We start from the raw sequence: 71,534 nt of genomic DNA, 5'->3' as shown, positions 1-71,534 counted from the left end.
CACCTCCAGACACAAACACACAGTGAAAACCTCTAGACTCCCTAACAACCCAACTCAGACATACAGCAACATCCAGGGGGAACCTTTTCAATATCAACCCTAACACCAACACTGACCCTCACATGTCTCCAAACACTAACAAGCCCACCCTGTATGAAACCAGTAAAGTTGATGTATTATACACAGGAGGAAACCTGTGTGTTGTGTGCAGACCAAACGTACAGTAGACAGAACCTTCTGTTGTTGTGAATCAATGTGATAAAATATTCAGCACTGTTGTTTTTATTTTAATTTTAGTTTTTTAGTTTTCTCCCCAGTTTTGTGGTATCCATCTCTGCAACTCCTGTACGGACTCGGGAGAGGCGTAGGTCAAGAGCCGTGCGTCCTCCGAAACACAACCCAACCAAGCCGCACTGCTTCTTTGACACAATGCCCACTTAACCCGGAAGCCAGCCACACCTATGTGTCAGAGGAAACACCGTACACCTGGCGACAGTGTCAGAGTGCATGCACCTAGCCCACCACAGGAGTTGCTAGAGCACGATGGGACAAGGACATCCCTGCCGGCCAAACCCTCCCCTAACCCAGATGATGCCGGGCCAATAATTCACCGCTGCCCCATGGGTCTCCCAGTCACGGCCGGCTGCGACAGAGCCTGGAAACAAACCAGGATATCTAGTGGCAAAGCTAGCACTGCGATGCAGTGTCTTAGACCATTGGGCCACTCAGGAGGCCAGCACTGTTTTCTTTTGTTTATTCTCGGAGTTATCTTATATCTGAAGAAAGTCATGTCAGGTCAAAGTCAAACTTTTGATATTACACGGGTAGACACGTTTTTAAAGAACAAGTGCATTCAGAAAGTTTTCAGACCCCTTGACTTTTTCCACATTTTGTTATGTGACAGCCAAATTCTAAAAAGGATTAAAGCTTCTACAAACAATACAAAACAAAAACAGTTTTTAGAAAAAATTGCATATGTATAACAAATAAAAAACTGAAATATCACATTTACAAAAGTGTTCAGACCCTTTACTCAGTACTTTGTTGAAGCACCTTTGGCAGAGATTACAGCCTCGAGTCTTCTTGGGTCTGTATTTGGGGAGTTTTTCCCATTCTTCTCTGCAGATCCTCTCAAGCTCTGTCAGGTTGGATGGGGAGCATTGCTGCACAGCTATTTTCAGGTCTCTCCAGAGATGTTCGATCAGGTTCAAGTCCAGGCTCTGGCTGGGCCACTCAAGGACATTCAGATCCTTGTCCAAAAGCCACTCCTGTGTTGTCTTGGCTGTGTGCTTAAGTAAACCTTCACCCCAGTCTGAGGTCCTGAGGGCTCTGGAGCAGGTTTTCATCAAGGATCTCGCTGTACTTTGCTCCATTCATCTTCGCCTCGATTAGTCTCCCAGTCCCTGCCGCTGAAAAACATCCACACAGCATGATGCTGCCACCACCATGCTTCACCGTAGCGATGGTGCCAGGTTTCCTCCAGATGTGACGCTTGGCATTCAGGCCAAAGAGTTCAATCTTGGTTTCATCAGACCAGAGAATCTTGTTTCTCATGGTCTGAGAGTCTTTTGATGGCTTTTGGCAAAAATCCAAGCGGGCTGTCATGTGCCTTTTACTGGCTTCCGTCTGGCTACTCTACCATAAAGGCCTGATTGGTGGAGTGCTGCAGAGATGGATGTCCTTCTGGAAGTTTCTCCTATCTCCACAGAGGAACTCTGGAGGTTCTAGGTCACCTCTCTGACCAAGGGTCTTCTCCCCGATTGCTCAATTTGTGGGACATTATATAGACAAAAAGTCAGATTTCGTAACCTAATAAACTCAGTAAAAAAAGATACGTCCCTTTTTCAGGACCCTGTCTTTCAAAGATATTTCATAAAAATCCAAATAACTTAACAGATCTTCATTGTAAAGGGTTTAAACACCGTTTCCCATGCTTGTTCAATGAACCATAAACAACATGCACCTGTAGAACGGTCATTAGGACACTAACAGCTTACAGACGGTAGGCAATTAAGGTCACAATTATAAAAACTTAGGACACTGAAGAGGCCTTTCTACTGACTCTGAAAAACACCAAAAGAAAGATGCCAAGGGTCCCTGCTCATCTGCATGAATGTGCCTTAGGCATGCTGCAAGGAGGCATGAGGACTGCAGATGTGGCCAGGGCAATAAATTGCAATGTCCGTACTGTGAGCTGCCTAATACAGCGCTACAGGAAGACAGGATGGACAGCTGATCGTCCTCGTAGTGGCAGACCAGGTGTAACAACACCTGCACAGGATCGGTACATCCGAACATTACACCTGCGGGACAGTACAGGATGGCAACAACTACTGCCGGAGTTACACCAGAAATGCACAATCCCTCCATCAGTGCTCAGGCTGTCCGCAATAAGCTGAGAGAGGCTGGACTGAGGGCTTGTAGGCCTGTTGTAAGGCATGTCCTCACCAGACATCACCGGCAACAAAGTCGCCTATGGGCACAAACCCACCGTTGCTGGACCAGACAGGACCGGCAAAAAGTGCTCTTCACTGACGAGTCGCGGTTTTGTCTCACAAGGGGTGATGGTCAGATTCGCATTTATCGTTGAAAGAATGAGCGTTACACCGAGGACTGTACTCTGGAGCGGGTTCGATTTGGAGGTGGAGGGTCCATCATGGTCTGGGGCAGTGTGTCACAGCATCATTGGACTGAGCTTGTTGTCATTGCAGGCAATCTCAACGCTGTGCATTACAGGGAAGACATCCTCCTCCCTCATGTGGTACCCTTCCTGCAGGCTCATCCTGACATGACCCTCCAGCATGACAATGCCACCAGCCATACTGCTCGTTCTGTGAGTGATTTCCTGCAAGACAGGAATGTCAGTGTTCTGCCATGGCCAGCGAAGAGCTCGGATCTCAATCCCATTGAGAACGTCTGGGACCTGATGGATCGTAGGGTGAAGGCTAGGGCCATTCCCCCCAGATATGTCCGGGAACTTGCAGGTGCCTTGGTGGAAGAGTGGGGTAACATCTCACAGCAAGAACTGGCAAATCTGTTGCAGTCCATGAGAAGGAGATGCACTGCAGTGCTTAATGCAGCTGGTGGCCACACCAGATGCTGACTGTTACTTTTGATTTTGACCCCCCCTTTGTTCAGAGACACCTTATTCCATTTCTGTCTGTGGAACTTGTTCAGTTAATGGCTCAGTTGTTGAATCTTGTTATGTTCATACAAATATTTACATATGCTAAGTTTACTGAAAATAAACGCAGTTGACAGTGAGAGGAAGTTTCTTTTTTTTTTGCTGAGTTTACATCTGATAATAAGCACCGAGCTCTGTTGACAGAGCTGTGCAGCTTTATCGCCAAAACTTTTGAGGACTTTACATTTAGTTGACATAGTCTTCCAAGTTGTTTCTGCAGGTTGCACATAGCAAAATTAAAATGACTCGAGTTGAATTAAATGTAGAAGGATTTGAAAATAAAAAGCTTGGGGTATCCTATGTGCTCCGTTGACATTTCACAGAAACTAAGGTCCATCCAACCTTGTTATGTGAGTAAAGTGCATGTCGGATAAAAAAACATCTCATGACAGGCCCAATGGAAACAGAATTTGTTTTGAAAAACTTTCCAAATGTTGACAAAACAAAATACGATAGATGCTCCTTTCCAATAAATATCGAGGGTCTTATTCTGGTGACATGATCATCAATGCTTGTCTGCTGTTTGACAAATAAAAATAATCTTGCTTTTTTTGTCCATAATAGTCTTATCATGTCGGCTATGCGCGCGCTCTAGCCAACAGCATGCACACGTGCCAATACCAGAGTGGGCACACTTGCTACATCGCACAATTTTTTGTGAGAAAACCATCAGCAGAGTTAAGAATGTGAATTTAACTGCAAAAAGTATTTTTATGTGCACTATGTCATCACACACAGCCTTTTATCCGCAACAAGTACATTTGATGGAAACATCTCTGGTAGGGAAATGTGCATATTGTTTTTATGCAGAGTTTAGAATTTTTGCATTAAAATCTGTCGCCAATTGGATGGAAACCTAACTATTGATACACTTGTTTTTGTGAGAAGTTTTTGAAAAAGAACAGGAACTTCGCATTAATATGAACAGCGTATACTAAAATATGAATAAATGTCATGTCTCAAAATCGATATCATGTTACCTTTATACTGTTTTATGTCCTCCAGATTTGAGGAGAAAGATGACAAGTTCAGTGGTAGCCCTTAATTCTCGCACAGCGTCTGACCTAGCTAACGCCATGCTATTCCCCTCATTTAGACCACCCTACCAGGGTAAAAACTCCCTGCGTTTTGAACGGATTATGATAAAGACGAGGCTTGTTTTCTTAGAGGATCATCATCACAATTAACATCTTATTTTACCAATTGGTCAAAATATAGACACTCTGGACACTCTAAAAAGTAGCAACAGTTTAATCCAAGAGAGGACAAACATTATTATGAGCTAATGACCTAGGTCTACCCTTGATCACTTATTTTGAACAAAATCTGTTCGTAACCAGGAGCTACTACCAATAATCTATTGTGTTATCATATTGGTTAGTCAAACAGTGCAGAGCGTGAGTACAATGCCGAACATGACAAAATCCCACCAATGAACCCAGCCCCCACATCAAAGGTCATGACCTCTGATGATATGCAGCCCTGCCTCACAAAAGCAGTAAATGTCTGATGCTTCCAGAGGGTCACTCTTGGTAACCTGCCAGTGGTTTCTGTGGCTACCGAAAGGGAGGATGGTCAGCATTTCGGTGCATTGTCATCCAGAGAGAAACTCCAATTCATCCATCCTCTCTGGCTGCATCTGTCTGTGTCAGTTCAGTGTGTTGGCTATCTTTGTCCATTACATTTCTCCACAGGTTTTCAACACCCCCTTATAAATCAATGAAAGCATGTTTATTTAAATGTTTATTTCTATTTCACATTCCTAAAAAGGTCCTAATGATAAAAGACCAAAATAGAGGAGACCAGCGGGGACCAACTCAGCTGCAATTACTCATGATGTTAGTAATTAAGCATGTAAGCCTTTTGGGAGGTTAAGTTTACACTGAGTGTACAAAACATTAGGAACACCTTCCTAATATTGAGTAACGCCCCCTTTTGCCCTCAGAACACCTCCTTGCATCTATGCGCTCTCCTCCTCTCACCATTTGCCTTCGCTTGTGGACTTCATTGCACAACACAACAGCTCTTTGTGACCAGGTGAAGAAACCTTTCCAAGCCAAACCTTCAACCTTCATATCATAACCGCTAACCTCTACACACAGCCTACATCATTGTCATGATTATTGGCAAACTGCATAGTCAACACGGTTACTAAAACTAACGCGTTAGTAAACCCGCTACAATCATGCAGTACAGTGTACAGTCAGCCAGCAGTTAAGCAGTTACCCGGCGGACCCAGTGGCAATAAATTAATCAAATCAAAAGCTTACCTTGAGTTGGAATAGTTCCAGTGTTGGACAGCCATAGTCAGCTAGCTAACATAACATCCCCCCCCTGTTTTGAGATGTGTGTTTGAGTAGGCTAAACTAGCTAGCTGCATTTGCTAACTAAGTAAGTGAAAGTGAAAAAAAATACAACAAAATATAGCTAACTCTCTCTCTATCTCTCTTTTATTTTTTTTAACAATTAATTTGTTCAAAACTGTTCAACTATTGTCTTTCTCTCTCTTTGAGTCAACTGTTCACCACAATATATGCACTGCAGTGCTAGCTGTAGCTTATGCTTTCAGTACTAGATTAATTATCTGATCCTTTGATCAGGTGGACAGCATGTCAGTTCATGTTGCAAGAGCTCTGATAGGTTGGAGGGCGTCCTGGAGGGAAGTCATCATAATTACTGTGTAATTCTGTAGAAGGTAGTGAAAACTCTGAGCTTCCTAGGTTTTGTAGTGAAGTAAATGTAATCAGAGGAGGACAGAAATTATGTAGAAAAATTAATCCATGCTTTTGTCACTTCTAGGTTAGACTACTGCAATGCTCTACTTTCCGGCTACCCGGATAAAGCACTAAATAAACTTCAGTTGGTGCTAAATACGGCTGCTAGAATCCTGACTAGAACCAAAAAATTTGATCATATTACTCCAGTGCTAGCCTCTCTACACTGGCTTCCTGTCAAAGCAAGGGCTGATTTCAAGGTTTTACTGCTAACCTACAAAGCATTACATGGGCTTGCTCCTACCTATCTCTCTGATTTGGTGCTGCCGTACATACCTACACGTACGCTACGGTCACAAGACGCAGGCCTCCTAATTGTCCCTAGAATTTCTAAGCAAACAGCTGGAGGCAGGGCTTTCTCCTATAGAGCTCCATTTTTATGGAACTGTCTGCCTACCCATGTCAGAGACGCAAACTCGGTCTCAACCTTTAAGTCTTTACTGAAGACTCATCTCTTCAGTGGGTCATATGATTGAGTGTAGTCTGGCCCAGGAGTGGGAAGGTGAACGGAAAGGCTCTGGAGCAACGAACCGCCCTTGCTGTCTCTGCCTGGCCGGTTCCCCTCTTTCCACTGGGATTCTCTGCCTCTAACCCTATTACAGGGGCTGAGTCACTGGCTTACTGGGGCTCTCTCATGCCGTCCCTGGAAGGGGTGCGTCACCTGAGTGGGTTGATTCACTGATGTGGTCATCCTGTCTGGGTTGGCGCCCCCCTTGGGTTGTGCCATGGCGGAGATCTTTGTGGGCTATACTCGGCCCTGTCTCAGGATGGTAAGTTGGTGGTTGAAGATATCCCTCTAGTGGTGTGGGGGCTGTGCTTTGGCAAAGTGGGTGGGGTTATATCCTTCCTGTTTGGCCCTGTCCGGGGTGTCCTCGGATGGGTCCACAGTGTCTCCTGACCCCTCCTGTCTCAGCCTCCAGTATTTATGCTGCAGTAGTTTATGTGTCGGGGGCTAGGGTCAGTTTGTTATATCTGGAGTACTTCTCCTGTCCTATTCGGTGTCCTGTGTGAATCTAAGTGTGCGTTCTCTAATTCTCTCCTTCTCTCTCTCGGAGGACCTGAGCCCTAGGACCATGCCCCAGGATTACCTGACATGATGACTCCTTGCTGTCCCCAGTCCACCTGGCCGTGCTGCTGCTCCAGTTTCAACTGTTCTGCCTTCTTATTATTCGAACATGCTGATCATTTATGAACATTTGAACATCTTGGCCATGTTCTGTTATAATCTCCACCCGGCACAGCCAGAAGAGGACTGGCCACCCCACATAGCCTGGTTCCTCACTAGGTTTCTTCCTAGGTTTTGGCCTTTCTAGGGAGTTTTTCCTAGCCACCGTGCTTCTACACCTGCATTGCTTGCTGTTTGGGGATTTAGGCTGGGTTTCTGTACAGCACTTTGAAATATCAGCTAATGTACGAAGGGCTATATAAATACATTTAATTTGATTTGATTTGACAGAAACCAGCTGTCCTCTGGCTACACCATGGTGCTATCCTACAGAGTGCTGTTGAGGCTACTGAAGACCATTGCAAAACAGTGTGTTTTAATGAATTATTTGATGACGTGAATATATTTAGTATGGTTTTATCTAAAAAGGATAACTTTTTTAAATGTTTCACTATTTATAGTTTTATGAAATTCACTGAAGAGGATGGTCCTCCCCTTCTTCCTCTGAGGAACCTCCACTGCTTGATACACACGGGAAACCGTTGAGCGTGAAAACAATTGCAGCGTCACAGTTCTTGACACACTCAAATTGGTGCGCCTGGCAGCTACTACCATACCCTGTTCAAAGGCACTTATATCTTTAAATCTTTTGCCCATTCATCCTCTGAAAGGCACACATACACAATCCATGTCTCAATTGTCTCAACGCTTAAAAATCTTTCTTTAACCGGTTTCCTCCCCTTCATCTACACTGATTAAAGTGGATTTAACAAGTGACATCAATAAGGGATCATAGCTTTCACCTGGATTCACTTGGTCAGTAAATGTTTTGTATACTCAGTGTATATGTTAGGGAATACCCAATGAGGATAGAAACGTCAATTTAGGAGAATTAAGCAAACAAAATGTTTTATGCATTCATATAGTAGAATAGTGTTCTGTAGCTTTCATAGGGCTCTATTCAATCCATAAAAGTTCAGCATTACGGCATAATTTAAATGCAGCGTTACTGGAGACTGCATTCATGGTAACCGCTGCATATGTTGGGTTAATCGGACATTACCTTTAAATGTCTATTGCGCAATTTGTAATGCTTCAGCGATACAGATTGAATAGAGCCCATAGCCTTCATATTATTTTATTTATTTATTTTACCTTTATCTAACTAGGCAAGTCAGTTAAGAACAAATTCTTATTTTTCAATGACGGTCTAGGAACAGTGGGTTAACTGCCTGTTCAGGGGAAGAACGACAGATTTGTACCTTGTCAGCTCAGGTGTTTGAACTTGCAACTTTCCGGTTACTAGTCTAACGCTCTAACCACAGGGCTACCCTGCCACCCCATATTTCTGGTAATCATTTCAGATATTGGTATGTAGCTGGTATTTTGAGGGCCGTCAAAACTCTTCAATAATATTACAAAACCAAAAACGTTGAAGGAGCCTTTAAAGGGGAATTTTAAATAGGCTGTATGAATTTGTATGTAGAGGAAGAGGGTTTACCAGATTGTTGCATGTTAAAATCCCAAGTGGTGCATATTACTGCAGTACCCTTGAGCAGGGCACTTAACTTGGATTGCTTCATTGTGTGCATCATGCCTTTAAATGGATTACCTGTAAAATGTATGCTTATCTGAATAGAACAGAGCAGAGGTCAAATGGAAAGAGAAGGATTTGAAGCTTAAAAGGTTATTGGGTCCTTTATAATCAACAACAGTCTCAGACAGACTTGATTATCTTCACATGGAGCGTTTCTCATACCCATATTGTTCTTTTAAAGCCTGACTGACACTGGTAATGGTATTACAGCTGGTGTTAGTTTGCATAGTTGACAGTAAGTACCTTTGATACTGCACATTAGCCATTGTTTTAGATTAACTGTGGAAACCAATCAAATCAATTTACATAGCCCTTCTTACATCAGCTGCTATCTCAAAGTGCTGTACAGAAACCCAGCCTAAAACCCCAAACAGCAAGCAATGCAGGTGTAGAAGCACGGTGGCTAGGAAAAACTCCCTAGAAAGGCCAAAACCTAGGAAGAAACCTAGAGAGGAACCAGGCTATGTGGGGTGGCCAGTCCTCTTCTGGCTGTGCCGGGTGGAGATTATAACAGAACATGGCCAAGATGTTCAAATGTTCATAAATGACCAGCATGGTTAAATAATAATAATCACAGTAATTGTTGAGGGTGCAGCAAGTCAGCACCTCAGGAGTAAATGTCAGTTGGCTTTTCATAGCCGATCATTAAGAGTATCTCTGCCGCTCCTGCTGTCTCTAGAGAGTTGAAAACAGCAGGTCTGGGACAGGTAGCACGTCCGGTGAACAGGTCAGGGTTCCATAGTCGCAGGCAGAACAGTTGAAATTGGAGCAGCAGCACGGCCAGGTGGACTGGGGACAACAAGGAGTCATCATGCCAGGTAGTCCTGAGGCATGGTCCTAGAGAAAGAAAGAGAGAATTAGAGAGAGCATACTTAAATTCACACAGGACACCGGATAAGACAGGAGAAGTACTCCAGATATAACAGACTGACCCTAGCCCCCCGACACATAAACTACTGCAGCATAAATACTGGAGGCTGAGACAGGAGTGGTCAGGAGACACTGTGGCCCCATACGATTATACCCCCGGACAGGACCAAACAGGCAGGATATAACCCCACCCACTTTGCCAAAGCACAGCCCCCACACCACTAGAGGGATATCTTCAACCACCAACTTACCATCCTGAGACAAGGCCGAGTATAGCCCACAAAGATCTCCACCATGGCACAACCCAAGGGGGGGGCGCTAACCCAACCAATGAAGGGTATGACACCTACTGTAACAGAATGTTTTGTTCAGATGGGGGAACTAAACATTTTGACTGATATACTGTATTTAGCCAACAAATGGTGTAATGGTTATGATGCACTGTAAGCATTGGCAGTCAAATATCAGACACATAAGGGCTACGAAGAGTGTGGACATTAGACATGGATATACTATAGTATCTAAATGACTTTCTTTTCATTTCAAATGTGTGATCTGATTGATATTCTGATATGTAGTATGGAAAACAATGCCAATATTATACCCTTCCACAGGATCAACCTCCACCATATGATACACAGGACAGAGAGGGGAAAGGAAAAGGGAAAGGGGATATCTAGTCAGTTGCATTCAACCTGAATTTGTCTTCCACATTTAACCCAACAACTCTGAATGTGGGAGGGAAGGGGGGGGGTATGCAGACAAACTGCTGATACATTCTTTGAATGTCTGGCATAGAGTGGCACCTTGCTGAGTTATCAAACAGGAGTCAACCTCTAAATGCAGGACTGGGGGTGAGGACTGGTGGTTTTCCTACTTACAAAGCATGTAGAGGTCTATAATTTTTATCATAGGCACACTTCAACTGTGAGAGATGGAATCTAAAACAAAAATCCAGAAAATTACATTGTATGATTCCTAAGTAATTCATTTGCATTTTATTGCATGACATAAGTATTTGATCACCTACCAACCAGTAAGAATTCCAGCTCTCACAGACCTGTTAGTTTTTCTTTAAGAAGCCCTCCTGTTCTCCACTCATTACCTATATTAACTGCACCTGTTTGAACTCGTTACCTGTATAAAAGACACCTGTCCACACACTCAATCAAACAGACTCCAACCTCTCAACAATGGACAAGACCAGAGAGCTGTGTAAGGGTTAAATTGGGGTTAAATTGAAAGACATCAGGGTTAAATTGAAAGACCTGCACAAGGCTGGGGTGGGCTACAGGACAACAGGCAAGCAGCTTGGTGAGAAGGCAAAAACTGTTGCCGCAATTATTAGAAAATGGAAGAAGTTCAATATGACGGTCAATCACCCTCGGTCTGGGGCTCCATGCAAGATCTCACCTCGTGGGGCATCAATGATCATGAGGAAGGTGAGGAATCAGCCCAGAACTACACAGCAGGACCTGGTCAATGACCTGAAGAGAGCTGGGACCACAGTCTCAAAGAAAACCATTAGTAACACACTACACCGTCATGGATTCAAATCCTGCAGCGCACGCAAGGTCCCCCTGTTCAAGCCAGCGCATGTCCAGGCCTGTCTGAAGTTTGCCAATGACCATCTGGATGATCCAGAGGAGGAATGGGAGAAGGTCATGTGGTCTGATGAGACAAAAATAGAGCTTTTTGGTCTAAACTCCACTCACCGTGTTTGGAGGAAGAAGAAGGATGAGTACAACCCCAAGAACACTATCCCAACCGTGAAGCATGGAAGTGGAAACATCATTCTTTGGGGATGCTTTTCTGCAAAGGGGACAGGACGACTGCACCGTATTGAGGGGAGGGTGGATGGGGCCATGTATCGCGAGATCTTGGCCAACAACCTCCTTCCCTCAGTAAGAGCATTGAAGATGGGTCGTGGCTGGGTCTTCCAGCATGACAACGACCCGAAACACACAACCAGGGCAACTAAGGAGTGGCTCCGTAAGAAGCATCTCAAGGTCCTGGAGTGGCCTAGCCAGTCTCCAGACCTGAAACCAATAGAAAATCTTTGGAGGAAGGTGAAAGTCCGCATTGCCCAATCTGAAGGATCTGGAGAAGGTCTGTATGGAGGAGTGGGCCAAAATCCCTGCTGCAGTGTGTGCAAACCTGGTCAAGAACTACAGGAAACATATGATCTCTGTACTTGCAAACAAAGGTGTCTGTACCAAATATTAAGTTCTGCTTTTCACATGTATCAAATATTTATGTCATGCAATAAAATGCAAATGAATTACTTAAAAATCATACAATGTGATTTTCTGGATTTTTGTTTTAGATTCCGTCTCTCACAGTTGAAGTGTACCTATGATAAAAATTACAGACCTCTACATGCTTTGTAAGTAGGAAAACCTGCAAAATCGGCAGTGTATCAAATAGTTGTTCTCCCCACTGTATGTAGTGATTACTCTTCTCTGTATGTTTCACAGGTCAAAGGGCACAGCTCACGCAAAGATATGGGAAACCAATACTCATTTTCGCATGTCCTCTCTCATTCAGAAATTCAAGAGGTAGATTGCCCAGGGCCCAGAGTGGTAAACTAATCATCAGTCTACACCACACTATGACCCGTCATATAAAATCCCTGAATCATTTCAAAACAACAACTGTTGTTTCTCAGGTAAAGTCATCAACTGGAGGGTTTAACAGCTGCTATGGCCCAGCTGAGATCCAGACTGTAACTGTTTGCCCTGCAGTGCTGTGTCCCTGTGTGGTGCTCTGACAGTCTGTTTCCTGAGAGCAGCAAAGCTAAAGGCCAAGCAGAGCAGATTCTCCAACCTCTGCAGCTCCAATTAAAGCTTTGCTGGACTGTTCAGGCAGACATCCAAGCCCCAGAGAGTAAAACAACCAGTTTTGTGTCCTAATACCACCCTCTCCTCCCTTGCTCTCCCCTATCCCAACACCGATCTTGGCTGTTAGATAATCCTTACTCCCCTGGGCCAGTACTTTATAGTGAAAACAAACTGTGATCAGCTGACTCCCAGGGCTGTGAGGAGCGACGGGGAGAAAAAGCAGTAATACTGTGACTAACAACTGTAAACAGTTACAATCACAGTGACACTGTGGGCTCTGTTAACTTACATAATGTCACTTGTCTGTCATGAGATACATGGTCAGTGAGAAAGAGAAACAATACAGAGTTTATCAGTAATTACAAATTGGATACACATAAAGAAATACTTCATAACAGTACTGCAAGTGATGTAACCGCCCCACATGTTATTCTTCCTTTTCTGTGGGCTTTACACAAAAAGCACAATTCCATTTAGTTAAACTCTCCAAATAGTTCCAGAACTGTACTTCTCACTTGTGTTCCACTACCACCAAAAGAGGGCAATTAATTCAATTAGCCACTGGCGTGGCAAAATTGTAGAATGGGTTGGACAGAGTTCCCAAAGCGTTTAATGAGAACATTCCTGAGTGTAATAGTGGATGAAGTATCCTGGGAGCTCACAGCTTGGGCTGAGGCAGGCGGGCGGTTGGGGGAGGGAGGGAGGGAGGGGGGGGAGAGAGAGAGAGAGAGAGGGCGGTTACATCACTTGTAGTACTGTTATGAAGTATTTATTTATGTGTATCCAATTTGTAATTACTGATAAGAGAGAGAGAGAGCGAGAGAGAGAGGTTACATCACTTGTAGTACTGTTATGAAGTATTTCTTTATGTGTATCCAAGTGGTAATTACTAATAAGAGAGAGAGAGAGAGAGAGCGAGAGAGAGAGGTTACATCACTTGTAGTACTGTTATGAAGTATTTCTTTATGTGTATCCAATTTGTAATTACTGATAAGAGAGAGAGAGAGCGAGAGAGAGAGTTTACATCACTTGTAGTACTGTTATGAAGTATTTCTTTATGTGTATCCAATTAAGAATTACTGATGAGAGAGAGAGAGAGAGAGAGAGAGAGAGAGTGAGAGAGAGACAGAGAGAGAGAGAGAGAGAGAGAGAGAGAGAATAAAAATGAGAGGAACACATAAAATATTGTTTTGATGCACAAATGCATTCTTATCTCAAGGCCACTGTGGTAAACACCAAGTCAGTCTCTCACTGTCACCCCTACACATATTGACTAACATAGACCACACACTTGTCCTCCACTGTACTCTAACCTACTGATTTCTGACAGTTTTAGGTCTCTACTACCTACATCGAAAAATAACATTGTCCAGAGGCGGATAGGAACATTTTGCAATATGAGTGATAAGCAAGCAAGGACATCTACCCAGAACTAACTGTCAGCATGGAGTGCCTTCACATTGAGAGAGGAACGTTTAGGGCCAAACAAGATATCACAGAAGAAGAAAAACAATAACATAAGATAGGCCTTATATTTGCACTTACAAACCAATGGCAGAGTGGTCTATTCATTTAAAAACATATTTGTTTGACCTTTTGTTTTTAATGGAAAACTTTGGTACAGAAAAATACATACTTACCTAAGAACCAAAGTAGGTTTGTGCTTTACTGTCCAAATCATTTCATTGTACCCTGGGGTTGTGGGTTACAACAAGACTCATGTTGATTCAGAGCAAGCCCTGAGGTCTGGTGCTAAATGACTACGTTTGTAGCAGATAAGCCACACAGAATCTAGATGAAGTTACACATAGATGCTGATATAGAGCTAGTTTTTACAATTCCCTTTGATGCCTAACACCAGGATTAGGGGAGGGTAAGCTGATCCTAGATCTGTGTCTATGAGAAAACATCTACCTAAAACTCACAGCACAGTGCCAAATAAACAGCATCTGAGTAATGACCATGTGAGGCAGAAACAAGTCTGTTTAATTGCCTCCTTAACGCCTGAGAGAACAATGTCTCACAAGGTACTGTGCTTGTTTCCCGAGCGACCATGTTTGTTGACAGATCTTAGTTGGGTTTGCTCTGTTCACGTTCGAACATGGAGTAACTGGTTGAAGGCACAGGGGTGCAACAAACACAAACACTATGTTTCCACTCATGATTCATCAGTTGTCCTCACCGTCACACAGTATTTAACAGTTAACCTGACTTCTAATAATAATGTGATGTTAGCCTTTCAACGTATCACATCTCCGTGCAAGACACCACACCTGGGTTCAAATTACTAAAATATTTAAATTATAGTCACATACATGTCAAAGTAAATATTCAGATATTTGTTCTTTAAAAAACAAATAGTTGAATATTGGAATGTATTTGGAAATACACTTGGAAAGTATTGGCATGTATTTTCAAATACAAATATGCTATTATTTAAAAACTCCCATGCATTTGAACTCAGGTCTGTTTGGTCCTAGGGTTATTTGAAATAACGTATTTGGAAACAAGTATTTAAAAATATTTTCAAGTATTAGGCTATATATACGAAGCTATTTCAAAAAATGCTTTCATATACTTCAAATAGAAATAGTTGATTCGGCACCACATTATTTGAAAATACTCAAAAATACAGAATATAAGTATTTAAATGACAAACACTAAACCCAGGACTGCAAGACACACAGATATGTGACCAAGGCCAATACATGTATGAATATCCCCATTCACCATTCATTATTCCCAATAGTAGGAGGCAGATCCCCTTCCAGACACCAGTGCAGGAGCTGATTGCACAGTAACCCATTTCAGGTCACATCGTTACAGAGTCATTCATTGGAATTGGCACTTATTTATTACTCAGTGGTGGTGGGTGTTATTGAAAGTATTATCTGTGTTCCGATCAGCCTGGCTAAGGTCAGAGATAGTAATGGAGCCAGGTTGACCTCTATGGATGGGCCAGAACAGAAGACATCATTTACCTCCTGGCCCTCAGTGTCAAATACAGTATTAGGATGTCCAAAGCAGAGAGAACCATGGATCTTCCTATTAACCCCAATAACCCATTAAGGTACAGAGGGAAGATAGGATGTTATGTATGCAAAGAGTGGTTCGTACAGGCAGAATGAGAGATAGTGATCTCTTTCACCATGGTTTCAGTTAGATTTGCTTTCATAAAATTGCAGATTTCTGATGCGATCTTCTGTCACTTTCATCAAAAATGGACTACGGGTTTAATAAGAGAAGCTACACTTATCGTACATCATCACATCTTCAAAAGATGAACATGAAAAACATAACAGATGGCTTTGTTTGAGATCACACGTGAAGCTGAACTTGCAAGTGTCGCTAAATCTCCCTTTGTGCACACAAGCACAACCCCAGGTCATTGGAGAGAAACAGAACCCCACTAAGAGAGCACTCTGATGGCTAATCTGTCAACCAGCTGTATTCATGCAAAAGCAGGGAATATCTCATATGGAAAAGATAGAAGAATATGACAAGATTCTTACATGTTCTACCTGGAACTTGTAAGCAATACACATGGCAGCAAATATACTTACAAGATTCATAGAAGATTCTTGTAATATCTGACTTATATGTTGCATGTATTATATTATATAAACCATACAAGAGACATGTAAGCTAAGCCTTCTAAGGTCTCATACATGGGACATAATCATTTCAAAGCACTTGCATACCACTGTCTGATGTCACTGACACATGCAATGTGACACTTGTTGGAAAATATAAGCAAAGTTTGCTGCGAGGATGAGTGGAAGGAGGAGGAGCAGGAGGAGGAGAGGGTGAAGAGGAGGAGAAGGAGAAGATGGTGAAGAGGAGGAGGAGGAAGAGAGGAGGAGAGGAGGAAATTGATGAATGACTTTAATAGCAGCAGTTCATCTATTTAGTTATTAAGTGGAGATCTCCAACAACCATTCTCATGATAGCACATTAGTAATGTGACAAATATCATAGCTAAGCTGGCTTAGTGACAAATATCATAGCTAAACTGGCTTAGTGACAAATATCATAGCTAAGCTGGCTTGGTGACAAATATCATAGCTAAGCTGGGCTTGGTTAGAACTCTGGATGGGAGACCTGTCACGTTCTGACCATAGTTCTTGTGTGTTTTCCTTGTTTTAGTGTTGGTGGACGTGAGCTGGGTGGGCATTCTATGTTGTGTGTCTAGTTTGTCTGTTTCTGTGTTTGGCCTGATATGGTTCTCAATCAGAGGCAGGTGTTAGTCATTGTCTCTGATTGGGAACCATATTTAGGTAGCCTGTTTTGTGTTGGGTTTTTGTGGGTGATTATTTCCGTCTCTGTGTTTGTTTCACCACACAGGACTGTTTTCACATTTATTGTTTTGCATATTTGTAGTGTTTTCTCGGTATTCGTCTTTATTAAAGATGTTTAACACTAACCACGCTGCGTTTTGGTCCGCCTCTCCTTCCCAGGTAGAAAGCCATTACAAGACCAAAGGCATAGCTGTAGATACATCAACTGTCTAGCAAGAGGTGCTGCCCAGCCTTAACCATAGAAACTCATGCCAGACAATGTTTATAAAAGTATAATATTTTTCTTATAATAATTGTGATATTTGTTTTATATGTTGACTTAAAAAAACAATGTGAAACCTATAAGGAAAGCATTTATTGCACATACACATTCCTTATGATATTCGTAGATTACTCATATAATTCAGATATTTTGTCTCAAATACTGCCATATCTTTGTAGGAAATGCACCACATCATGTACTCAATTGTGTATGTCATAAAATGTGTATATGAACACATATACAAATACACCACTGCCATACAAGATGCCATACAAGATTCGCATTTGATTTTCATGATTATTTTCCATATGTGGTGTAGTTGGTATCACTACTGTTGGGCTGGCTTAAAAATCACTGATGATGACATCAAGCTTGGGGTTAACCACGTGTTCTCTTGATAAGGGTGTGAATTGGACCATTTTCCTGTCCTGCTAAGCATTCAACATGTAACGAGTACTTTTGGGTGTCAGGGAAAATATATGGAGTAAAAAGTACATTATTTTCTTTAGGAATGTAGTGAAGTAAAAGTTGTCAAAAATATAAATAGTAAAGTTTATGTATTTTTCACCTTTATATAACCAGGTAGGCCAGTTGAGAAAAGTTATCATTTACAACTGCAACCTGGCCAAGATAAAGCAAAGCAGTGCGACAAAAAACAACAAAACAGAGTTATACATGGGATAAACAGAAGTACAGTCAATAACACAATAGAAAAATCTATATACAGTGTGTGCAAATGGAGTAAGGAGGCAAGGCAATTAATAGGACATAGTAGCAAAGTAATTACAATGTAGCAAATTAACACTGATAGATGTGCAGATGATGATGTGCAAGTAGAAGTACTGGTGTGCAAAAGAGCAAAAAAGTTCATAAAAACAATATGGGGATGAGGTAGGTAGTTGAATGGGCTATTTACAGATGGGCTTTGTACAGCTGTAGCGATGGGTAACGCTGCTCAGATAGCTGATGCTTAAAGTTAGTGACTGAGATATAAGTCTCCAACTTCAGTGATTTTTGCAATTCGTTCCAGTCATTGGAAGCAGAGAACTGGAAGGAAACGCAGCCAAAGGAGGTGTTGGCTTTGGGGATGACCAGTGAGATATACCTGCTGGAGCACGTGCTACAGGTGAGTGTTGTTATGGTGACCAGTGAGCTGAGATAAGTCTGAGCTTTACCTAGCAAAGACTTATAGATGACCTGGAGCCAGTGGGTCTGGCGACAAATATGTAACTAGTAAAGTACAGACACCCAAAAAAACTAATGAAGTAGTACTTTCAGCTCATTGGCTGTCAGACTGGGTATCTCCTGTAGTGCCTGGGGGACAGCGCATTGCCAGGCCTGTGTCACTGCTCAGCTATTCGTTAGAGAGTGGGTGTGGATCACAGGGTTGGTTTGATATAATAGAGCTTTACGCAAGCTTGGTAGCTTGCCTCTGCACAGCCTTCACTGCTCTGACGCACTAGCTCTACACTATACTATGGGAGCAACAATGCAGAGAGAGAACCTGTCAAATTCTTCTGCTCTTTCTGCTTGACTTGTACCCACCCTTACAAACCGTTCCCTGTGAAGTATGTCAAAGTAAACTACTAGACCCACACTTCAGTTCAAGTACTTTTTCTCAAGGGTAAAACATTCCCTTAGCACAGACTAATTTCCCTGCCTTATTACCTGGTCAGTGCTCACAGCTGCTTGGGGAGTGAGAGGTAATGTTCTATTCTGGAAGCACTATCTGTGAGCCAACTTAAATGGCCCATAAAGCTGGAGCCTCTGATAGAATGTGGAGATACACATCAGAAACACCCTAAATTACAGCACTGGACAGGGGGGTGAAATGTAGTGTGCAGGGCATATTTAGACATCAGGGCTGGCAATGTTAGCAGCCAAGCAGGATTACTGTTATTGGCAAAACCAAATGGTGTGGTCAAAGCTCTATAAAGTCTAACTTCTAATGAAATATGTTTCCTTAACTTCAATTAATGTAGACCTGCTTTACATGGTTTTGGCCTTGTGCCTTGGGAGAGCAGAGCACTTTGATGATGAAATCGCAAAAACACACTAATCAAATAAAAGTTTAATTGAATTAAACTTGGCTACTGTGTTTTCTGTGCTGGTTTGAGTCAATACTGCTGACTAATCCAGGCCAAGCTGCCGAGACACACAGGGAGGTTCTAATTAAGGTCATTGGATTTGGTATCAGTAGAAGTGTATGGTTGGTGGTGAGACTGTGGCTGTGACGGGGGATGGCTGGATATTGGTGGGCCCTTCTTACATTCCTGCATGACTTGTCTTCCTAGATCGGCCTGCAGGCAAGTAGAGTGAATAAAGGCGTCCTCACACCAGGTTCGGTTTGCTCTTAGCAGAACTAGGCTAGGTGAAGTGAACATCTGTGTCTCACATACGCCCTTAAAAGACCATTGGTTGAAAAACTAGAAAAAAATGCCAATATTACTTTGTGCCTCTTGAGACGCCATAGCAACAAATAGACAAAATACACTACCTCAAAACAGTCTGAATTAATCTTAAGAAAAATCAAGAAATCTGTAATCAACTTTTATGTTTTTGCCGAGTATGAGTTCATCACGTAATTTTACATCTAAGATGCTTGGTGCAGTATTTCTCAAGTGAAAGAATTTGCATTAAAACTGGTCTCTTATTGAATGATGAACACTTAATTGAAGAATCCTTACTTTTGACCAATCACAGACGAAGGGGCGTAAACGTCGACTAGGCTCTATAAAAAATATTGTGTGCTCGAACAGCCTAACAAAAAAAACAGCAGAACACCAAAACGAACAAAAAGTCATAATATTGGCGCAAACTGTTTTGACAGGGAAGTATACAGTAAGCTTAAGGGTGGAAATGCCTCTAAAACGTAGGTGATGCTATTGGAATATAAGAGCAACACAAAACCTAAAAAAAAGGTAGCAATACATAGCCCCAAAAATGTGTGAAGTGTGAGAGACAATTCAAAGACAGTGACATTGCATTAATCTCCTTACCTGACAAATAGAATGGCCAAATATAGACTCAAGTGAAGGTTTTCGTGTGCCGGTGTAGGCTCCTAGCCTCCATTATTGATTTGAATTATGTGGTACGTTTGAAGTCAGTCCTGCACACAGATTTCCTTTCATATGGCTTTCAAATATTTATACAGGCCAAACTCTGTAGATCCTTGATCCTGTTTCTTAGTATTCTGTGAACACATACAAAATCAAATAACTTCTACTAAATCCACTGATTTCCACTATACAAGTAATATGGGTCACTTGTTCAAACCTCTAGATTTTCTCTACTGATGAAATACAGTATATCTGAGAAACCAGATACATATTAGCACCTGGCAAGAACTAGGTTATATTCGTTGTGGTACTATTGCCAAGTGGCGCACTGTGTCAGGATCAGTAACTTATAACAGTCTCAGGTTTAGAATTAACAGTGGTTTTTAGGCTACTATAACACTGCTCTTTCTTTCACTGGAAGGTGAGATGCCCTTCAAGAAAACACATTCCTCACAACTATTCCCAATTATCTTTGTGAGCTAATTATACCAATTTGTCTGACTAATAAATTAACTGATCAATTAATGGAGCTACCCTAGATATATAGATATATATATATATATATATATATACACTGCTCAAAAAAATAAAGGGAACACTTAAACAACACAATGTAACTCCAAGTCAATCACACTTCTGTGAAATCAAACTGTCCACTTAGGAAGCAACACTGATTGACAATACATTTCACATGCTGTTGTGCAAATGGAATAGACAACAGGTGGAAATTATAGGCAATTAGCAAGACACCCCCAATAAAGGAGTGGTTCTGCAGGTGGGGACCACAGACCACTTCTCAGTTCCTATGCTTCCTGGCTGATGTTTTGGTCTCTTTTGAATGCTGGCGGTGCTTTCACTCTAGTGGTAGAATGAGACAGAGTCTACAACCCACACAAGTGGCTCAGGTAGTGCAACTCATCCAGGATGGCACATTAATGCGAGCTGTGGCAAGAAGGTTTGCTGTGTCTGTCAGTGTAGTGTCCAGAGCATCGAGGCACTACCAGGAGACAGGCCAGTACATCAGGAGACGTGGAGGAGGCCGTAGGAGGGCAACAACACAGTAGCAGGACCGCTACCTCCACCTTTGTGCACGGAGGTGCAGGAGGAGCACTGCCAGAGCCCTGCAAAATGACCTCCAGCGGGCCACAAATGTGCATGTCTGCTCAAATGGTCAGAAACAGACTCCATGAGGCTGGTATGAGGGCCCGACGTCCACAGGTGGGGGTTGTGCTTACAGCCCAACACCGTGCAGGACGTTTTTAATTTGCCAGAGAACACCAAGATTGGCAAATTCGCCACTGGCGCCCTGTGATCTTCACAGATGAAAGCAGGTTCACACTGAGCACGTGACAGACGTGAGTCTGGAGACGCCGTGGAGAACGTTCTGCTGCCTGCAACATCCTCCAGCATGACCGGTTTGGCGGTGGGTCAGTCATGGTGTGGGGTGACATTTCTTTGGGGGGCCGCACAGCCCTCCATGTGCTCGCTAGAGGTAGCCTGACTGCCATTAGGTACCGAGATGAGATCCTCAGACCCCTTGTGAGACCATATGCTGGTGCGGTTGGCCCTGGGTTCCTCCTAATGCAAGACAATGCTAAACCTCATGTGGCTAGAGTGTGTCAGCAGTTCCTGCAAGAGGAAGGCATTGATGCTATGGACTGGCCCGCCCGTTCCCCAGACCTGAATCCAATTGAGCACATCTGGGACATGTCTCGCTCCATCCACCAACGCCACGTTGCACCACAGACTGTCCAGGAGTTGGTCGAGAGACGGTCGGGAGACCATCCGCCACCTCATCAGGAGCATGCCCAGGCATTGTAGGGAGGTCATACAGGCACATGGAGGCCACACACACTACTGAGCCTCATTTTGAGTTGTTTTAAGGACATTACATCAAAGTTGGATCAGCCTGTAGTGTGGTTTTCCACTTTAATTTTGAGTGTGACTCCAAATCCAGACCTCCATGGGTTGATAAATTTGATTTCCATTGATGATTTTGTTGTCAGCACATTCAACTATGTAAAGAAAAAAGTATTTAATAAGAATATTTCATTCATTCAGATCTAGGATGTGTTATTTTAGTGTTCCCTTTATTTTTTTGAGCAGTGTATATAAAATGACTGAAAAACTGCCAATGAATGTCATCTAGGAGACTTTTGATGTGCAAATCACTAATGAAATGCCATTGAAGAATACAGGTAAGCAGTTCCTCTTGTGATTGATGCAAAAGCTACAAGGAGAAGTCAAAGAGATTGTTTGTTCTTTAAACGATCTCTGCCAGGGTGGGATCAAGCAGGCAGATGTTAAAGGAAAGATTAGTAATTGAAATAGGAGACAACAGCTCATGTTTCTGACTCGAAATGACACTTTTTCCAATGAGGTTCTTAAGAGAAAAAAAAAAGTCAAAAAAGCAAAATTTGGACCTATAAATTTGGACTTTGGACCTATAAGTTATAGGGACCCTTGGTGTTCTGTTGAGAATACCATAAACTGTGCAAACATTGATATAACAAGGGCAAACTATAATGCTTGGTCAGCATGGTCAAATAAACAGAAAGAAGTGGGACTTCTAGATAGTGTCTTCAATAATTTATTAATTTGTAAGTATTACAACAAAAAATATGTACAGAATGTAAAAACATATTGGTTGTAACAACTTCACACATTTAAGTCTACCATGACAAGCGAAACTGTGGTGAAAACTTGCATCATGGCTAGCAGCCTCAGGCCTCGTGCCAGCAGGCATTTCAGTTCCAATGCCATCTGAACATTGGGTTGAAATACAGTCCCCTCTTTTGATCTACAAAAGCGTTGTGTTTTCCAACGGTGAACCACCTCCATGAAACAAAGTGAACTACAAGGTAAACTAAATTAGAACTACCATACGTCACTGGACGTATGGACTAGACCGTGTCGGCACAACAACTTGATAAAAAAGGTGGGAATGTTTATCAGGGGGAAAAAGCCACTGTAAAGGGCTGAACGTAGTCCGTGCGGTGTCCAACGTATAGTATAACAGGTCCATTTCTCTGTCCTCTGGACTGACCGTCACTGGGAAACCAGAAGCAGGTCCTCTGGGGTACAAAATTCCCATAAAATTCCAAGGAACACCAACAAGGTCCATTCTGCGGGCGAAGCGCCTTTCGGAAGCTCAGACGCACAGCTCATCTCTTCTTCTTACTGTGTCTGAGCAGCTTCTTCCTCTTTAGGATCATTTCATATAGTTTCTCCAGGCCGGGTTGGAGCCCCTGACCGTTCAGCGCGCTGCATCCCTGGGTGTGGTGCAGTGTGGAGTTGCTAAGCTCGTGGAGGGCCAAGGCCTTCTCCACCTCCACAGCAGAGACTGCAGAGTCCAAGTCCTGCTTGTTGGCAAGCACCAGAATTGGTACTCCCTGGTTCTCTGCTGAGCGACTGATGCGGTGGAGCTCCACCTTGGCCTCCTCCATACGCTCAGTTTCTGCAGCATCCACAACAAACACCAGGCCATCGGTGCGACGCGTGTATGACTTCCACAGGGGCCGCAGCTTCTCCTGACCACCCACGTCCCACACCTGGAAGGTGGTGGTGGCCCGCGAGCTTCCAACTGCTACTTTAATCCGTTCAGTGTTGAAGCCCTTTGTGGGGATAGTCTCCACAAATTCCCGTAGCTTTAGTCTGTACAGCAGGGAGGTCTTTCCTGCAGAGTCCAGGCCGATGACGACCACATGCAAAGACTGGAAGTTGGGGAGGAAAGGAGTGTTGGGGGCGATCTCTGTTAGCTGGTTGCCCATTTTGGCTGGTTGTCTGGCCCCGATAGTGAGGTGGCAGACTCTAGTAGCGGAGGTGGAGGGTGTCTCCAGAGAGATGAAGCATTCACACCTACTTCAAAGGCAGCGGTTGCAGACCAGAAGGCAGACGACAAAACTCACTGATGACCTTGTAAAATGAAGGAAACGGGCAAGTTTAGTTATGTTTTATAGATGGCACCGTGGATGACAATAATTTATATGTTTAGTCTACTGACTATGCTTCGAAGAAAAAAAAAAGTCAATTTCAGTTAGCCACAAGTTTTTTTCTCAAAAACAACCCTGCCTATCGTTCCATAGCAGAAAAAAAACAGTTCCAATATGGAATTATACGGAACTGCAGTTGAATTGCCATTACTGTTTGACAACAACACTGGCTAAAATCATGTACTTTTTTACATGGCAATACGAGTAGTGTACAGTAAGCATTGTCAATCTCTTATCGCACTATCTGCAGAAAAATCTATTGACCACATTGAAATGTTGTTTTGTCAACAAGGCACAGAATATTCTGGTCCCATGTATGTAACGTTAAGGTTACTTCAGCAAACTTCTCTGTCCTGTTGGTTCGTTGCATATGCGGCTGCATAGTAACACTGGTGTCGCTAACGTTAACTAGCTAGCTAACCTTAACGCGAAAAAAAAATAGTAGAACACTTTAGTTAAGTGTTTGCAGTCTAGGTAGATAGTTGGGTAACAATTATTTAGTTTTACGTAATTTCAGTGGCCAGTTACTGTGCTGCACTTGCAATGCTGGCTCTGTCCGTGCGAGAAACAATATCGAACCGAGTCGGGACACCTAGCGTTAACGTTTATTAGTCGCACCGAACCTAACAAACGATGTTAGTTAAAACATTACAAGATCTTACCTTTATAGCGTTTCTGTATTGAGTCAGACAACATAATTCCAACACAGATAAGCGCAAATCCACACTGAAGAAGAATAATTCCAAAAGAAGCGGTGCTAGAACCAACAGTGTCCATCTACTTGAATCTCCAGACAAGGAATGGAACCAAAGGTGCTGAGCGCAACTGAAAAACACAACCCCCACCAGTGACGTAACGAGAACACTCCCCGTCCCAGCCTCCCCCTAATGCAATGAGTTTTAAATGGAAAGTGCAGTGACCTCTGACTTGTGAGCTCTTATCGACAGTTATCAGTCTATTGCTATGGAATTGTCAAACTAAAGCAATAAACAAAGTAGGATATTGATTATGTGGGTATGCTTAGCTTGGTTGGCTGTCTTGCCTTTTTATTTAGTCCGTACATAATTGTAAACCACTAAACAGTAACCTATTTCATATTTTGACATGAGACATCATGTTCAGTAGCCTATGAGAAATGTATACCAGCACAAAATCATGGAAATATGTGTATAAAGTAGTTGGTGTAGCCGCTTGAGGTCTTTCTGCTCTGAACAAAGTTGGGGGCAGCAAGAGGACAATGGGTCGACTGTGGCAATTTGAATGCTAATGCCTTTGTAGTCTTTTCCTTGAACAGCACCATGATAACATTTCAGGAAATGACCCACTGGAGTTGGAGTGCCATGTATTCATAAGGCATGTGTTATGAAACCAGCCAGATCATATCAGCATATCTGGGAGGAATCTAGTTACTATTCTCAGCACAACACTTGCTGGTTGTAGCCTGTCATGAGGGGAGGATGCAAAACTGTGTGCAGATTTGAAAATAGAGTGGTTATCAGATGTACCCACAGTGCAGCCAATGGAGGGCAGATATCACACATGGGAGTTAAATGAAAACTCACAGGGAAATTGAGATTGAGAAATTGTGTCAGCATGTGCAACAATAATTATCTTTCCTGCAGAGTAGGATTCCATGCCGAAGGGTCTGCCTCGGAGCAGAACTCACTAATTGCACACAGTCAACGTTCAAATCACTGACAAATTAGCTTTCATGTGATGCAAATCAAATAATATAGAGAAAAGGCGTGTTATACTGTACTTCTTCTCTCATCTTAAATTCACTCGACCTTCGCACGCACACAACACAGACATTTTACTGTCATTATCACAAGGGAACAACCTCAATATACAATGGGCAATTATTCATTGGCGTTACATTTATAGAGCAGTTGCTATCTTAACAGACAATTGGAAAATGATAAATTGGGTACCAATTCACTTTTAGGACTGAATATATCATGCAGAATATATGCCTCCAGACTGTATTATGCCAAAGGAGCCGATAGCCTAGTGGTTAGAGCATCGGGCCAGTAACAGAAAGGTTGCTAGATCAAATCCCTTACGCTGACAAGGTAAAAATCTGTCGTTCTGCCCCTGAACAAGGCAGTTAACCCACTGTTCCTAAGCTGTCGTTGTAAATAAGAATTTGTTCTTAAACTGACTTGCGAAGTTAAATCAACAAAAGGGGCTATGTTTTACTAAACATGACAGTAGCGTCCTCTACCGATTAATATGGGAAATACATCCATAAATTGTGAAGTTTACACCTGAAATATTCACAGGTGCAAAACTATTGCAGAACGACAACGCATTTGGTAAGTTACCAAACGTGCATTGCACATATAACATGATCAAATGGGTTGGAGATTTCCAGACTCCTCAGCTGAGAATTGTATCTCCAGAGGGTGAACTACTGGGGTGAGTACTTATTTACCTTTATCTCTGACGCCACCAACTCAAGAGAGCGTTCAGTTGCTAGGTAACTTGCGAGGCAGGTGGGAAATACTTGAAGCTGGAAAATTGAGGTACTCAACGTCATCATTAGCTACCTGCTTTAGGCTGCTGAAGTCCACCATGCCTCTGAGGGCAAAACAGATTTTTTTCTCTCCAGGGATTGTTATAAGTAAAATATCCAATAATTCTTTGTCATTTAAAAAAATCAACATAGCAGATCCAGTACATCAAGAGGTTCATTTTAATGTCTTAAATGATTTTCTTTATTTATTGGCTGTTAGTGTGGTTACTCTAGGTTAGATTCAGCTATTGTCTTAAAAAACAAACATATTCATTGAAACTCCTAATGCAGCAGTGTGGAGACAGAGAGGGAATAACATCAGTGGTCTCTGTTTATATTAAGACAAAGACAAGACATTGTGTTGGGCTGTCATTAATCAGAATTGGTGATATAGGGGCTTGTCTGTCTATCAGGTTACAGCACTGGCACTGGGGTTTAATGATAGTTAGCTCCACTCTCCCACAGATGCTGGTGTAGGATGTCTGCTATGCATTGGGAAGCCCGGCAGACCATGGTGGACCGCAGGATGTCCAGGGCCAAGCAGCAGGCAGGCTACCGTCAGTAGGCTTGTTCCATAATTGATTAACACCGGAGTTGGAAACCAAATTCGAACATGGGACATCCCTGTGAGGGGTCAACCTCAATTCCTATTATTCATTTTGAAGGTTGTGTCCCTCTGGACATACCTTACGCCTCGGCTGAATGTTTCATGTGTGCCAGCACTGACCGAGAGCCGATGAATAGCCTTGAAATTCAGGAAAACATCAGAATCCCTCACTCCCACCATAAGGTGGCATTAAATATCATTGGTTTACTGACACTTACATATTCAAGCACCTCTTGAAACAGCAGAGAAAGGTGCTACTCTGTTCTTATTCAAAGTTAATTGCTGCAACAGTCCATTATCACTTACAAATAAGTTTGCAAGTTCCTGGTCTTAATTTGGCATTGAGAACAGGGATCATTGTATGGGATCTCAACTCCACCACACTTTGGATGTTCAACATTGATAGGTATTCAGAACATGAAGGCCATTAACACCTGTCTAAATGGAGGGTGTAAAACTGATCCCTCCCTGTCTGTATGCAACTGTTTACAAAACTGTGAAGTAATGTTCAACACCCCTAGTTATATGCAAAATATCTCAGGTGCATTTGGTGTTTCTGCTGCATGTCAGGTTGCCTCAAGTAAACAGCATTTACAAGTACCTCTTGTTTGTGCAGATGACAAAGGACCCTTCAGAGCCAAGCTCAAAGCCACTGGCAGAGTCTAACGCACCAGCTCAGCAGCCAGGTAATATCTAAATGTTTCATTTGCACCATTTTTTGTTGTGCCTAAAATGGTGACAAACTACTAACAAAACCATATTCATTATAAGCCAGACATGCTCATGTTATGTCTCATGACTCGGCCTGTCAGAAAAGGGACTTTTGAATACTTATTTGTAAATCTCTGACCCAGCAACCACAACCATCTTCTGACTGTAATTCAGGCAAAGAAGGTAATCAAATCTCATAAGCAAACAATTCCATGCCCAGAGGCTTCTGTTTAAGGAGTTATATGTGGACTCATGTTCCAACATGACTTTGCCGTGTTGTCCAGCAAGTAGCCCACAATACCAGAGCCATTAATCCCCAGTTGACTCCAACACTTTGAGAACAATAGAATTACAATGTACTCTCCAAAGCCTTCTATTGGCTCATGAATATCTCTGTAATCTGGTAGCTTCTCGCTTGTAGGCACATCAATGATTTCCATTACCTGAGTCAACAGCCTACCCCCCAAAGGTGACATGAACACACATCCTCACCACAAACAGAAAAACCTCCCATTTAGGAGGAATGCTCAGATCGGAGTGGTCTACACTAGTCAAGTTTCCCAACTCCAGTCCTGGGGAAAACACAGGACCACAGCACAAGCACAAAAGACGTTTATGATCTAAACATCAATACTTGAATCAGGTATGTTAGTGCTGGTATTGAACAAAAATGTATGGTCACGTGGGATCCCAAAAAAATAGAACCAAGTGTCTATACAGTTTGGTCATTTTAATGGCTCTAGCCTGGCCAAACCAAGTCTCCACAGTTAGCAGAGGGGGTCACGCTCTACCATCCGCTCATTAGAATGGGGTCTGTTAAATAATAAATGGGGCCATGCTCTGCACTCCTACCGTGTAGTTGCTCAAATATCACAGATGAGGAATTATGGGGATTGGAAACCTGAGGTTTGTGGCAGGCAGCCAAGTCTTGGGTTGTGTTGAGTAGAAACAAACAGGAGAAAACGCTTGGTTACAAGTTCAGGTAATGGTAATAATATTCTGTTTCAAAAATACATTTCCCTGTTTAATTCTTACTGGATGCAACCCCCAGTGAGTGCCTGTCATGGGTGAGAAAGGACTAGAAGTAGTTGCCAGCCCGTTGACATGGGTCACGTACAGTTCATTTGCATGGCCAGCTGCATTGTGCTATTTCGCAGGTGAATTATGAACTGTGAAACTATAGTCTCAGACAACTGAACCAGTTGACAGGAAGGATATGTTCTTAGTAACAGAACACTGATTACAACATATCTGTACAAAGTCTTGGAGTACTCTATGAGCACCTTTGATGACTTCCTATCTTGACCATTGTATCCACTAACACGCCATTATCTTCTCCTTGTCTTTCAGCCGTGAATGAATGTTCACACTCCAAAAACAAGCTCCAGTACAGTGCTAAGATTGACAACAGATACTCAGTGAGTGCATGTGATACGCTGTGATATGTATTATTGATATACAGTACATAAAATTATAGGAGTGTTTTTATTTCTCTACTTTAGTCCATACAGTACTCCCAGCAGTGGTGAAGAACCCATATCCAGTCATTGGTGAAGAAGACTAATATGGACTGCACCCAAATATCGTCAAGGCAACTTTCTGTGCAACTTCAGCACCACTCAGTGGCCATTTCAAAATATGACACCCTTGACCAAACAAGGAAGGTGGAATCGCAAAGCCTGAAATAAAATAGGTATTTTAAAGTATTCAATACTGTATTCTATTATTTATTTCACTGATCTGACAAAGGTGAAAACAATGCACTAAAACCATTCATTCAAGGAATAGAGGAAGTAAAGATTGAGTATTTGAACAGGGCACAGAAAACAATTGCCATGATTATGCTGTAGTGCAAGAACAAGGGAGTAAATTAGTTAGCTTCCACATTCCAAAAACCCCCCTGGTGACACTACTAGTACATGTGGATTCCTAACAACCTTTCCCCCCACCCCAATAATCCCATTTCAGTGACACATAAAAACCATAGGTGAATTAATATCCAGATCTTGTTATAGCTGTTAGAATTAGCATACAATTAGAGATTATGGCTTAACATACAAATGCGTGGTCTGTAGTCAATCCCAATGGTGTACAAATCAGACAGAACTGTAATTCCGATTTTATGCCATAGAAAAGTTCTATATGGTCTCTACCAGTCATTATGTGATCAATGCTACATAGTTATGCATGCATTTAAGAATGCTAAATGGTTTTACCTACTTTAACAAATTAAAACGCATGCAAAAGTAATGTACTTGTTTGTAGAAGTGCACCGACAATCTGTTTTATAAGAAATTATGCAAAATTATAATATCTAAAGTACTCCTTCAAAAATGTGTGCAAATTTGTAGTCCACTCAAGTCTTTCAGTTTCTTTGAAGACAAAACAGAGTAACCTTCAGTAGGATGTGGCAAAAAAAGTCATTTTCACAGCGCAGAGCCTCCAACCACAGCAATGACCCTACTTAAAAAGCAAGTGCTACAGAGGTGCATAGGGAAGACAAACATAACATTTCAGAGCTTTCATTTTAATTTCAAGCTCCACATTTTTGTAGTTTCTTTCATCCCCATAACTTGAGGGACATTTGCATTTTTCAAGAAAAAACAACTGTCTTTTGACCACACAGTTCACCTCATGGCCTACGCCTCAATCATCCCGCCACTCATGGAGCCCTTGGTCTCAGGGTGTAGGGTTGATGAGGTGGGGTGTTGTGGTGTTAGACCCACAGTCGATGTATTCAAACGTGTCCAGGGAAAGCTGCTCAAAGTGGGCCAGGTAGTAAACAGTCATTGACATCCTGAGGGAGGAGGTGGTTACAGATTATACAGTTTTTCATCTATTATTTATCAAATGTAACGATAATTTATGTAATTGTACCAGATTTATGTCAACCAGCTATCAAGGTTTCCTAACCATAGACATGAAATAAACTCTCCCTTGAGCCATCACTGTAAAAACTGGGCCAAGTTAACAAGCAATACAGCCCTTTTATATCCCTTCCTCAGATTTGAACCACTGATAAGAAATAGGTTAGTCACTGACCCCATTGGTTTACTAGGTGGGCAAAGTTGTGTTGGTTTATCATCAAAACATTTAGTCATGAATTATGGTATTACATTTTTTTCCACTGAACAGACTCAACATGATTCTGGTTCATTGTTGAATATATGCATTATAATCTAAATGGCTAATCTGTGGGAGCAAAGCTACATTTGAGGGGCGTTTTACCCATACTGACTGGGCACATACTCACTGAAGATGGACAAATAACGTATGGATCTTGATTGTAGATTTCTTGCAGTAATTGCTGGGAAAAAGAGAAAATAATGAATACCTTCAGGATTTCCTTATGAAAGATATGATTTCAAAAACAACCCACTGGGCACAAACTCATTGAATTAGCGCTGTTGTTTCAACGTAATTACTTCCGGCGCCGACAGAGATGGCCGCCTCGCTTCGCGTTCCTAGTAAACTATGCAGTTTTTTGTTTTTTTACGTGTTATTTCTTACACTAGTACCCCAGGTCATCTTAGGTTTCTTTACATACAGCCAACAAGAACTACTGAATATAAGATCAGCGTCAACTCACCATCAGTACGACCAAGAATATGTTTTTCGCGACGCGGATCCTGTGTTCTGCCTTACAACCAGTGTAACCGAGTGGATCACATGCAGCGACCAAAAAAAAAAACGACTCAGAAAAAGAGGGAAACGAAGCGGTCTTCTGGTCAGACTCCGGAGACGGGCACATCGTGCACCACTCCCTAGCATTCTTCTTGCCAATGTCCAGTCTCTTGACAACAAGGTTGATGAAATCCGAGCAAGGGTAGCATTCCAGAGGGACATCAGAGACTGCAACGTTCTCTGCTTCACGGAAACATGGCTCACTGGAGAGACGCAATCCGAAGCGGTGCAGCCAGCGGGTTTCTCCACGCATCGCGCCGACAGAAACAAACATCTTTCTGGTAAGAAGAGGGGCGGGGGCGTATGTCTTATGGCCAACGTGACATGGTGTGATGAAAGAAACATACAGGAACTCAAATCCTTCTGTTCACCTGATTTAGAATTCCTCACAATCAAATGTAGACCGCATTATCTACCAAGAGAATTCTCTTCGATTATAATCACAGCCATATATATCCCCCCCCAAGCAGACACATCGATGGCTCTGAACGAACTTTATTTAACTCTCTGCAAACTGGAAACGATTTATCCGGAGGCTGCATTCATTGTAGCTGGGGATTTTAACAAGGCTAATCTGAAAACAAGACTCCCTAAATTTTATCAGCATATCGATTGCGCAACCAGGGGTGGAAAGACCCTGGATCATTGTTACTCTAACTTCCGTGACGCATATAAGGCCCTGCCCCGCCCCCTTTCGGAAAAGCTGACCACGACTCCATTTTGTTGATCCCTGCCTACAGACAGAAACTAAAACAAGAAGCTCCCACGCTGAGGTCTGTCCAACGCTGGTCCGACCAAGCTGACTCCACACTCCAAGACTGCTTCCATCACGTGGACTGGGAGATGTTTCGTATTGCGTCAGACAACAACATTGACGAATACGCTGATACGGTGTGCGAGTTCATTAGAACGTGCGTTGAAGATGTCGTTCCCATAGCAACGATTAAAACATTCCCTAACCAGAAACCGTGGATTGATGGCAGCATTCGTGTGAAACTGAAGGCACGAACCACTGCTTTTAATCAGGGCAAGGTGTCTGGTAACATGGCTGAATACAAACAGTGCAGCTATTCCCTCCGCAAGGCTATCAAACAAGCTAAGCGCCAGTACAGAGACAAAGTAGAATCTCAATTCAACGGCTCAGACACAAGAGGTATGTGGCAGGGTCTACAGTCAATCACGGACTACAGGAAGAAACCCAGCCCAGTCACGGACCAGGATGTCTTGCTCCCAGGCAGACTAAATAACTTTTTGCCCGCTTTGAGGACAATACAGTGCCACTGACACGGCCTGCAACGGAAACATGCGGTCTCTCCTTCACTGCAGCCGAAGTGAGTAAGACATTTAAACGTGTTAACCCTCGCAAGGCTGCAGGCCCAGACGGCATCCCCAGCCGCGCCCTCAGAGCATGCGCAGACCAGCTGGCCGGTGTGTTTACGGACATATTCAATCAATCCCTATACCAGTCTGCTGTTCCCACATGCTTCAAGAGGGCCACCATTGTTCCTGTTCCCAAGAAAGCTAAGGTAACTGAGCTAAACGACTACCGCCCCGTAGCACTCACATCCGTCATCATGAAGTGCTTTGAGAGACTAGTCAAGGACCATATCACCTCCACCCTACCTGACACCCTTGACCCACTCCAATTTGCTTACCGCCCAAATAGGTCCACAGACGATGCAATCTCAACCACACTGCACACTGCCCTAACCCATCTGGACAAGAGGAATACCTATGTGAGAATGCTGTTCATCGACTACAGCTCGGCATTCAACACCATAGTACCCTCCAAGCTCGTCATCAAGCTCGAGACCCTGGGTCTCGACCCCGCCCTGTGCAACTGGGTACTGGACTTCCTGACGGGCCGCCCCCAGGTGGTGAGGGTAGGCAACAACATCTCCTCCCCGCTGATCCTCAACACTGGGGCCCCACAAGGGTGCGTTCTGAGCCCTCTCCTGTACTCCCTGTTCACCCACGACTGCGTGGCCACGCACGCCTCCAACTCAATCATCAAGTTTGCGGACGACACAACAGTGGTAGGCTTGATTACCAACAACGACGAGACGGCCTACAGGGAGGAGGTGAGGGCCCTCGGAGTGTGGTGTCAGGAAAATAACCTCACACTCAACGTCAACAAAACTAAGGAGATGATTGTGGACTTCAGGAAACTGCAGAGGGAACACCCCCATCCACATCGATGGAACAGTAGTGGAGAGGGTAGCAAGTTTTAAGTTCCTCGGCATACACATCACAGACAAACTGAATTGGTCCACTCACACAGACAGCATCGTGAGGAAGGCGCAGCAGCGCCTCTTCAACCTCAGGAGGCTGAAGAAATTCGGCTTGTCACCAAAAGCACTCAAAACTTCTACAGATGCACAATCGAGAGCATCCTGGCGGGCTGTATCACCGCCTGGTATGGCAACTGCACCGCCCTCAACCGTAAGGCTCTCCAGAGGGTAGTGAGGTCTGCACAACGCATCACCGGGGGCAAACTACCTGCCCTCCAGGACACCTACACCACCCGATGCTACAGGAAGGCCATAAAGATCATCAAGGACATCAACCACCCGAGCCACTGCCTGTTCACCCCGCTGCCATCCAGAAGGCGAGGTCAGTACAGGTGCATCAAAGCTGGGACCGAGAGACTGAAAAACAGCTTCTATCTCAAGGCCATCAGACTGTTAAACAGCCACCACTAACATTGAGTGGCTACTGCCAACACACTGTCAATGACACTGACTCTACTCCAGCCACTTTAATCATGGGAATCGATGGGAAATGATGTAAATATATCACTAGCCACTTTAAACAATGCTACCTTATATAATGTTACTTACCCTACATTGTTCATCTCATATGCATACGTTGATACTGTACTCTATATCATCGACTGCATCCTTATGTAATACATGTATCACTAGCCACTTTAACTATGCCACTTGGTTTACATACTTATCTCATATGTATATACTGTACTCGATATCATCTACTGTATCTTGCCTATGCTGCCCTGTACCATCACTCATTCATATATCCTTATGTACATATTCTTTATCCCCTTACACTGTGTATGACAGTAGTTTTTTTTTTGGAATTGTTAGTTAGATTACTTGCTCGTTATTACTGCATTGTCGGAACTAGAAGCACAAGCATTTCGCTACACTCGCATTAACATCTGCTAACCATGTGTATGTGACAAATAAAATTTGATTTGATTTGATTTATTAATTTGACAACGTATTGTGACGTGGAAACTACTTTGATTTGAAAAGTCATCAACTTGTTTTGAGGGTGAAATTTCAACCACAGGACTATGTATGTCATCATGGTAACCACATTTGAGACATTGTATAAAATGTTGAATTTGTACCTTTAAAAACAACGTCAGACATCCAACATTATATCCACTATCAGAAAAAAAACAATAGGCTGGGCAGCACCTCCTATTGAAGAATTCATCCATCTACAGCTACCCTTGAGTCTCCCATCCAGGGTTTTAACCAAGCCCAGCCCAACTATGCAATTTGTCATTGACTACTACCAATGTGCTATCGTCACTATTATTATTTAAAACTAAATAAATTCACTGTTGCTATCGAAGTCATTCCAAAAGGTTTAACAGAGTAAATTAAAATGTGATCATACTTTATCACTTATCTTTAATGATGCTATTTAGTCCTATAAAGCATTTGCAAAGTCATCAACAGCTGTTTAAAATCAACCCTGAATTAATCTAAAAATAGACAACAAAATAGGCCCAGTATTTCAAGCTCTGGTTGACTTCAAATTTAATGAGGAGATGCACCTTCTGCTTGACAGTTCCATCTGTGCCAATGACTTAGGCTGACTTGAATTCCAAATGTATAATCTCCATCTTAACCAAAAAGTTTAAGTTTGATTTGATCCTATTCTTTATTTAAAGTGCATTTAAAGTTTAATTTAATTGCATTCTTTAATTTAGATTTTTGGTTGAGATGGCTTCATGAATACAACATAAAATTGTTCATTTGTAGACAAACTGGAATTAAAACCAGACTTCAGTGGCAGTCAGTGGCACAGATGGAACTATCCAAGCAGAAGATTAAAATCTTCAAACATTTAAATTTGAAGCCAACTGAACACAATTCAATATCACTTTTGAAATACAATAGCCTATTAACTTGTCGACAAGTTAACAAAATGCTAGGATGAATGCTGTCTCCAACCGATCTAAAAATTTGAAGTCTAGAAGTTGAAGTCTAGAGCACCACAGTTGAGGTGTCATAATACCTATGAATGGGAAAAATGAATGGTGGAAAAACCACAGGGAATTTTTAGAAACACTTCAAATAAGGGCGGTTTCTCATGTAGACTTACCCTGGCATGACCTTTTGGAAACCATGTAAATCTCTTGGACAAGGTGACTAATCAGATTCGAAAACGCTAATTGCATCAAAGTAGACATCATGCAAAACTACAAAACCCTGCAAGCTCCTGCGCGTCATCTCTAGCTGACACCTTTGCTAACAGGTAGTTTCAATTTAAAACTTGCACAAGAAAGTTAAAAGAAATCAGGTTTCAAAATGTAGCCAATATATTAATTACTACATTTAGATAGTTAATCCAGAGATTCTTACCTTTGCCTCGATTTGGCAGTCTCATCCAGATCACGGCATTTGTAGTTCTATATGATAGCCACATTAGCATTTCATTTTTTAGGGGTCACCTAGTCCTAGAGACTACACGGTTATCAAAAAGATCATGCCAGGGTAAGCCTACACAAAACACAGCCCTTATTTGAAGTGTTTCTAAAATCCCCTATGGGACAAATGTGTGGTGGAAAACGATTGGAACCATTTCCTTGCTTGACTGCTAGGTTTTATGGGTATTAGGACACATACAGTGGTACTCTATTGGCCTAAGCCAGTGGCTCGGATGGAACTAGCCAAGCAGTAGATCCAGGTAACTGCCAAAATAATGGAAACACGTGCGTAAACAAGAGATAAAAAGTATATTGAAAGCAGGTGCTTCCACATAGCCATGGTAGTCAAAACCTATCTATGCCCAATAGGATGACAAGTCCCCCATCCACAGGGCACGAGTGGTCACTGAATGGTTTGAGGAGCATGAAAACAAGGTGAACCACATGCCATGGCCATATCAGTAAGCAGATCTCAATCCAATTAAAACACTTATGGGAGATTCTGGATGCAGTCTATCACAGTGCCATTCGTTTTGTCACTAAAGCACCTTACACCACCCACCACTGCGACTTGTATGCTCTGGTCGGCTGGCCCTCGCTACATATCCGTCGCCAGACCCACTGGCTCCAGGTCATCTACAAGTCCATGCTAGGTAAAGCTCCGCCTTATCTCAGTTCACTGGTCACGATGGCAACACCCATCCGTAGCACGCGCTCCAGCAGGTGTATCTCACTGATCATCCCTAAAGCCAACACCTCATTTGGCCGCCTTTCGTTCCAGTACTCTGCTGCCTGTGACTGGAACGAATTGCAAAAATCGCTGAAGTTGGAGACTTTTATCTCCCTCACCAACTTCAAACATCAGCTATCTGAGCAGCTAACCGATCGCTGCAGCTGTACATAGTCTATTGGTAAATAGCCCACCCATTTTCACCTACCTCATCCCCATACTGTTTTTATTTATTTACTTTTCTGCTCTTTTGCACACCAATATCTCTACCTGTACATGACCATCTGATCATTTATCACTCCAGTGTTAATCTGCAAAATTGTAATTATTCGCCTACCTCCTCATGCCTTTTGCACTCATTGTATATAGACTCCCCCCTTTGTTTTCTACTGTGTTATTGACTTGTTAATTGTTTATTCCATGTGTAACTCTGTGTTGTCTGCTCACACTGCTATGCTTTATCTTGGCCAGGTCGCAGTTGCAAATGAGAACTTGTTCTCAACTAGCCTACCTGGTTAAATAAAGGTGAAATAAAAAATAAAATAAAAAATTCTGGAGCGCACCTGAGACTGCATTTTCCAACATCAACAATACACCAAATTATGGAATTTCTCATGGAAGAATGGCATTGCATTCCCATAGAGTTTCAGAAAGCACACACAGGTCTGTGGAGATCTTCACAATTTCTGTAATCTGTGCAGAATATCAGTTGCACCATATACTTTTAATGTAATCTCAACTGCAATCTAGGCCATTTGGTTCTGCTTTTAGAAGTGCAGTGAAAACAATCTGTTTTATACATAAACAAAATATGACATTGCATTCCCATTTGAACTTTGCTGGGTTTTTAAAAATGGTTGAAAGCAGTGAGACATTTGGGGTGATGACGACAACCAAAAATCTGATCGTTTTTCCATTGGTTGTGCTTTTAGATGGTTGAAAGCATAGTGACGATACATTGGAAATTCATCTAACTTTTAGCTGTCTTTTTGAGTGGGTGAATATAGGTTGTAATCTCATTGATCAAGATGTTAGCCAAATTTTAACCAAGTACCCACGTTTAAATGACATGGTGTGCCCAATGGGAATGCTTTTGACTTCTTTCAGTCCAGAGGCACTTTCATTTTGTGAATAGGAATTGCTATTGCTAGTGACAATTAGCCTGCAACACATGGAGGAAATGGAGATAAATTACACATGCCAGTGCTCCCAGCTAAGCAGGTTATGCTAGTTTATGTATGCTTATGTACTTTTGTAAGACAAATACTTAATCAATCTGTTCAGACATTTGACAGTCATGCCTCAGACTTGCTCTAAATACAAAACACATTTCCAGTTTTGCTTTGTCTTTATACATTATTCAAAACAACTAGCCAAGAAAATGGCAGAGAATAACTGTCTGTAGAGCACACAAAATCAATTCTCACGTTTACAGCGAATGAGTTACATTACTTTCACATGACAACATGCCACAATCAAAATAAGCTTAACTTTACAGCACAACTAAATTAAAAGGACTGCGTCACTATATTGTAAGTGTGTTACAATGGCACTTTGTGTAACCAAACAGCCACAAAAGCAGCTTTATATCTCACTACTGACTCGATGGAAGATTCAGCACCAGACATAGTATAACCTTGGTTAAATTTGTACTTACTTCAGACCCTCCTCCACTAGCGTGACAGGAATCTCAAAGGCAAACTGTCAGGGGAAATAAGGAAGAGCGTTAGTGAGTAACAATACTTAGAGGCTTACAGAAGCTAACATCTCTGCAGTATACCAGTTGGTAATGAGGGGAGGTGCTCACCGTTTTGTCCGTGAGAGGTTTGACAGTGGTGACATTTTTCATATCAGCCTTGCCCACAACCGTTTTATCAAAAAGAGCCTGCACTGTCAAGTTGTAGGCCTGAACTGTAAAGAAGTTGTCATTGGTAATATTCAGGATGTTCTGTGATGGGAGAGAGACAAGGCGATTATTACATTAATCTCCAAAAACACTCCAGTGATGCAGAGGAAGAGACATGAGGCCAATACTTTTATGGCATAGCCCAGATAGAAACCGACTGTGTGGTATATGAATGAATAAGGCCAATGAGGTCTCACCGTGATGTTCATTTGGACAGTGGTCGGGGTGAAGTAAACATAGACAGACTTGACAGCCACAGGTGAGAGGATGACACTGCGAGGAAACAAGAAGAAGAGGACCAGCGAGCTGACCAGCAGGCACAGCGTCACCGACACAGTGACATACAACTTCCTGTAGGGGGACATGATATGTACAAGTTGAGTATTGATTGAAGGCCCAGCGCAGCAAGAATGGCTGCATTGCATTGGCCATTTTAACATACCGCAAGCGTTTTCATGCAGTATACACAAACACCTCAATATGTTTGTGTGTTTGATATCATATTGTACAACAGCTGATGAAATTAACACTGTAAAAGTGTGCTTTTTTTGCTGGTTGAAAATGCAATCTACACAGGATCTTCTAATCAGCAGGTTTGCATGGGCAGAAGTTTTAGATTTCCATGGTGACATCACCATGCAGTTAGTAGTAGAGGTCAACCGATTAATCGGAATGGCTGATTAATTAGGACCGATTTCAAGTTCTCATAATCGGAAATCTGTATTTTTGGGCACACATTTTTAAATATTTTTTATTAATACCTTTATTTGACTAGGCAAGTCAGTTAAGAACATTCTTATTTTCAATGATGGCCTAGGAATGGTGGGTTAACTGCCTTGTTCAGGGGCAGAACAGACAGATTTTCACCTTATCAGCTCGGGGGATCCAATCTTGCAAACTTACAGTTAACTAGTCCAACGCAATAACGACCTGCCTCTCTTGTTGCACTCCACAAGGAGACTGCCTGTTGCGCGAATGCAGTAAGCCAAGGAAAGATGCTAGCGAGCATTAAACCTATCTTATAAAAAACAATCAATCATAATCACTAGTTACCTACACATATGGTTGATGATATTACTAGATATTATCTAGCGTGTCCTGCATTGCATATAATCTGCATTGCATATAATACAAGCATCTAAGTATCTGACTGAGCAGTGGTAGGCAGAAGCAGGCGCGTAAACATTCATTCAAACAGCACTTTCATGCGTTTTGCCAGCAGCTCTTCGTTGTGCGTCAAGCATTGCGCTGTTTATGACTTCAAGCCTATCAACTCCCGAGATGAGGCTGGTGTAACCGAAGTAAAATGGCTAGCTAGTTAGCGCGGGCTAATAGCGTTTCAAACGTCACTCGCTCCGAGCCTTCTAGTTGTTGTTCCCCTTGCTCTGCATGGGTAACGCTGCTTCGAGGGTGGCTGTTGTCGTTGTGTTGCTGGTTCGAGCCCAGGGAGGAGCGAGGAGAGGGACGGAAGCTATACTGTTACACTGGCAATACTAAAGTGCCAACAAGAACATTCAATAGTCAAAGGTATATGAAATACAAATGGTAGAGAGGGAAATAGTCCTATAATAACTACAACCTAAACCTTCTTACCTGGGAATATTGAAGACTCATGTTAAAAAAGGAACCACCAGCTTTCATATATTCTCATGTTCTGAGCAAGGAACTGAAACGTTAGCTTTCTTACATAGCACATTTTGCACTTTTACATTCTTCTCCAACACTTTGTTTTTGCATGATTTAAACCAAATTGAACACGTTTCATTATTTACTTGAGGATAAATTGATTTATTATATTAAGTTAAAATAAGTGTTCATTCAGTATTGTTGTAATTGTCATTATTACAAATACATTTTTAAAATGTATATATTTTTAAAATCGGCATCGGCTTTTTTGGTCATCCAATAATCGGAATTGAAAAAAAAAATCATAAAAATCGGTCGACCTCCAGTTAGTAGACCAATAACAAAAAGCTCCAAACCTCTGCAAATAACAGCCAGTTTTCCTGTCTTCAGTCATGCTGCATTCAACTGCTAACTTGCTAACTGGTTGTTATACACATGCTGCGTTCCATGAATCAGCAAGTCGGGAGTTCCGACTAGCATGTGAACGTGGCATTACGACCACGTTGCTATAGAAAGTTAGCTAAAAAGCTTATTAATGGAAATCTATTACAGTAAGTTAATTCATTGTTACCCAGAAATTATTTTGGGGAAAAAAAATGGCTTCATTGCATTGGCCATTTTAACATACCACAAGCGTTTTCATGCAGTATACACAAAACACACCTAGATACAGATGCCCACTCACGGAAAGCAATAATACTTTCCACACACACTGAACATCTCTACACACCATAGACTTAAAAATACCGTCTAAATGATGCATGTAGGTAATAAAACAATTGTTGCTGTAAATCTCAACATGGTCTTACGTGTGTTGTGGTTTCAGCCTCTGATCGGAGCAGGGGATCACTGCCACCAATTTGCTCTCCTGGCCTCGTGGGATGCGGCCCGTGCCCTGGCAGGTTGGGCAGTCCAGTGTTTCCTCAGAGTGTCTCCTGTTAGAGGTCTTTCTCCTGTCCTGCTGGGGTACGATGGACTGCTCATCATTCTCACTGGGTTGACTGGAACCAGCTCCCATGCCTGCTAGAGACAGTCATTTATACAGGTAACTGCCAAAATAATGGAAACGCCAATATCGTGTCTTAATAGGGCATTGGGCCACTACGAATCACCAGAACAGCGTCAATGCACCTTGGCATAGATTCTACAAGTGCCTGGAACTCTATTGGAGGGATGCGACACCATTCTTCCACAAGAAATGTCATAATTTGGTGTTCTGTTGATGGAAAACACTATCAGACGCTGTTCCAGAATCTCCCATAAGTGTTCAATTGTGTTGAGATTTGGTTACTGACACACACACCTGTGGGGACATATTTGACTCCCCTTCAAAATCCTATTTACCCTAACCATAACCTCAAAGTCACTGAGCTCTCTTCTTCTAGCCAAAATAATAGGCAACTGGGGATTTTTTATATGACCCTAAGCATGATGGGATGTTAATTGCTCAATTAACTCAGGAACCACACCTATGTGGAAGCATCTGCTTTCAATATACTTTGTAGCCCTCTTTTACTTTGAAAGTTACCTGTAATGTTAGTTGCTTCACATCAATATAATGATACTTTACTATGTGATATTTGTGACGACAAAGGATTATATTCTGTGTATGTGCTTTGCTGTCTTGGTGTATTTCACAATGGAGATGATCTTAAATGCATACAATTATACGATGTTTCATTATCTTCGCAGACACCGAACCAATTAGATCGAAGTCGGCTTTGTCCATACATCAGACAACACCTTATGTGAATTAATTCTACAATTTAGTAAATAACCGATACAGAAATTTGCCTACGCATTTACAACACTCCGCATACAAGTCTTGTGATGAGTTTCGTTTCTCTGCCACCCCTAAAGAAAACAACTTGTTGCATTGTGTTTACTTGCCTTGTTTTTGGAGTGTTACGATTTATAAAGACGGTGCCGTCGTCAAGATTATCTGTAATTTAACTCCACACCATATGCCTCACAGCAGTCGTGGAAAATAGTCTAATATTCTTCTTATGTTGGTCACATACTCACTGAGCAGTGGCGCAATTTCCTATCCAGATGAGGATGACGCAGCGTAATTTTGCTGCCACCCACAGGAAATAATTAAAGCGGCTATATGTAGCTTTTTGGGGAACACGACCAAATTCGCATAGAAAGATGAGTTCTAGATCTGTAATTTTCATTGAAAGAAATCTAAGAAGCGGTAGATGTGTTTTATTTTTATGCTTCCCGTGATTGTTTCATTTTTGAGTCTTTTACTTTGTTTTGTACACCAGCTTCAAACTGCTGAAAATACAATATTTTTGGTTAATAGAAAATATTTAAGTGTTTTAGATGGTACAATTTATTTTACACTGCACTTGCTCGTTTAGTCACAAACTGAAATTAGACAAATGTTAGCAACCAGAAAATGGCAAAACAATATCTGCATAGTGCATCTTTTAATAGGTTGCCTACTCAATGTTTTTTTTAAACAAAATAAATACATTGATTCCTGGTTGTGTATGTGAGCATTTTAAATGTGTTTTATTTAGCCTTATTCAAATAAGTGACATTAAGTGTAGTGACTTTAATTAGAGACAGATATTTGTACATCACAGGTAGCCTATTTATTTTAATTGCCTGGAAACCCAACATTGAATTATAGGTAGGCAGAAATGAGCGTTTGAATCTCTACAAGCCAAAATTTTTAATAAAATAGTTTTTACGTACTTTACCGGTTGTCTGTGTGGTTGGTCCTTTTGATGGAAGGAATGTGAGACAATATCCACAGGAAAGTAGAATTACATTCAGATTTCTATCACCTGAAGCGTGCGCAAAACCATGTAAACACGTGCACGAGCTTGGCAAGTAATGCATATATTTTTATCATGTGTGCATACTGGTAAAGTACATTAAAATATAATTTTATTCAACATTCTGGCTTGTAGAGGTCGTGAGTATAAACTTTTCTTGATTCATATGCTAAATTCTGCCCGACCTAGAATGCAATGCAATTCAACGTCAGGGTTCCAGGCAGGTCTTAAGTGCAACACAGAAAGAGTTCAAACTGCACATTATCCCTCCCTAAAAACTTTTTGGAGTTCTCATTCTTCACCCTCTATGAAAATATCCTGCCCATATATGGAAGGTATGAATGTTTCAAGTACATGTATGGAGAAATGTATGAATTGCACAGTTTCTGACCTCCATTAACCTGCCATAATTTCTGACATATGTGGGAAAAGCTTACTTTAATTTTAATTCAAAAGACCACAATCCTTATTGTCCTTGAATTCAGTTTCTCCTTGACACCCTAAAAGTTGACTCATAAGTGGTAATAAATCAGATACCATCACCTGGTAGGACTGTACATTTGAGTCATTTAGCAGACACATCCTTTGGTAAGACAAACCCTAAGAACCATTAAGACTACACTATACCAAAATAGGGTTGATTCAAAGGGTTTTTGTACTAATGATTTTTACCAATATCAATTTGCTACATTATATGACTGGCCACTAATTATTTTTCACAATGCTCACAACCCTGTCAAGTTCCCCTTAGTGTACAAGACTTAAGCAAACCTTTCCAGTATCTTTTCTTCAAATATAAACATATTAGAACAGTGGGAATTCAAGCACAATGACATGAACAAGCTTCAACCAGAAGAACATAGGCAAATCTTCCTTCACATTTCCAAAACAGCCCTCAAGCAATCAAGTCTAAAACCAAAAATATTTTAACAAAGATTACCTCCTAGGATTACCTGAAACACGTTAGCATTTCCATATTGGAAAAAATATTTCAAACTTGTTACATACTGCTTGATTTCAGTTTTGAAAGAACTTGATGTACATTTTTTAAAAGAATGATACTAAGTGGAAAAAATGATACCAAGTTTAAAGAATGATACCAAGTGGAACGAGTCAATGCTTTTGATATATCATGATCACCAGGCAGGCCCCCTGTATGGTTCTGAAAAGAACCTCCCTCCCTCTGAGGACAATATAGAGCAGATTGAAGACATTTTTGTAAAGGAGGTTAATTCATTTCTTGATAAATAAAATCCCTTCAACAGGATCTTAAAAATTATAACGTCCTTTACTTCTTGAGCAGCTGGTCTTTTGGGTTTGCATCAATATTTATCTTCCATGTGCAACAAAAAAAAAAGTGTATATTATATTTACATGATTATTTTTAAACCCAAATATACTCCTAGTTAAGAATGGTGATTAAATTACCCTCTCAAAATGGAACTAAATGGACCATCAATGTAATGGTCCTCATTTCAAAAATACTTAATGTGTACACCATTACGCACAAATATCCATAGCATGTTGTCAGCCATGGCACGACATCACAGAAAGTAGGGGAATGATGATCTTCAATCAATAAGACACACATCATATGTCTACAGTATGCTGATACTTTGAACAGTTAAGCTGAGAAAGGTTTAAGCATGTGGGTGTGTGTGTGTGTTTAATTGCTGTGATCTGAAAGAAGCATAGCATTCTCCAACACTGACAGTCATTCACGCTTGGAACGAGGACCTGACGTGTCCACTATTCAAACACTCTATGAAGTTGATTAACATCATACAATGTTGACTATTCCCACAGCTTATCATTTGGTAAGACCTATATGGTTCTGGCTCTGTGATAAATAGTACACCCAACACCCCTTCAGCTAAACGTACACATACTGTAACTCTTGTTGAATATACCTGGTCTATGGCTGCATATTCAGCCTGTATTCCAATCAATGACTTCAAGGGTGAGTATACTGTTTTACAGGAATGGCTCGGCGATAGCAACTTGTGATATGTTGCCATTTGTTACCACAGCAATGAAGGTGTTCTCCTGGACAGAGTAGCCCACCTCATCCACCCCCCTTTAGTCTCCCCCTTTCCTATGCAAAAGCTAACAGCCAGAAACAGACATGGTAAATTAATCTACAAACATACATACATACATACATACATACATACATACATACATACATACATACATACATACATACAGTAGCTATTTGATAGTCTAAATATTCCAAAGTCCGTGGGAATGTCTCTTTAGGTCATAATCAGGATATCTCCTGTCAACTTGGGCCAAATCTAAGAGAGGAAGAAGATGCAAGAGGTCAAGGCAGCAGAGGTTACTCCCATGACACCACCCCAGCTCCTCCTCCCCCTCTCCTCAGTAGCGGGTGGAGTACCAGTCATTGTCGGTCATCTGGACCAGTTCATTGACCACGTCCAGCAGGTTGTAGTTGTGTTTCTTCAGCAGTCGCTGGTTGAGCGGCCGGTCACCAAAGCCCATCTCCACCAACACCCCCATCATGGTGTCCTGGGTTGCTCCATCCACTGGGGGCTGCAGGAAGGACAGCATACGGTTTAAAATACACCTAGATACTAACTTGACTCTCATAGTCAGTAATGACATGCTAAAGTAGCTGTACGATGGTTGCATTCCAGTTTGATGTCTCAACCGCCATGTTAATATGATATAGAAATATTCTGAGATTGCAAAAAGGATGATCTTGAATGCCATCATTAACAGCACTGCAGGAAGTGAATGGAGGACTGACCTGCACTGGGCCAGGCTGCCCAGTGAACAGAGCCTTGTAGGCGGATGCTGCGACAGACAGGGCTCCTTTCACCAGGCCTCCAGTGATGCCTGGGTGCCTAGAAGGATCAAGACCGACAGAGAGGGCCAGGGATTGAGTCTTACTGACACCATTTTGTTTCTGGCCAGCCAACACTAACATCATTAAATTGACATTCCACTTTAACAATCTCTTTAACAAGAGATCTCGGAAAATATTAGCATCTGAACTGACTGAGTTGCACATCAGGGTCCCACCTAGGGTCTTCGGAGTGGTCTTCTGAGTCACCAGAAGCAGATGGGCTGTCTGGCTGCTTGGAACCTTTCAGACACAACCACAGAGATGACTGATTGGTTATGTTCTGGGATAAGGATATACCGATATGCTCATATGGATAAGTTGTAGAGCTCTAGAGGAGAGTGTATAGAAGGTGCTCTTTGACAAGAATGACTCCAAGCAGACCTCTCCTCCAGTCATTGATCTAGTGCTTAGTACTTGTGTTTGTTAGAACCAAGCAGACATTGTACATTCGATATTACCGCTGAATGATCAGACAGCAAAAAGGCACTGCAGCAAGCAGAAAACATTATTACTGTTAGGGTATTGTCGTCAGTTATGCCCAACTGCCTTCATGTGACGAGCAAAAACGCTTTGTTTCCTTTAGTTGCTGGAACTACTGTTCAGTATGTGACCGTGTGTGTTCCTTACCATCCTCTGACTCTCCCTTCTGGTAGACCTCAGTCCTGTCCAGGGACTCTGCTGCTGCCTCGGTCTGATCATTGCTGTCTAGGCTGAAGACAACACCAACAATATAAGTCTACATTTTGGAACATCTCAGCAATTTAGCACTGTCAAAGTGTGTAATAGCACTGTAAACCTATTTCCAAGCACAGCTGGCCAAAGGTTTCTCACCTGGGTGTAAGAGCTAAGTTGAGCCGAGGGGGTGCCACCACCACAGGGGTTAGGGGCACGGCGTCCAACGTCTGGGAGGTGCACAGCATATCGTTGGCGCTGCTGGAGCCTGAAACAGTCTCTTCTGCTTCATCTTGCTCCCCCTCGGGAGTGGTACGGCCCTGGCTGTCAGGGTCTGTGGGCGTGTCGGGGGCATCTCCAGGCTGTGAGAGGGCGGAGCTGTACATGGACTCTCCCAGCGGGCGGCTGGTGTCGAAGCAGTCAGGGAGGATGATGATGTAATCCTCGGATGAGGCCGAGGAGGAACGGCTGCGGGCTCCCCTGTTCCCCTCTGTCAACTCTCCTTTATCTTCGCCCTTGTCTTTGTCCCCTCTGGCGTCCATGCAGATGCTCTCGATGTCTGACTCCAGTCCCTCATCTGCAAACGGTCAAACTATTTAATTGTTGTTTTTTACCTGACAAGAGGGCCCAGATGAGCTCAAGTGGTATATATCAACCAATCAACTAATTGAAAACAGGTGGAAAAGTTGGGCCAATCACCTGGCATCATCAGCTCTGGTATAGCCAGCTGGGGTGGTGCTAGGGCTGGGGCCACGGGGGATATGTCCCGGGTTTTCTCCGACCTCACCTCCAAACGCTTCTCAACACCTTTCCCTTTAAGAGAAGAGGAGGCGGAGCCACCTTGGGCTGCTGGGCGGACCACTGTGAAGATCAGGGAAAGGCATTTTGGTTACACAATGTTATGGACCTTAATCTGGTATTAACGTAGGCTTCATATGGAACTAATTAATAAAAACTCACCTTTGCTGGGGCAGTTCCCACACAGGGGTGTGTGGTCTGGGGCCTCCTCCAGTGTGAGCGAGCGCATCACCGTCTCACACACAAACTGAGTCCCGCTCATATCCTCCTCTCCCTCCTCCTGGGCTGGAACCCGGCCCCCCTCCGCCCCTGGCACCAGGCCCTGAGACGGCTGGATGCTTGTGACTCCCTGGGCCTGATGGGCCTCTGCTTCCTCCTGGATCAAACGCAGGGTGGGCTTCTCCTGCAGGGGACCGTCATGGGGCAATGGGGATATGCACGGGGTCATATCTGTGTGGAAGAGAGAGAGAGAGAGAGAGAGAGAGAGAGAGAGAGAAATTCAGAAAAAGAGACGGAGAGACCCTAAGTGCAGTCAACTGATTAGGAACACCCTGCAGATTTAGCATGTGAATAGCAATGGAAGGTTTACCTGCCGGGGTGTTGTTGGGCACGCTCTCTAGTTCCTGAACAATGTTGATGTCAAGCAGCTCAAAGGAGAGTAAGTCCTGGGCTGTGAGCAGGTCCACAGAGGGAATGTAGTATTCTCGTTCGCCTTGGTCCACTGACATGAGTGCTTGATCCCTAGAGGCTGCAGCACAAGACTTCCCACCCTTATCTGTGGAGAGGGGGTTCTTCCCCTGTAGAGCACCAGCAGATCAAAACAAATGTTACCCAGACAGAATACACACTTAACTGAAATTACTACCATCTTTTCCAGAGAACTACAGCATTGTATAGCAGTTTGGGGTTGGCCACTGAGAACCAAAGTCAAGAGGGTGGGTGGACTTGCCTGTGGGGTGACGCAGGGTGACACCAGCACGCCATCTGCCATCATGGCTGCAGGGGCCAGGGGGTCCACCACAATGCTGCACCAGACGCGAGGGCCAAACTGCTCCCCACCATGTGCCAGACGCCAGTGGGAGGTGTATGAGCCTTCTAGGGCCGGGGCGCATAGGGCCACGCTTACTACGCCCACCTGACCTGGCTGCAGGAAAGGCACAGCCACCTCACGCCAGCGGTCACCCGACGCCACCGCCAGATTCCCCCACATGAACTTCAGCTGAGAAGGAGATGGGGGTAGAGGGGGGGAACATAACATTGACAGTCTAACTCTCATCGTCATGTCCTCTCTTTCTGCTAAGATTACTGTGGCTGTCAATGGTAACCTCAGATAATGTGCATATCCCAGGTGCATCCTCAGCCCATAATAGTACCTTGGTTTCAGAGCTCCAACTCACGCTGCCAGTGTTTCTCATCTTCCAGTACTTGATGAACCTGGTGCCCGGGCGAAGACGAGTCCCATCAGGCAGGTTCTCGTCCAGGAACAGGGCCGTCATGGCTGGCACCACCAGAGGGCATGGCCGCTTGGGACGCCTGCGGGACAAAGCGCCAAAATACACTATTAATCATCTCTCTCCAAAGCACAACTCTCTCTGTCCTTTCCCTCCATTTGACAGCAGTCTAACTAGAGACAAGACCTGTGCCTCTCACTGATTTGACCTCAAGATATACTGAATACCAAGCCTTGCAAGCAGTATCTACTTTCATCTAATTTTGGTGAACTGTCCCTTTAAGACATACTCCGGGCTGTTGGCCTGGGTGGCCCTGGGTTGGAGCAGGACGGGGGAGGAGCTCCCGTCACCGGCGGCACTCCACTGCAGGCCCCTCCTTTCCATCTTCAGCTGCTTCCTGATCTCCTTTACCTCCGCCTTCAGCTGACGCTTCTCAGCCTTCAGACGCTGCTTCTCCGCCTTCCGGAAGCTCCGGTCCCCTCGCCGGTAGAACCTGGGGACGAGATAGGGAAGGGAAGAGTGCAAGGGTTTCTGATTGGCCATCATAGGACAGATACAGTTCTGACAACTTTCTGATGACAATGATCATTGTAGGATTGAAAATTACAAATACAAACCAACCACCAAAATGGAGAGTAATTTCTCATATCAAACCATAGCAGCCCCCTAAACAAGAATTAATTAACATTGGCACCCCATAAGCATTAAATGAGGTTCCAAAAACAGAATATATGTAACTGTTACACTATGTAATATTTTCCAACCCTGGTCTTACCTGCTGTGGTCTGGGGCTGGTGAGCCATGCTCAGGGATAGAGAGGGGTGTTCTGGCTCTCACCAGGTTGTGGCTGGGGTCATGGGAGAAGCTGCAGGGCTCACACAGTGTGCAGGACGTACACACACTGGGAAAAAGAAACCAGACATTCAGGGAGCGGCACACCAAACAAAGGCCCTTCTGATTATTTTAAACTGATCTTCTTAGGTTTCGCATACTGACGAAATGGAAATGACAACTGCTCGAAGGAATTTGTTTGTTTTGGAGCAACACAATGTATGTTGGAGGCACTAAATTAAAAGTAAGTGGGAGTAGGCTATTTACAAAAACATGTAAGAAATATCTGATTACATTGGTGTTTATTTACCTTTACTCACATTTTAACTAATTCACATTTGTCAATGTCCTCCCTAGTCTCTCTCGAAGCCACCTCTCTTCTCCTCCTCCCCTTCTCACCTGCACTGGTATCCTCCCCCAGCGGTCTGGCCCCGGCAGCTGCTGCAGGCAGGGGTGAAACTAGGACCCCCAGGCAGGGTGGAGGAGGTCACCTCAGGGATCTGGGCCTCAGCCCCAATGGGCTTGTGGATGCAGCACTGGCCTGAGAACTCCCGACAGATCTTCTCCACTGCCTCCCTCACTACTTGGTCTTTGAACTGGATGACAAGAGTTTGGGTTACTGGTTAGCTTTATTTCATCTATAAAATATACACATACAAACATCTACATTTTAAGGTTAAGTGGTATGATTCTAAATAGTACATTCATTGAAGATAAAACTGCAGTAATTTCCAAATCATCTCCTCACCTTCTCCATGTAAGATGTAAACCATGCTGGAGGTGTCTTATCTTCCTCTTTGGTCCCCTTTAGTTCTTTCATGATCACCTTGGAAACCAAAGTAGAAACACATTGGTGAGAAATCAGACAATTAAACCATATTTATTTTAGGACACGCAATGACTTAGTTTGGTCTTTACTTGGATTAAATGATTACCTAATGACACAAAAGCTCATTCAATTTGAAAGAATTCGCTTTATAAAGTAATAGTGCTGAGCAATAAGTACTTCGAGGTCGATTAAATTATAAAAACAACATTAAATACACTATGCATTATGTGGATTGACTGGTATAGCTCTGTCCTTACCATGCCCTGTTCGGGGACAGCAGCCTGGACCTTCCGGCTCACCACCTGAGCCAGGGTTGGGCAGTGCTGTGGGGGACGGAACCCTCTCTTGGGCTCCCCTCCACTGGCCTTGGCCGGCACACGCGTGGGTTGACCCCTGGTCTCATACACATTCATGTGCAGCCGGTTCCCTTGCCTGGATGCACTCTGATGAAATAAACAGAGTAATGATGGTTAATCTATTGATTTGTTACTTGAAGGCGTATTTTGGATCCCGCCTCAGGTAACAGTTCCACTTCACTTGAAAATGTTGTCATCATAAGGCCTAAGCAGGGACAGGAGTCAGATTTAAGTTACCACCTACCTTTAATGCCTCCTCATACTCCACTAGAAGAGGAAAAATATCATTATTGGACATGTTACATTAAACAACTAATATTATGTTTGATACAAAACATAACACAATATTATGTTTGGTGCTTTACTACTCACTTTGGCTGTTTATGGATACCTGAAACACAAAACGGAAAGGTATTGCAACAACATTGTAATAGCATTATATTACCATTCTCAACAAATTAACATTGCTGTAATTCTTTGCTCTCACTCACCTCCTCATTTTCCTCATCAAAATAAGTAACCTGTAGATTACACAGGCCAAAGGACCTTTTCACCTGTAGACAAAAGACACAATCTATAAACCAACCAGTGTATTACATAACTTACCAAGCTGTTTCTCAAACAAAGAACAGGCGCCTCCAAATGACATAAAAGTGATCATTTCAAGGAGAGCCAAAAAGCAATCATGTTATCACGGTTATATTTATGCTATTCCGTAGTATCCCATATTTGCTAATTGAATGAACAATCAGGGCTATGATGTAGCATATGATGCCTGAAAGGAAAATTGACTGGTCTCATTGAAGGCAATGCCATGGCAACATGGAGACACAATGGCAATTTCAATGAGGATGAACTCCGTGACTGGTGACTGGACAGTGGAGTGACAATGGAGTCTGAGCTTGCTGCTGCCAGGAGATTCAGAGGAAAACAGTCTCATAAGCTCTCCTTATTGGAAAACCAACAACTGGCATCCACCATTCACCTTGCACTCACTGAAATTAAGATTTCCCATGTTACTGTGGGAAGAGAGCGAATTCAGCCCACTGCAAGATATTTTATTGGCTTGCTTTGGAAAGTGACATCTTGGCATAAGGGGATGTTGTCAGAGGAGGAGGCTTGGCTCAAATGTTTATTTTGACATCATATGGCTGGGCTGTTAAACCCTGGAGTGAGAGACGGAAGCCTCAAGTGTCATAAGCCAGACTCGCCCTCAAATCAATACCCTTCACATACTGATGTCAAATAGAGTACAGTACTAACACGAACCAAGCTATCATAGGTGAGTAATGTGTTACATTATTGTATTTATGAAAAGGAAATGAGAACCGCAGAGAACTAGCAACATTAACTGTAGCATGCAGTGTAGCCCTCCATCTCAATAGCCTGACTGTTGTCAATAATGTGTCACTGGGGTAAATATGAATTAATCCCAAAATGATGCAACTGAATAATAGATGATAATGGGGCATTTTATTTGTTACCTTTATTTAACTAGGCAAGTCAGTTAAGAACAAATTATTATTTACAATGATGGCCTACCAAAAGGCCTCCTGCGGGGATGGGGCTGGGATTATTTAATTGTTTTATTTTAAAATATAGAACAAAAGACACATCACGACGAGACAACACAACACTACATAAAGAGAGACCTAAGACAACAACATAGCATGGTAGCAACACAACATGACAACATGGTAGCAGCATAAAACAGTACAAACATGATTGGGCACAGACAATAGCACAAAGGGCAAAAAAGTAGAGACAACAATACATCACGCAAAGCAGCCACAAACATTAGTAAGATTGTCCATGAGTAGATAGGTTCTGCTTGTAGTCTATTTTGACAGCCACGGATTCAAGCGCTCATATCAATAATGTCACTGGTCTTCCTTACTGTTGTTGTTACCATTGACATGTCATATGTTATACGGAATGAACTGCAACAACAACAACAAAAACTCACTAAAGCTGGAGACTTACCTCCCTCACTTTAAGCACCAGCTGTCAGAGCAGCTCACAGATCACTGCACCTGTACATAGCCCATCCAATCAACCTCATCCCCATACTGTATTTATCTTGCTCCTTTGCACCCCAGTATCTCCACTTGCACATTCATCTTCTGCACATTCTACCATTCCAGTGTTCAATTGCTATATTGTAATTACTTCGCCACCATGGCCTATTTATTGCCTTACCTCTCTTATCCTACCTCATTTGCACATACTGTATATAGATTTTTCTACTGTATTACTGATTGTATGTTTGTTTATTCCGTGTGTAACTCTGTTGCTGTATGTGTCGAACTGCTTTGCTTTATCTTGGCCAGGTCGCAGTTGCAAATGAGAAGTTGTTCTCAACTACCTGGTTAAATAAAGGTGAAATAAAACATGTTTACTCATCTACGTGGATGCCCTCTGCAGGGCAGGCAACAAATTAATGTCTAATGTATCTTCAGAAAAATGTAGGCCTATTGTAATATATACACTTTTATAAATAGCAGCGCCTCTTATTTTATCATTGATCGATATTATGTTGTTGCGACTGGGATGTTGTAGTACTGATATTCTGTTCGTTTAGATCGCTAGCTACTGTAACTACTAGCTAACGTTAGGCCCTAAATTGTTCAATACTGGATTGTCATAGCTAGAACAATGTTCTCAACTACAGGGTATCAACCATGTATACAACATAAAGCAAATAAGCGGCCGACGATCGATGGTTGATAGCTTTAGTTTCAGTAAAGATATGCCAAGATGAATGCTGCTCTGAAAACACCAGCGTCGTTATAATTGCTTACCATGGCCTCCATTGACTCCCAACTCTTCGTCTCCGAACCTGACAGGAGAAAATTCTTCGCATTCCCCCTGAAATTCACCTTCAAATTGATGTAGAAGTCCATTGCTCCTTGTTTCTATGAATTAAAACATATCAAGGAAAACAAAAATGAATCACTATTGCCGAGATAAATACAGATAGTCTGCCTTTATGGTATGTGACTTATCCGGATGAGGCGTCTTTTCTGTTTACATCATCAGCTATGTAAACACACCCATATGATCACGTGACAGAAACGCATCTTTGAATCAATGTTGCCCAAATATAAACACGGAAACACCGTTAATGTAACACACGGACGTAACTTTTTTTAATCAATATATAATCTTGTATTTTAAAATAATCCACGAGAAAAATAGCTAGTGATACTTTTTTTTGGTCCACGTGGTTGTTTTACGAGTCGCATATTTCTACGTCATAACTTGATTTCGAAGCAGTGTGCGGCAAAAGTAACAACGACCCACTTAAAACCGTTTTTTTGTTGTTTATATCAGCTAATTTGATTTATTTCTAATTATGTCTTCAAAGGGCATTAAGGTAGACAATGACCTCAAAACAAAGGTAATGTTTTCACAATTACTTTGACGCAGAAGTTGAATAATTGAGAATGCTTGCTAGGGAGGTTAGCCTAGCTAGGGAGGTTAGCTACATTTTGCTCATTGCTTATAGTAGCTAGCTACGTTATTAGCATCATATTATTATCATCTATGAATGTTTTATTCGAGAATCTGAGCTCAGTCAAGTGGTGTTTGTTTATCTACCCTGTTAAGACTGGACAGTACCGACTTGTTTGTTTGTGTACAGTATCCCGCACCACGCACGAGGGCTGTCTTTTTCTGCAGAAACTTAGCTAGTACGTTAGTAACCAAATATTTCCCACTTCATCTGCTATAACACTACCAGTTCTTGGAGAGCGATAACATTAGCATATGTACAAAATTAACTAGATAGGTCGCCTGCTAGCTACAGATAAAGACACAACGGAAAAAAAACAGGTGGTAAGAACAGCTGCTTCCATCAAATGGCACGTGGTGTTATTGGACTGTCATTCAACGTGGTTTTTCTATCACATGTCATAAGATGTGTTCGAAAAGAGTTATTATTATTATTTTCTCATAGGTTGACGCCTTCAGAGAGCGGATCACGGGTGAGGTGAGTATCAATATTATGTCAACATGTTCTTATTTTATTTTTTTGATGGTCCTAGTCTTCTATTTCAGAAATTTGACCAACAACCACAAATAACTGTTAGGAGGCATCATGTATATACTGATGCTGGTGCACACGTGACCATTCATTAAAACAAACTTTGTTCTTTACTAGGCTGAAAACCTGGTTGCAGACTTTTTCCCCAAAAAGTTGCTGGAACTTGACAGCTTTCTGAAGGTAATTCATATTCTATTAACAGGGATTGTATTGTTGTACATTTCTTTGTCAAAATAGAATCTAGGTTAATCCAGAGCCCCTTAAGTACTGTCACAGCTGACATGATGTGTTGTCAGCTGTGATGCGTTGTCCTGGCACACAACCTCTCCCTCATCAGCAAGGCAAAGGAGCTGATCATGGACTACATGAAAGGAGGGCCGAGCACGCCTCCATCGACGTGGCTGTAGTGTAGCGGGTTGAGAGCCTGAAGTTCCTGTGTCCATATCACTAATTAACATGGTCCACACTAGAGCTGGGACGATAAACTGAAAATTATCAACACCAATCACAAGAATTTTGCTGATATCAATCACTACAATAAGTAGCCTATACTAGAGAAATTTTAAGTTAAAGACATTTGCTAATATGGGTGATTGTTAATGGGACAGTTGATGGCTACAACCATCAAACCAGTAGTAGATAAAAAATAAAAAATCTGTAGTGCACATTGTTATAACTTATCGTTATTGCATCAATTCAGGCAATTTATTGTGCTGTGGATTTTTGTCCATATCACCCAGCTCTACTCCACACGCCAACACATTTGTGAGAAAGGCATGACAACGCCTCTTCCCCATTTAGGAGGCTGAAAATATTTGGCATGGACCCTCTGATACTCAAAGTTCTACAGCTGCACTATTGAGAGCATCTTGCCTGGCTGCTTCACTGCTTGGTATGGCAACGGCTTGGCATCCGACCGCAAGCACTGGGTCGTACGCACTACCTTTCAGTGTCTTGATACCAGGCGGTGTCAGAGGAAGGCCCTAAAAATTGTCAAGTACTCCAGCCATCCAAGTCAGACTGTTCTCTCAGCTACTGCACGGCAAGCAATACCAATGCACCAAGTCTGGAACCAACAGGACCCTGAACAGATTCTACCACCAAGCCATAAGATTGTTAAATAGTTAACAAAATAGCTACCTGGACTATATGCATTGAACCTTTTGCACTCTCTTTTGACTCATCACATGCTACTGTTTATTATCTATCTTGTTGCCTAGTCACTTTACCCCAACGTATGTACATATCTACCTCAATTACCCCGTACCCCTGCACATTGAGTCAGTATAGCCAAGTTATCGTTACTCATTGTAATCATTCCACGCGATATTATTTTTCAATTTCTCTCTGCATTTTTGGGAAGGGCCCATAAGCATTTCATTGTTAGTCCACACCTGTTATTTACGAAGCATGTGACAAATACTTTGATTTGATTTCTTCATCCTTTCCAGGAGCCCATTCTGAATGTCGCAGACCTGAAAGAGATCCACTCAGAGATAAACATCAAAGTACCAGACCCAATCATTCTCAACAATAGCCATGATGGAGTAGATGTGGTAAGTTCATGGATTCTCATTTGCATCAAATCAGTATCAAAAAAGTGTATACATTCAATACCAAACATGATTTAGTCAATTACATGTTGAATTTTTTTATTTAACTAGGCAATCAGTTAAATAAGATTTATTTTTCTTACAATGGCAGCCTAGTGGGTTTTGCCTTGTTCAGGGGCAAAATGGCAGATTTTTACCTTGTCAGCTCAGGGATTCAATCTAGCAACCTTTTGGTTAGTGGCCCAATGCTCTAACCACTAGACCATCTGCCGTCCCCATGGTTACAGATAACACCTGATTTAGCAAATCAGATCTTGATTGAAGACTATGAAAAGTAGAATCAGGTGTGTTACTGCTTGGCTGGAACAAAGACCTGCAACCACAGTTAGCAAGCATTTGTTTATATTGGCGCTGCCTAACAACTTCATTAGTCTGATCACAAGGGTATGTTCCACATCTGAAAAGAGACTACCCTGAACAAAGTGGAGGATAGCCAACCATAGTAGTCTCTCCCTCACTTTAACATAACACTGTGAAAGAATTTTAATGAGACATAAACAGAATGGCTCATTGACTCTCAGCAGGTCACTGTGCTCAAAACTCTTGACCATTACTGTTCGAGGTAGAAAAATGTGGAATCCCTTTGATCTAGGGAGACCTACCTGTAACAGAAGTAATGCCTATGTTAACCCGAGGTTAATGTTTATAGCAAAATTCCAGAAAATGGAAAATGGAAGATGGACTAGATGATGATAACTGTCAAGGTAAACCCTATTGCCTGTTGTCATGCCATTTAATACTTGCATAGTAAGTCTGATGCCATTGCTGTACTGTAAAATACGCTTGTTGATATCTCTTAATGCCGACTTATGTCAGAACCATTCATCTTCAATACATTTCTTGATAGAAGAGTAGACTACACTTGACTAATTTGCAGTATTCTATATTAGCTAGAAGCTGCTTGGATGTTTGACCTCTCAATCCCACCTCTCTAGATGGCCCCAAGGTGTTTGGCATGCCAGGGGGGATGATAAAGAGCAACGGCCAGCTGGTGGACCTGATCGAAAGAGTCAAGCCAGAAATAAGAACCCTCATAGAGAAATGCAACACAGTATGTACCCACAAACACAGCCATTTTTCTTTGAAGGATTTAGTTGATTGCTTTTTGAGGGCTCTCCCACTCTGAATTGCTTAGTGGAGATCTACTGTTAAGAAATGACTGTCTCATCTGTATGTCTCTCACTCTCAGGTCAAAATGTGGGTCCAGCTCTTAATCCCCAGAATAGAGGATGGTAACAACTTTGGTGTATCCATCCAGGTATTATACTTTCCCATCAGTATGAGTGCAGAGACATTCACATGTCTAGCTTCTGGTCTACTTTTCCGAACATTAACATATCTCCAACACTAGGGGGCAGTACTTGCACTCTTGCTTTTCTGTCAGATGATGCTGGCCTTGTTGTTTCTGTTTACAGGAGGAAACTGTTGCTGAGCTCAGGACTGTGGAAGGAGAGGCAGCCTCTTACCTGGACCAAATTTCCAGGTATGCCACAGTATACACTACCGTGTGTTTTTATTTACTTCACAAAAATCCCTTATGAATCTAAAATGGTTGCTTGGACTGTCTCATACATTTGTTTTCAACAGGTATTACATCACCAGAGCGAAGCTAGTCTCAAAAATTACAAAGTACCCTCATGTGGTAAGTGTTAACTGCATACTGTTTACATCCACATCCAATCTGCTGCCCTGAGTCCTCTCGTTGTTGACCATCCGTCTGTCTGCAGGAGGACTACCAGCGCACGGTGACTGAAATAGACGAGAAGGAGTACATCAGCCTCAAGATCATTGTGTCAGAGCTGAGGAATCAATATGTGAGCAATACATGCACACTGTTCTGGCTCTGTTCAACCAAGTATCAACCTTATGTTGTTAGCCTGTCATGTTCTGGTGCAGATATTTGTTTACCGTAATAACCAAACCCCCATCTGCTTGCAGGTGACATTACATGACATGATCCTGAAAAACATAGAGAAGATCAAGAGGCCACGAAGCAGCAACAATGAAGCCCTCTACTGAACACTCCACTTATCCTCTTCTCACCAACTCCTAGTAACAGCCACATTGGCAGCATTTAGATATAGATTTTTCCACTAATTAGTCTTTTGACCAATCAGATAAGCTTTGAATAGATATGATGTGATTGGTCAAAAGACCAATTCATTAGTGGAACAAAGCTCCAAATTGGGTTGCCTGTATGAATGCAGCCATTGACTGTAACGGGGGCTTTGTTCTGGACTATTATCAATTCCCTCAAGGTGGACTTTGAAATGACCTCCTTAGACATGTTCTGAAACATCCATGTTTCCAGGACTTGTGAGAAGGTTGTACCTTGATTATGGATTTTTCTCCATGTCGACCAATCAAGCGGGCTTGAACTGAACTCAAACATGGCCGGCCTCCACAAAGTTGGTAAGGTGGTCAGATGAAACTTTTTGTGTCCATGTCTGTGTGCTTGTAGTGTATATGTCTTGTCTGGAAACCGTCATGAGAGTTTCACGGGTATACTTTGTCTGTTTTATCTTTAGTTTTGTTTTTAAGGAATTATTTTTAGGATTCTGAAGTGCTTGGTGGTAACTAAAATTAGCGGTATGTGAGATTGTCAAGGTGAGTGTGTGGGAATGCTCAGTCTGCATTTTAGTTGTAGTGTAGCTTGCAGTCCTGTCAGTTATTTTTATTTTGTTTTACTTAAGGGACTACTCACAAGTACATTGTGAAGGACTATGTTCTGTTTCCAGCACAATATGTAATGCCCATCCACTCCCACTCTGATCTTGGGAGTTTCAATTGTGTTAAAAGCCAGATCTGTAATTTTCTCACATCCAGATGCTACGTGATGAGAGAAGTGTCTTTACTGTATCTCTCCCTTAATTGTAATTTTGTTTTAAGAATAAATATTTTTACTTAATACATCCTTGAGAGAATGACATGGTTTCTCACCTGTTGTATATGCGGAAACTGTTGTCATGTCTCAAAGAGCTTGTGTATTTGAATTCAAGCCTTGCTGTGAAAATTATTAACCTCAGAATGAGGGGGCAAAATACTTCATCGCTAGGTTTCTATCTAATTTGCAACAGATTCATACAAATGTGATCAAATCTGCATTAAAAAAAGCCTTTCCCCACCAGAAGTGTTTCCATCAGACACTTTTTGTGTGGATAAAATGTGGCGTGTGATCAAGTTTTATGTACTGAATAAAGGTCCATGCGTTTCCATGGCATTTTCCGCTCTACCTATAGTTTTGTCACGCAGTGTTGCGATAAATTTCGAATTTGCCCAATTTGGTTCGCATGGTCTCTAGACAAGTTTGCTGATAGTGTACACTGGATAGGTTAGGTTATATGATAACAAGAATTTGTTAATTGGCAGTTAAGCACGGATCATGTCACTAGCACACAACATGCAAATCTACCTCAACGTGATGATTATTCTATCAAATTGCGTAAGAAATCATTTCCACCGCAATTTGTCGCACAATTAATTTTACCGACACAGAGCCCACCATGTCGTACAAAGAAATTGTAAACATTTACAAAATTATAAGGACACATCCTGTTTCTATCACACTTGTCGTGATGTATTTTTATACGGCAAGCCTTTCCTCACATAAAAACTGTTGATGGATACATGGTTATAGGGTAACTTTAATCTACTACAGCGGTATTCAACTCAATTACCCTAAGAGGTCTGGAGCCTGCTGGTTTTCTGTTCTACTTGATCATTAACTGCACCCACCTGGTGTCCCAGGTCTAAATCGGTCCATGATTAGAGGGGAACAATGGAAGAAAATGAAAAAAATAATTGGCATTGGCTTCGAGGTCCAGGTTTGAGTTTGAGGGCACTACACTATGCACTCGAGTAGTGGTGGTATAGAGATAGGGAAGTGCACCCAAGAGGTAATGTATAACAGGCTAAATAATGGGAAATAATCTAGAATTGGCTGCTGGTTGGTCAAGGGCAGGGTTGTGTAGGTTACTTTCTAAATGTAATCTGTTAAATAATGTAATTTTGGGATTACCCAAACTCAGTAATGTAGTATGATTAATTTCAGTTTTGATTACTTTCCCCTTGAGGCATTAAAAGACGAAAAGGACACATCAAACACATTTGGTGTGTCATCATAGTGGTCTCTGACTTGTGGTTAGACACACCCGGTGGATCAAATTTAAACTTGAGCATCGGTGTACACATCACTGACAAACTGAAATGGTCCACCCACACAGACAGTGTGGTGAAGAAGGTGTGACAGCGCCTCTTCAACCTCAGGAATCTAAAGAAATTTGGCTTAACACATAAAACCCTCACAAACTTTTATAGATGCACAATTGAGAGCATCCTGTCGGGCTGTATCACTGCCCACAACCGCAAAGCTCTCCAGAGGATGGTGCAGTCTTGCCAAACGCATTACCAGGGGCAAACTTCCCGCCCTCCTGGACACCTACAGCACCTGATGCCATAGGCAGGTCAAATAGATCGTCAAGGACACCAACTACCCGAGCCACTGCCTGTTCACCCCGCTATCATCCAGAAGGCGAGGTCAGTACAGGTGCTTCAAAGCTGGGACCGAGAGACTGGAAAAACAGCTTCTATCTCAAGGCCATCAGACTGCTAAACAGCCATCACTAGCACATCAGAGGTGGCTGCCTATAGACACAGATTAGGAATCACTTGCCACTTTAACAATGTTCCGTATCTAGCATTACTCATCTCATATGCACACTCCACAATATTCTACGGTATGTTAGCCACTTTTAAATTGTGTTTATATACTGTATTGTATTCTATATTACACCACTGACTGTTAAACAGCAATCTCCAGCACACCAGAGGCTGCTGCCTATAGACAGATTAGGAAGCACTGGCCACTTTAATAATGTCTCCATATCTTGCATTACTCATCTCATGTGTGTAAACTGTACTCTATACTATTCTACAGTATCTTAGTCACTTTAATTGTTTAAATATTGCATCACCCATCTCATATGTATATACTGTATGCTTTGCCACAGTATCTTCGTCCAATGCCGCTATGACATATATATATATATATATATATATGTTCTTAATACATTCCTTACTTATATTTACGTGTATTTTGGGTATATGTGGTGAAACTGTTAGATATTACGTGTTAGCTATTACTACACTATCGGAGCTAAAAGCACAAGCATTTCGCTCCACCTGCAATAACATCTGCTAAACACGTGTATGTGACCAATAAAATTAGATTTTAAGTAATCTCCTTTTTTAAAAGTTTCTAACCTGTTTACAATATTTTTGCTGGTAAAATAACTGAATTGTTTTTTTTTTGGTAATAACTCCCCAACCCTGGTCACGTATGTTGTATGAAATGTTTGTATATAGTGAGAGTTTAGAGAGACATTGAGTCGTCGGCACATGACATTACTGTATACAGAACAGTGGTTGTGTTGAGTAGCATTAGTGCCTGCTGAGATTTATTGTGCTCTTATATTTGATACAGTTGGTTCTTAAAGGTAAGCCTTGTCAGTGTGGTGTCGGGGTTACATCTGATCCTGACCTAAACACTGGTCCAATACAGCTGTAAATGCAATCCTTTGACGTGAATGTTGTTAATGAACTCTTAAAGGGAATGGTTGGTGTGGCTGGTCATCGCAGATAAAATGTGCACCACTCACAATATTAACAACTGACAATCGTTCCTTTACCGCTTTCTTCAGAACTCCTCTGCAAAATGGTCGCTCAAGGAATGTATTTGTTAGTCAAATGAGTATTTATAGTCCTTGGCATTGCCTTGGTGATGGGAAACATTGTTCTAGTATGGCTTAATACGAGAGATGTGACAGCAGGGCAACAATTCCTTGCTCAACCTCTCCACCCTATAACGGTTGAACACAACGAGCGCAGCGTTGTTTTTTCTGACCTATCCGCTGAGGAATATCATCAATTACGCGAATACAGGGGCAACAATTCTAGGCTTCAACATTTCGTATGATCCACAAACTATGCTTTTTCATTACTAAAATCGACTTTTCTCAGCCAAAAAAGTGGATACGCTGCTCTACCTGGATGACTTTGGACCCAAGCCGGTGAGAGAGCCGAGGAGGGAGGTTTTCTATTGCACCATTGGATACATTAAAGACAGTGGTGGCAAAGTACCCAATTGTCATACTTGAGTAAAAGTACAGATACTGTACCTTAATGGAATGAATGGAAAATGACTCAAGGAAAAGTCACCCAGTAAAATACTACTTGAATCAAAGTCTAAAAGTACTTGGTTTTAAATATAATTAAGTATCGAAAGTAAATGTAATTGCTAAAATATACGTAAGTATCAATCATAAATAATTTCACATTCCTTATATTAAGCAAACCAGAATGCACCGTTTTGTTTTTTAATTTACGGATAGCCAGGGGCACAGCCCTGGAGCGTTTGTGTTTAGTCCGCAAGGGATGTTCTCTTGAAGTGCGTGAATTGGACCACTTTCCTGTTCTGCTTAGCATTCAAACTGTAACGAGTACTTTTGGATGTTAGCGAAAATGTACAGTAAAAAGTACATGATTTTCTTTAGGAATATAGTAAAGTAAAAGTTGTCAAATACCCACCAAAAAACGACTTGAGTAGTACTTACTGAAGTACTTTACACCACTGATTAAATAATATTTGGTGGGACCTCTTCTTAACCCTACTTACCATCGAGATGTCACGTTTGAGAGGTATAAAACCCGAGTTACCCGCCAATTTACACTGGGGAGTACACACTTTCAATCTCAATTGTTTATTTTGTTATTTTCAGGGTTTGGTAAATTGCTAAATTAGAATTTTGGTGTTGAGCCCTTGCCTCTTTCGAGCTTATGCCTCGTGAAGTCAAATCAGGGACAAAGGGTTCTGTCGTAATTATGAGGGTTTGTATGTTCACCCTATAGGATTTGAATTTTAACTCAATCACGAGAGCACAAATCTGTTTCAATGGCGTGTGATGAAGTTGCTTCATAACAGCCGGTACTTCAATAGTGTGCTAGATCTTAAACAACAACATGACGCTGGGACAGGCTGCCAACTATATTATGTTCAAGGTAAACGCCTCAGTGTCAACTTAGTCATGTAGTGTATATGACATTATATGTGGACACCTGCTCGTGGAACATCTCATTCCAAAATCACAGGTATTGATATGGAGTTGGTCCCCGTTTGCTGCTATAACATCCTCACTCTTCTAGAAAGGCTTTCCACTAGATGTTGGAACATTGATGCAGGGACTTTCTTCCATTCAGAGCATTAGTGAGGTCAGGCACAGATGTTGGATGATTAGGCCTGGTTGGCGTTCCAATTCATCCCAAAGGTGTTCAATGGGATTGAGGTCAGGGCTCTGTGCAGACAAGTCAAGTTCTTCCACACTGATCTCAACAAACCATTTCTATATGGACTTCGTTTTGTGCACAGGGGCATTGTCATGCTGAAACAGAAAAAGGCCTTCCCCAAACTGTTGCCACAAAGTTGGAAGCACAGAATCGTCTAGAATGTCATTATATGCTGCCGTGTTTAGATTTCCCTTGACTGGAACTAAGGGAACTAGCATGAACCATGAAAAACATGCTCAGACCATTATTCCTCCACCAAACTTTACAGCCGGCACTATGCATTTGGGCACGTAGCTTTCTCCTGGCATCCGTCAAACCCAGATTCATCCGTCAGACTGCCAGATGGTGAAGCATGATTCATCACTCCAGAGAAGGCGTTTCCACTGCTCCAGAGTCCAATGGTGGCAATCTTTACACCACTCCAGCCGATGCTTGGCATTGCGCATGGTGATCATAATCTTGGTGCGGCTGCATGACCATGGAAACCCATTTCATGAATCTCCCGACGAACAGTTATTGTGCTGACGTTGCTTCCAGAGGCAGTTTGGAACTCGGAAGTGAGTGTTGAAAACGTTATGCTCTATGCACTTCAGCACTCGGCAGTCCTGTTCTGTGAACTTCTGTGGCCTACCAATTCGCACCTGAGCTGTTGTTGCTCCTAGACGTTTCCACTTCACACTTACAGTTGACCAGGGAAGCTTTAGCAGGGCAGAAATCTGACAAACTGACTTGTTGGAAAGGTGGCATCCTATGATGGCGGCACTTTGAAAGTAACTGAGCTCTTCAGTAAGGCCAGTCTGTCAATGTTTGTCTAAGGCAATTGCATGGCTGTGTGCTCAATTACACCTGTCAGCTACGGGTGTGGCTGAAATAGCCAAATCCACTTATTGTCCACATACTTATATATATCGTGTAGCACATTTTTATGAAATTTGTGTTTTTTTACATTTTAACTATTTAATTTCATATCCCTGCTCTTCATGGTCTCTACTAACAGGAATGGTGCAATATTTATGCCTCACAAACTGAGTGTCTGCCTTTTATCCCATATCTTTGGTGACTGATTTGAGTTTTCTTACAGCCCTCTGAGTGGTCAAAGTTAGTGCCACTACTGATGCAGGAGGGCTAGGGGACTTGACCAATCAGGTTCAAGTGAAGATTTTTTTTTATATCCATTTCTAAATCGACTGTTAGTACATGCTCTACCAGCCGGTTGATAATATGGTTAAAGGGCTAAAAATCTGTGTGCGTGGGCCAATGATTTAATTGGGAACATTTTGAACTGGGAACATTTTCACGCGGCTAGAAAGTTTACAACATGACGTCACAATCAGAACGATTGGGAACTATCTCACTTTGGGAATATCTTTACATGACACCGTGGCCTACACCTTAAACTACTTTACCATAGAAATATACACTGAACGAAAATATAAACACAACATGTAAAGTGTTGGTCCCATGTTTCATGAGTTGAAATAATCATTTGTGTGCACAAATTACTGATGTCAATGTTGTGAACAGTGTCCCCCGGTGACGGTGTGAGTTAAGGTATGGGCAGGCATAAGCTACGGACAAAGAACACAATTGCATTTTATCGATGGGAATTTGAATGCACTGAAATGCTGTGACAAGATCCCGAGGCCCATTTATTTTAAGGCATCTGTGACCAACGGATGCATATCTGTATTCCCAGTCATGTGAAATCCATAGATTAGCGCCTAATGAATTTATTTCAATTGACTGACTGACTTATGTGAACTGTAACTCAGTAAAATCTTTGAAATTGTCTGTGGCTTTTATATTTTAGTTCTGTATATCTACTATTTGTGAAGCATAATTACTATGGTGATTTGGAATGTCCAGTCAATTAGCATTACTAGTCATTCTACAGATTAAAAATTGGCCTACAAATGGTTACATAATTTGCATTATGACAGCTGGATCTACTGTGCCATTCTCCAAAAACTGGAAAATAAACTAAAATATAAAACACAGCGGTCATGCAGAGAAAGGAATCCGAAAATCTACCCCTAAACTTTGTTTCAATAAGTCAAAATACGTTTCTATTTACTCCTCAGATACCCGCAAACACGAATTTCCAAGACTGTCCCTGTACTAAAACTGATATTTGTTATTCATTTTTGAAGTTACAAGCCTGAAATATTGAATATAGACTGCTGACACCCTGTGGAAGCCATTGGAATTGCATCCAGGAAGCTAATTTTCAATATGACCTTATACGTGCCATTCTAAGAGGATGGTCTCGCTCAAAAACATCTTGATGGTTTTCTTTGGATTTTCTTCTACCATATCTATTGTTATATTCTCCTACATTATTTTAACATTTCTACAAACTTCAAAGTGTTTTCTTCCCAATGGTACCAATTATATGCATATCCTGGCTTCAGGGCCTGAGCAACAGGCAGTTTACTTTGGGCACGTCATTCAGGCGGAAATTGAGAAATACTCTTTACATACTAACATAGAGATGTAGTTAGCTTGCAATATAAGCTCTCTTCACAAGTGGTAGAGTTGTTCAGTGTAGTATAATTTTGTGAGTCCAACTACTAGCCAAATTGAGCTAGCTAGCTGTTTGCTATACCCAAAATGTACTGTAGCCTCATGTTATAGCTAGCTAACGTTAGCTAGTTCGCCTCAGTGCATCTTATTAGGAGCAAAACTGGATAAAGGTTTTGATGATGATGACAAAGGGTAAAGGAATGACTTCGGCATTATCACTCATATTAGTCTTAATAACTACCTGTGGGTTGTAACTAGCTAGCTAACGTTTGTCTATGAGATATTCTGCATTGTGCTGCTACATTAGGAATACAGACAGTACACAACAATTGCTCATGAAAGTCTAGTGTTTTGGTCCTTCTCATACAGACAACACCACTTGATGGTCTACAGATTATTTTTGGAGTTTGTTCTATGTGTGGAGAAGCTAGGCACAGGACACTGAATCCCCTTGCCTGCATGTGTTGGGGCCATTCAAGCAATTTATCCCTCACAAGATGAACAGTATAGTATGTTGGATACAAATAAGTGATGACTTGAGGAGATGTGAAAAGTCCATAACAACAATCTATCCCTTTTATCAAAGTAACTCCCAACACCTCAATGCACCCACCATATGCAAGTATTCCCTTGGTAGAAGTGTAATATTTATTATAGGCGTTGGTAGTACATTTTTCTTCTACTCCATACAGTGCATTCGGAAAGTATTCAGACACCTTGACTTTTTCCAAATGTTGTTATGTTACAGCTTTATTCTAAAATTGATTTAAAAACAAATTCTCAGCAGTCTACACACAACACCCCATAATGACAGTGACATTTTTTGTTGTTGTAAATTTATAAAAATACCTTATTCACATAAATATTCAGACCCTTTGCTATGAGACTCGAAATTGAGCTCCGGTGCATTCTGTTTCCATTGATCATCCTTGAGATGTTTCTACAACTTGATTGGAGTCCACCTGTGGTAAATTCAATTGATTGGACATGATTTGGAAAGGCACACAACTGTCTATATAAGGTCCCATAGCTGACAGTGCAAAAACCAAGTCATGAGGTCGAAGGAATTGTCCGTAAAGCTCAGAGATGGGATTGTATCAAGGCACAGATCTGGGGAAGGGTACCAAAACATTTCTGCAGCATTGAAGGTCCCCAAGAACATAGTGGCCTTCATCATTCTTAAATGGAAGAGGTTTGGAACCACCAATACTCTTCCAAGAGCTGGCCACCATAGTTTGCAAATAAATTCATTAAAAATCCTACAATGTGATTTTCTGGATTTTCTTTTCTCATTTTGTCTGTCATAGTTTAAGTGTACCTATAGTAAAAATTACAGGCCTCTCATCTTTTTATGTGGGAGAACTTGCACAATTGGTGGCTGACTAAATACTTTTTTGCCCCACTGAATATACATAAACTCAGCAAAAAAAAGAAGTCCTCTCACTGTCAACTGTGTTTATTTTAAGCAAACTTAACGTGTTAATATTTGTATGAACATATCAAGAATCAACAACTGAGACAAACTGAACAAGTTCCACAGACATGTGACCAGCAGAAATGGAACAATGTGTCACTGACCAAAAGTAACACAGTGTCTGGTGTGGCCACCAGCTGCATTATGTACTGCACTGCATCTCCTCCTCATTGACTGCTCCAGATTTGCCAGTTCTTACTGTGAGATGTTACCCCACTCTTCCACCAAGGCACCTGCAAGTTCCCAGACATTTCTGGGAGGAATGGCCCTCACCCTCCAATCCAATAAATCCCAGATGTGCTCAATGGGATTGAGATCTGGGCTCTTCGCTGGCCATGGCAGAACACTGACATTCCTGTCTTGCAGGAAATCACGCACAGAACAAGCAGTATGGCTGGTGGCCTTGTCATTCTGGAGGGTCATGTCAGGATGAGCCTGCAGGAATGGTACCACATGAGGGAGGAGGATGTCTTCCCTGTAATGCACAGCGTTGAGATTACCTGCAATGACAACAAGCTCAGTCCGATGATGCTGTGACACATGGACACCTCTGGAGTTCGGTGTAATGCTCATTCCTTCAAAACTGCCATCACCTCTGGTTAGACAAAACTGCAACTCGTCAGTGAAGAGCACTTTTTGCCGGTCCTATCTGGTCCAGCGACGGTGGGTTTGTGCTCATAGGCGACGTTGTTGCCGGTGATGTCTGGTGAGGACCTGCCTTACAACAGGCCTACAGCCATCAGTCCAGCCTCTCTCAGCCTATTGCGGACAATCTGAGCACTGATGCAGGGATTGAGCGTTCCTGGTGTAACTCGGGTAGTTGTTGTTGCCATCCTGTACCTGTCCCGCAGGTGTGATGTTCGGATGTACCGCTCCTGTGCAGGTGTTGTTACACATGGTCTGCCACTGCGAGGATGATCAGCTGTCTCCCTGTAGCGCCGTCTTAAGCGTCTCACAGTACGGACATTGCCATTTATTGCCCTGTCCACATCTGCAGTCCTAATGCCTCCTTGCAGAATGCCTAAGGCATGTTCACGCAGATGAGCAGGGACCCTGGGCATCTTTCTTTTGGTGTTTTTCAGAGTCAGTAGAAAGGCCTCTTTAGTGTCCTAAGTTTTCATAACTGTGACCTTAATTGCCTACCGTCTGTAAGCTGTTAGTGTCTTAACGACCGTTTTACAGGTGCATGTTTATGGTTCATTGAACAAGCATGGGAAACGGTGTTTAAACCCTTTACAATGAAAATCTATGAAGTTAATTCATACATATAACTTTGAAAGATGGTCCTGAAATGGGAACGTTTCTTTTTTTTGCTGAGTTTATGTACAAGAACTAACTATATTTATACCACAATGCAGTTGTGACCATGCTAGGCATTCCATATTATACTACAACATCACTCTAACTGAATATGGATGTTGTGTTGGTGGAGTGTTCTAGGCATGGTCCTTAATGTTCTTCAGCTGGTGAACCTTGTCTTGTCTTGGGCAATGGCAGCTGGTCTGGCATGTAGGACCGCACCTGTCGAAGGTGGATCCAGTTGAGAATGGGTGTCAATAGGCACGTAGCTAACATTACTTACTGGACCAGCCACTCGTTCATTAAACATTAGCTTGTGAATAACTATTGAATTTGATTTTTATGTCGACATCGACTGCAAACTACAAGCAAGCACATGCTGCTGGAGTAACATGTTTGATGGGGACAAAGTAGTAAAATGTTGGCTAATCACTGACTAGTGTTCAGCAGACTCATCCTGCTGCTGTTGTTGATGACGTTGACACCAGCTTCAGTAGTACAGAGCCTGTAGACCTATTGGATAAGAGTTTGCAGCATGGAACAAAGTCAAGCTCAACATCATCTGACTCAGAAGAGGAAAACACTGCACGGGGCTGGCAAGAGCCAGTGTATAGTCTCGGAGTCCATTTTATAGGGTTGGAGGGATAGTTCGAATTTTGAGTGCAGTCGTAAATTCACTCCGGCTATCTACTCCGATTTCAAAGCCCTCTCGTCTGTGTGCCAGAACGCCGAACAACTGATGCATTTACGAACACACAATGCCCGTTGAATATGACCTGTGTCAGTAAACGTTGGCAAAGAGTATATATATATTTGTTGCCAGCAGCACAGTTACAGTCGCCAACGCTCTAGATAACATGAAAACAGTCTAAGCAGCTCTGGTCAGACGAGGTGTTCTCTCATTTGTGTCTGGAAGTAGCTAGCAAACTAGTCAACTTTAGCTAGTTACCTTAGGTGCTTGACTGCCGTTGTGAGGTCAGAATGCTCAGATCAACCCTGGTCCTCAGCTAGAGTGCGCTCTAAACGCTCCGAGAGCTAAACGCTCTGAATTTATGAACTGACAATCTGACAATGCTCTGAATTTACAAATGCCCAGAGCACACAATGAGCACACTCTGGCACTCTAGAGTGAATTTACGAACACATCAATTGAAAACTACTGTCTTCAGTGTCATCATAGTATTGGCAGGATGACAATATTTTTTATTTTGCAAATTAAAGTAGTGTTCTGTTTCTTTGGCCAACCCAATGAACCCTGGTAGAAATAATCACTTGGCTTTATTTAATGGTAATATGGAATGTCAAGTCAATGAGCATTATGGGTAAAACATACAGAGGAATATGAAGTGGCCAGCCAGACCAACAGGAGGACGTGCTTCTTTTGAGCTTGAAATTAAGAAAATTGGTGCGAAATTGTAGAAGGGGATCCTCCTGCATCTTAGAATGCTTAGGATCTTGTAATATAGATAATATAGCTAGATATATACATGTGTATTTAACAAATCAAATATCCTCATAGTTCTGCAGATAGGCCGATTGTCACGTTCGTTGTAAACGAGGAGACCAAGCCGCAGCATGATGAGAATACAGTCCTCTTTATTAAAGGAAGAACACTTAAACAAACTTAAACAAAACAATAAAACGAACGTGAAGCTATAGACACTGGTGCTGACACAGGCAACTAATATGTGACAGATTAACCCACCAAACCAGGACCAAGCAGCGTGAAAGGGAGGAACAGCGCTTGGTGGAAAAATGGACCCGGGAGAAGGATGAGTGGGTGACAACCTGGGAGGAGAGAGAGGTGGTCGATCGATCCAGGGAGAGGACCAGAGCCCGCCTGGGATTCAATGGAACAGTGCGAGGAGGGATACAGGAGAATGGAGGAAAGGCGACGATATAAGGGTACACGGCTAGCACGGAAGCCCGAGAGGTAGCCCCAAGATTTGTGTGGGGGGGGGCACACGAGGAGATTGGCTGAGTCAGGTAGGAGACCTGAGCCAACTCCTCGTGCTTACCATGGGGAGCGTGTAACTGGTCAGGCACCTTGTTATGCAGAGATGCTCATGGTGTCTCCAGTGCGCTATTCTAGCCCGGTGCGCTCTATTCCAGCTAGGCATCCAGCCTGGAAGGAGGGTGC

At 42.2% G+C, this 71,534-nt stretch overlaps 4 protein-coding genes across 7 annotated transcripts; 1 reads left to right on the top strand and 3 right to left on the bottom strand.

Annotated features, from left to right (window-relative positions):
• Positions 1–22,623: 22,623 nt before the first annotated feature.
• On the bottom strand, positions 22,624–24,865 carry LOC112258785 (ADP-ribosylation factor-like protein 4D). The gene is made up of 2 exons (XM_024433362.2): positions 24,704–24,865; positions 22,624–23,964 (listed from the first exon to the last, which is right to left on the bottom strand). The coding sequence occupies exon 2, from the start codon at positions 23,817–23,819 to the stop codon at positions 23,214–23,216; it is 606 nt and encodes a 201-aa protein (XP_024289130.1). The 5' UTR covers positions 23,820–23,964; positions 24,704–24,865; the 3' UTR covers positions 22,624–23,213.
• Positions 24,866–29,580: 4,715 nt separating this feature from the next.
• On the bottom strand, positions 29,581–42,590 carry LOC112258784 (transmembrane protein 106B). 3 transcript variants are annotated; one of them, XM_024433361.2, is made up of 7 exons: positions 42,530–42,590; positions 41,314–41,524; positions 39,076–39,229; positions 38,780–38,920; positions 38,630–38,673; positions 31,128–31,181; positions 29,581–30,671 (listed from the first exon to the last, which is right to left on the bottom strand). In XM_024433361.2, the coding sequence occupies exons 2-7, from the start codon at positions 41,520–41,522 to the stop codon at positions 30,554–30,556; spliced, it is 720 nt and encodes a 239-aa protein (XP_024289129.1). In that variant the 5' UTR covers positions 41,523–41,524; positions 42,530–42,590; the 3' UTR covers positions 29,581–30,553. The 3 variants fall into 3 exon arrangements, with proteins under 3 accessions (XP_024289129.1, XP_024289128.1, XP_024289127.1); XM_024433360.2 differs by having other exon boundaries at positions 41,314–41,527; positions 42,395–42,584; XM_024433359.2 differs by having other exon boundaries at positions 42,395–42,583.
• Positions 42,591–42,996: 406 nt separating this feature from the next.
• Positions 42,997–54,150, bottom strand: nbr1b (NBR1 autophagy cargo receptor b). Of its 2 annotated transcripts, none has more exons than XM_024433357.2 (19): positions 53,901–54,150; positions 51,591–51,653; positions 51,472–51,490; positions 51,344–51,366; positions 51,001–51,186; positions 50,663–50,740; positions 50,314–50,510; positions 49,859–49,984; positions 49,373–49,576; positions 49,006–49,165; positions 48,582–48,851; positions 48,222–48,429; positions 47,795–48,082; positions 47,534–47,695; positions 46,994–47,411; positions 46,790–46,872; positions 46,339–46,402; positions 46,064–46,160; positions 42,997–45,846 (listed from the first exon to the last, which is right to left on the bottom strand). In XM_024433357.2, the coding sequence occupies exons 1-19, from the start codon at positions 54,000–54,002 to the stop codon at positions 45,673–45,675; spliced, it is 2,922 nt and encodes a 973-aa protein (XP_024289125.1). In that variant the 5' UTR covers positions 54,003–54,150; the 3' UTR covers positions 42,997–45,672. The 2 variants fall into 2 exon arrangements, 1 of the variants encoding a protein (XP_024289125.1); XR_002954777.2 differs by having other exon boundaries at positions 45,707–45,846; positions 46,316–46,402.
• Positions 54,151–54,201: 51 nt separating this feature from the next.
• On the top strand, positions 54,202–59,669 carry LOC112258783 (proteasome activator complex subunit 3). The gene is made up of 11 exons (XM_024433358.2): positions 54,202–54,499; positions 55,058–55,090; positions 55,262–55,324; positions 56,596–56,700; positions 57,407–57,461; positions 57,693–57,808; positions 57,947–58,015; positions 58,173–58,240; positions 58,345–58,399; positions 58,485–58,571; positions 58,696–59,669. Exons 1-11 carry the CDS (start codon positions 54,455–54,457, stop codon positions 58,774–58,776), a joined length of 777 nt encoding a protein of 258 aa, XP_024289126.1. The 5' UTR covers positions 54,202–54,454; the 3' UTR covers positions 58,777–59,669.
• Positions 59,670–71,534: the final 11,865 nt, after the last annotated feature.

The sequence above is a fragment of the Oncorhynchus tshawytscha genome, linkage group LG09 (genome assembly GCF_018296145.1).
Source record: "Oncorhynchus tshawytscha isolate Ot180627B linkage group LG09, Otsh_v2.0, whole genome shotgun sequence".
Classification (NCBI taxonomy): Eukaryota; Metazoa; Chordata; class Actinopteri; order Salmoniformes; family Salmonidae; genus Oncorhynchus; species Oncorhynchus tshawytscha.
This window is presented reverse-complemented; position numbering and strand designations above follow the sequence as displayed.

What these genes read in the sequence shown, in the direction of transcription:
- LOC112258783 (XM_024433358.2), top strand. Translation starts at nt 54,455, where the DNA reads ATGTCTTCAAAGGGCATTAAGGTAGACAATGACCTCAAAACAAAG. An exon ending in GCCATGATGGAGTAGATGTG is followed by an intron (nt 56,701 to 57,406) that starts GTAAGTTCATGG and finishes TAATGTTTATAG; the next exon opens with CAAAATTCCAGAAAATGGAA. An exon ending in CAGAGCTGAGGAATCAATAT is followed by an intron (nt 58,572 to 58,695) that starts GTGAGCAATACA and finishes ATCTGCTTGCAG; the next exon opens with GTGACATTACATGACATGAT.
- nbr1b (XM_024433357.2), bottom strand. Translation starts at nt 54,002, where the DNA reads ATGGACTTCTACATCAATTTGAAGGTGAATTTCAGGGGGAATGCGAAG. An exon ending in GGGAGTCAATGGAGGCCATG is followed by an intron (nt 51,654 to 53,900) that starts GTAAGCAATTAT and finishes TTTTGTCTACAG; the next exon opens with GTGAAAAGGTCCTTTGGCCT. An exon ending in TTACATCTTACATGGAGAAG is followed by an intron (nt 50,511 to 50,662) that starts GTGAGGAGATGA and finishes CTTGTCATCCAG; the next exon opens with TTCAAAGACCAAGTAGTGAG.
- LOC112258784 (XM_024433361.2), bottom strand. Translation starts at nt 41,522, where the DNA reads ATGGGAGCTGGTTCCAGTCAACCCAGTGAGAATGATGAGCAGTCCATC. An exon ending in AGGCTGAAACCACAACACAC is followed by an intron (nt 39,230 to 41,313) that starts GTAAGACCATGT and finishes GTCCCCCTACAG; the next exon opens with GAAGTTGTATGTCACTGTGT. An exon ending in CTGTCCAAATGAACATCACG is followed by an intron (nt 38,921 to 39,075) that starts GTGAGACCTCAT and finishes CTCCCATCACAG; the next exon opens with AACATCCTGAATATTACCAA.
- LOC112258785 (XM_024433362.2), bottom strand. Translation starts at nt 23,819, where the DNA reads ATGGGCAACCAGCTAACAGAGATCGCCCCCAACACTCCTTTCCTCCCC.